The sequence below is a fragment of the Lutra lutra genome, chromosome 8 (genome assembly GCF_902655055.1).
Source record: "Lutra lutra chromosome 8, mLutLut1.2, whole genome shotgun sequence".
Taxonomy (NCBI): Eukaryota; Metazoa; Chordata; class Mammalia; order Carnivora; family Mustelidae; genus Lutra; species Lutra lutra.
This window is the reverse complement of record NC_062285.1, coordinates 13,052,994-13,125,082: the sequence shown is the minus strand read 5'-3', so window position 1 is coordinate 13,125,082 and position 72,089 is coordinate 13,052,994. Positions and strand designations below refer to the sequence as shown.

At 41.8% G+C, this 72,089-nt stretch overlaps 1 protein-coding gene across 1 annotated transcript; it reads right to left on the bottom strand.

The window, feature by feature from the left end:
• Window positions 1-44,668: 44,668 nt before the first annotated feature.
• On the bottom strand, window positions 44,669-58,860 carry LOC125107447 (lysozyme-like protein 1). Its single transcript, XM_047742563.1, has 5 exons — window positions 58,724-58,860; window positions 57,721-57,883; window positions 57,073-57,231; window positions 45,690-45,768; window positions 44,669-44,896 (listed from the first exon to the last, which is right to left on the bottom strand). Exons 2-5 carry the CDS (start codon window positions 57,857-57,859, stop codon window positions 44,827-44,829), a joined length of 447 nt encoding a protein of 148 aa, XP_047598519.1. The 5' UTR covers window positions 57,860-57,883; window positions 58,724-58,860; the 3' UTR covers window positions 44,669-44,826.
• Window positions 58,861-72,089: the final 13,229 nt, after the last annotated feature.

The following is a 72,089-nucleotide window of genomic DNA, read 5'->3' as shown; positions in this document are numbered from 1 at the left end:
TGTGGGGGCTGCGGTGCAGCCTTGGCTTTGGTGTGACCGCCACTTCCTGTGTAGTCATGTTTGGTGAAACTAGAGTGCCTTCAACTCCTCTGCTTATTTTGTTACTTCTTTGTTGAGTTTCCATTTTGTCTATGTCTGTAAACCCTTGACCTGGTGGAAGAAAAAAAGAAAAAGAAAATAAGACACTGGGGGTTTCTTTTTGGGGGCACATTCAAAATCACCCTCATGGTCAGTTTTCAACCACGGTCAACAAGGCATCTCATTTTCATCAAGATTTTTAATTATGTATAATGATTTGTAAATTTCCCTTCCTTCCTTCCTTCCTTCCTTCCTTCCTTCCTTCCTTCTTTCTCTTATGTGTGTATCTCTTAAGTCCAGGATTTCACTGTGTTGAGAACTATTTTTAGTTTAGGATGTTTCATTTGATTGATTTTCATAATCCCGAAATTTCCTTATAACATCATGATTTGAAGATTTCTTTGGAATATTTTACCAAATTTCTGACTTCCCAGTGACTATTTCTGACAGGAGCTGGAGGAGAAAAGCAGAAAATAGTCAGTAAACCTACTAACTTTAAGGTTTTACATAGGTTGATATTCCAGGCATTGATAAAGAACTGAATGGAGTTTAAATGGAAATTAAATGATGGGTGGTTGATTTGAATCTGTGTTCACCATTTACTCTGTTAAAAATAGCAGACTTTAATCACACTAAGACCACTACACCAGCTTGACCAATTTTTTTCCCTTTAAGTCCCAGCTCCATATTTGCATCTGATTGACCTAGGGCTAGTATTAAAGGCTAATTGTGCCCAAGAGTAGTCAGTGCAATGAGAACATCCCTAGCAAGTCTTCCCCATGGAATTAACAGTCCCATAGGTACTGTTGTAATTGGTGTGTCCAGGGCACAGGAGCTCAGGAATGAAAAAAAAAAGTCATATATCCTGTAAATGGCTGTACCACAATAGACCTTGAGCCCTTGCCTGAAGGCTTAAAGAGCTTCCAATTCCTTCTGAAAGTTGTTCAGATGCTTTTATGTGTGTGCTCTGAAATACATCACCTATATTATTTCTGGCCTTCTATTAAATTGACACAGTGCTCCTTCAGCAGCCACTGGCCCTCAGGAGATGACTGAGCCCCCCACACTATGGACACTGTACTCATCTTTGCAACCCATTCTGTCCTGGTGGTGGCAGCAGGGAGGCTATTCTTTCCTTAACATGAAAAGATTTGGGAGTGAGGGAAGAAAATTTTTTAATATTTTTAATAAAAATATCATTATTATTACTGGTTCTCCTGGTGGAGAGCCCAGACTGGACGCTGAGTGTCCTTGTTCCTGGTCTTGTGTTTTGTGAACCGGTTTGCTTTTCCTCTGTGAGTGTCTTGACAAACAAGGGGTGACTTCCACTCATCCCAAACAGGGAGGATAGTGGACTTTATCTCCCACCCATACTCACCACTTTTTCAAGACTTAGAGACCTCAGGCACAAGAGAAAACTCCTAAGAGGAAAGTGGGCTCCAAATGACACCTCTCCTTTCCCTTGTAGTCTCCTGAGTGGACCTGATACAGGGGGAGTTGGTTAGAATTGAACCTGGGCCATTCATTTCCAAGGCAAGGGTTCATGACTGGGGAGCAGATGAGCCCCTGGATGTTTCCAGATCTAGTTCAACCTGATGCAAGGATGGTTATCTATGTGTACTATTTGAAGGCCACTGGGAAAACCAATGCCTCATATTTTCCCACCCCAACAAACTGGTGTTCTCTCTCTCTCTCCCCCTCATGTACATACACATACTTCACACACACACACACACACACACACACACACACACACACACACTCTCTCTCTCTCTCTCTCTCTCTCTCTCTCTCTCTCTCTCTCTCCATTGTAAAGGCACAGAGGCAGTATGGCATAATGATTGGGGTTGAAGGTTTTAACTCAGGAAGCCTATGTTTGATTTTTACTTTACCACTAGATCTATGTGACCTTGGGCAAGCTACTTAACTTCTCTGTGTCCCACTGTCTTCATCTGAATTTGGGGTTACTAATTAGATCTACATTTGGTAGAGACAATGCTATGGGCTCACCAAAACCCACCAATACTTCCTATTCCTTCTTCGAGGACACAGAAAAGACTTCATCTCCCACTCCACTTAGAGATGGGCAGGGCCATATGGCTAGTTCTGGACCAGCAGGTGGAGTACAAGTGACATAAGTCACTTTGGGCTGACAAGGTGAAGCTCCTTTCCAATTCTCTCTGCTCCTCTATTTCTCTGCTGTAGCCATTGAAGAGATATTGAGATTATTAGAACACACTGGATCACTGAGTCACTACATGGAGGGCAGTTGCTCTGGTGTGGTGCCTGCACAGCAATAGATTTTGTGTAAAAAAGAAATGAGTTCTTGTTACATGAAACCACTGAGAAGAGGGGTTACTTGTTACCGCAGCAGGGACTATCTTATACTGAGTAACACATTACCCCCATAGTGTTATTGCTCAGTCTCCTCTCTGCTCTCTTGACATGGAGCCTCTCCTTCTAGCTTAGAATTTGCTTTATTGTCATAATATTTTAGATGTCCACTCTCCCACTGTGAATTGCTGGAGGATAGAATCTATGTATTGCTACTTAGGTAGGTCCTTCCAAATCTGGCAGGAAGCCTGGCATAAGTGTAAGCTCAAACAAATGTTTGCTGAAGGAATAAACAGAAGTCCTCCTCCCATGAAAGGAGCATAAAACATTTAGTCCTGACCATCTGAATATGAAATGAATCTATCTGTCCTTCCTTCTCCCTTCCTCCTTCTCATTCTTCTTTTTACACACTCATGAGTATCTTTTATGTGTCAGGCACACTGTATTAGATTTGGAAGACAGGCAGCCAAAGACATGATGTCTACTTTTCAGAAGGTGATAGTTTAGTGGGGAAGACAGACAAGCAAACAATTAATATGATGTGGTCTGAAAAAGGAAGGGCACTGTAGGAGTGGGTGAAGGGCACACAATATCCAGGCTGAAGGAACAGAGGTGTCCAAGCAGGGTTGATGATGAAATGAGACAAAGAAGGGGCCCAAGGGGTGAAGTAAATGTAGCCCCATGAGAAAAGCATAGTCTGCTATTCCAGCCAAGGGGAACAGCATGTGCAAAGACACAAGGCAAAAGCAAAGAGCTCTTTCAAGACTGCAAATTTTTGGAGGTAGTTGTAACAGTGATAGATGTAAGAGAAGGGCAAGGAATAAAGCTGGCAAGTAACTCCCCAGTAGCTTCCGTCATCATGGTAAGGAGTTCGGTTTTTTTAATCCCAAAGTTGGAGAGTCTTCTGTGATCTGCGTATGGAAATTTCCTTTGTCAACAGAGTGGAGAAGACTAGTCAGGAGGCCCCACAAGAGTACAGGGAAGAACCAAAGCAGAGGCATGTGAATGAGAAGAAAAGCATTGATCTGAGAAATGCCAGGAGAGGGGATTCATGGGTCATGGAGAAGACAGAGGGAAAGGTGGAATCTTAGATGATTGCCAGGTTTCTCACTTGGGTAGCTTCTGGCTCCATGAGTGATGTAGAAATATAGAGGACCAGTGGATACAGGTATGGTCTCTGTGGGCTGTAATTTTGAGTTCACTCTCAGGCTTTCAACAAGAAGTCCAAAGGAACATAAAGACATGAGGGAACTGGAGACATTTGCCATGAAATGAAGGGGGGAGAAGCCCCCCAAAGTGAGCAGTGCACATTGCCTTGTGTCGGCCATGTTCTCATAGGTATCACTTGCAACTGGAAGTTGTGAACTGTGCCCTTCCTGGGAATGCCTTCCCTAGATCTCCTTAAAGAAACCCCATTTTACAAATACGTTATTTTAGAGAGCTTAACTGCAAAATGCATCTAAGAGTGAATATCAGTCATTTTTTTTCTTCTTAATCCAAAACCAGGAAAGAAGAAATGAAGTCGCGTTCATTATTTTTTCTGGTCAGTGGCTTTTAACACACTTGTGAAAACCACATACTGTGGAAAAATGATTTGCTTTTCTAGACAGGGACAGCTCACTAAAATCAAATAGTCAGAATACTCTGTCCAACCCGAGAATTTTAATTTGTTTTTATTTTTTTATTATTTGATTTTATTTTTATTTTTATTTTCCTCTTATAAGGAAGATTATAAATATTAATGTTAATATTTAGCTTCCATAATTGAATGAATTCCAGCATAAATTTTTATGTGTGTGAGTAACCAGCCCATTTTGTTTCTAGCCTATGGGATTTTAAAGCCACCATGTGCCTTTTGCTCTGGGTAAAAGGTAGTTTGTATGTCAAGTTCAGAACACACAGGGACATATAGATTACTTTTACTCCAGAGTGATTATTGTCCGACCGCATATATTTGGTATACCTCTTCCCTCAGCTTCATACTGTAGAAACCTGCCACGGCTCACTCTGAGCATTTCTTAACTCTGACTTAAGAGACCTTGGTAGCTTTGTGCCTCCTGTTACTGATGTGGGCGTCAAGTGAGCGCTCAGCTGAACACTCAACAAGGTTTGCTTCTCTTTCCAATTTTCGCTCTTGCCCCAACCACTAGTCAGCTCAAGTCTTCAACCTTTTGTTCAAGTTACCCTAAAATGATTTTGAAAGTACATATCTGCTGGGTCACTTTTAATTTGGTGTCTAAAATTTTTCATCATAAACATAAGTAGTTATAAAAGATGTAAATCTCCAGTCTATTATGAACATGGGCATTGGAAAATAAGGCCCTTATAGTTCTCTTTAAATAAAGCCAGTAGAATCTGAATATAAAGCTATTTGATACCTAACAGCATTCATTAAAAAATACATGACCAAGTTCTTTAGGAGTAGGTATTTTATTTGAAGTCATACTTGTATCTCATTTTCTTCCCCAAATATTATCCTAATGTATTTTTTTTGCTGAAAAGTTCCTTACTGGTAAGTCTTTCATACTTCTCTCACCAAATAAGATGAATACCAAGTGAAAGTCCAAAAACACTTTCATTCCTTTCTTCAATATCTATCAGTATAGTTATTATTAGCAAGCAGTTTATAAAAATAGCATATTGGGGGAGGAGTCAAGATGGCGGAGAAGTAGCAGGCTGAGACTACTTCAGGTAGAGGGAGATCAGCTAAATAGCTTATCTAAAGATTGCAAACACCTATAAATCCAACGGGAGATTGAAGAGAAGAAGAACAGCAATTCCAGAAACAGAAAATCAACCACTTTCTGCAAGGTAGGACTGGTGGAGAAGTGAATCCAAAGCGACGGGAAGATAGACCGCGGGGGGAGGGGCCAGCTCCCGGCGAGCGGCGGAGCAACGGAGCACAAAATCAGGACTTTTAAAAGTCTGTTCCACTGAGGGACATCACTCCAGAAGCTTAACTGGGGTGAAGCCCAGGCGGGGTCAGCGCGGGCTCAGGTCCCACAGGGTCACAGAAGGATCGGGGGAGTCTGAGTGTCGCAGAGCTTACCGGTATTAGAACAGGGAAGCCGGCTACAGAGACAGAGCTGAGGAGTAAGCTCTAAACTCGGGGTTACCTTGAACCGGTCGCAGGCTCGGTCAGCTCGGAGCGCGGCCAGAGGCAGGGTGACGGGAGTCATTGGGCGCTGTTCTCTGAGGGCGCACTGAGGAGTGGGGCCCCGGGCTCTCAGCTCCTCCAGGCCGGAGACCAGGAGGCCGCCATCTTCACTCCTGTCCTCCAGAACTCTACGGAAAGCGCTCAGGGAACAAAAGCTCCTGAAAGCAAACCCAGCAAACCCGAGCGGATTACTCAGCCCGGCCCCCGGTAAGGGCGGTGCAACTCCGCCTGGGGCAAAGATGCTTGAGAATCACTACAACAGGCCCCTCCCCCAGAAGATCAATGAGAAACCCAGCCAGGATCAAGTTCACCTACCAAGGAGTGCAGTTTCAATACCAAGGAGAGCGGCAGAATTCCAGAGGAGAAGAAAGCAAAGCATGGAACTCATGGCTTTCTCCCCATGATTCTTTAGCTTGCAGTTAATTTAAATTTTTTCTCTTTTTCATTTTTTTTTCTCTTCTTCTGCTAAATTTTTTAAACTTTTACGGTTTTCTTTTTTTAACGTTTTTTAACTAGTTTATCTAATATATATATATATATATATATATATTTTTTTTTTCCTTTTTATATATTTTATTGGCTTTCTTTTTTAAATAGTTTCTTTTTTTTTTTTCTTTCTTCTGAACCCCTTTTTATCCCCTTTCTCCCCCTCACGATTTGGGATCTCTTCTGATTTGGCTAAAGCATATTTTCCTGGGGTTGTTGCCACCCTTTTAGTATTTTACTTGCTCCTTCATATACTCTTATCTGGACAAAATGACAAGGCGGAAAAATTCACAACAAAAAAAAGAACAAGAAGCAGTACCAAAGGCTAGGGACCTAATCAATACAGACATTGGTAATATGTCAGATCTAGAGTTCAGAATGATGATTCTCAAGGTTCTAGCCGGGCTTGAAAAAGGCATGGGAGATATTAAAGCAACCCTCTCAGGAGATATAAAAGCCCTTTCTGGAGAAATAAAAGAACTAAAATCTAACCAAGTTGAAATCAAAAAAGCTATTAATGAGGTGCAATCAAAAATGGAGGCTCTCACTGCTAGGATAAATGAGGCAGAAGAAAGAATTAGCGATATAGAAGACCAAATGACAGAGAATAAAGAAGCTGAGCAAAAGAGGGACAAACAGCTACTGGACCACGAGGGGAGAATTCGAGAGATAAGTGACACCATAAGACGAAACAACATTAGAATAATTGGGATTCCAGAAGAAGAGGAAACGGAGAGGGGAGCAGAAGGTATATTGGAGAGAATTATTGGAGAGAATTTCCCCAATATGGCAAAGGGAACAAGCATCAAAATCCAGGAGGTTCAGAGAACCCCCCTCAAAATCAATAAGAATAGGTCCACACCCCGTCACCTAGTAGTAAAATTACAAGTCTTAGTGACAAAGAAAAGATCCTGAAAGCAGCCCGGGAAAAGAAGTCTGTAACGTACAATGGTAAAAATATTAGATTGGCAGCAGACTTATCCACAGAGACCTGGCAGGCCAGAAAGAGGTGGCATGATATATTCAGAGTACTAAATGAGAAAAACATGCAGCCAAGAATACTATATCCAGCTAGGCTATCATTGAAAATAGATGGAGAGATTAAAAGCTTCCAGGACAAACAAAAACTGAAAGAATTTGTAAACACCAAACCAGCTCTACAGGAAATATTGAAAGGGGTCCTCTAAGCAAAGAGAGACCCTAAATGTAGTAGATCAGAAAGAAACAGAGACAATATACAATAACAGTCACCTTACAGGCAATACAATGGCACTAAATTCATATTTCTCAATACTTACCCTGAATGTTAATGGGCTAAATGCCCCAATCAAAAGACACAGGGTATCAGAATGGATAAAAAAACAAAACCCATCTATATGTTGCCTACAAGAAACACATCTTAAACCCGAAGACACCTCCAGGTTTAAAGTGAGGGGGTGGAAAAGAATTTACCATGCTAATGGACATCAGAAGAAAGCAGGAGTGGCAATCCTTATATCAGATCAATTAGATTTTAAGCCAAAGACTATAATAAGAGATGAGGAAGGACACTATATCATACTCAAAGGAACTGTCCAACAAGAAGATCTAACAATTTTAAATATCTATGCCCCTAACGTGGGAGCAGCCAACTATATAAACCAATTAATAACAAAATCAAAGAAACACATCGACAAGAATACAATCATAGTAGGGGATTTTAACACTCCCCTCACTGAAATGGACAGATCATCCAAGTAAAAGATCAACAAGGAAATCAAGGCCTTAAATGACACACTGGACCAGATGGACATCACAGATATATTCAGAACATTTCATCCCAAAGCAACAGAATACACATTCTTCTCTAGTGCACATGGAACATTCTCCAGAATAGATCACATTCTAGGTCCTAAGTCAAGTCTCAACCGGTATCAAAAGATTGGGATCATTCCCTGCATATTTTCAGACCACAATGCTCTAAAGCTAGAACTCAATCACAAGAGGAAATTTGGAAAGAACCCAAATACATGGAGACTAAACAGCATCCTTCTAAAGAATGAATGGGTCAACCAGGAAATTAAAGAAGAATTGAAAATATTTATGGAAACAAATGATAATGAAAACACAACGGTTCAGAATCTGTGGAACACAACAAAGGCAGTCCTGAGAGGAAAATATATAGCGGTACAAGCCTTTCTCAAGAAACAAGAAAGGTCTCAGGTACACAACCTAATCCTACACCTAAAGGAGCTGGAGAAAGAACAAGAAAGAAAGCCTAAACCCAGCAGGAGAAGAGAAGTCATAAAGATCAGAGCAGAAATCAATGAAATAGAAACCAAAAAAACAATAGAATAAATCAACGAAACTAGGAGCTGGTTCTTTGAAAGAATTAATAAGATTGATAAACCCCTGGCCAGACTTCTCAAAAAGAAAAGAGAAAGGACCCAACTAAATAAAATCATGAATGAAAGAGGAGAGATCACAACGAACACCAAAGAAATACAGACAATTATAAGAACATACTATGAGCAACTCTATGCCAACAGATTTGACAATCTGGAAGAAATGGATGCATTCCTAGAGACATATAAACTACCACAACTGAACCAGGAAGAAATTGAAAGCCTCAACAGACCAATAACCAGTAAGGAGATTGAAACAGTCATCAAAAATCTCCAAACAAACAAAAGCCCAGGGCCAGATGGCTTCCCGGGGGGAATTCTACCAAACATTTAAAGAAGAACTAATTCCTATTCTCCTGAAACTGTTCCAAAAAATAGAAACAGAAGGAAAACTTCCAAACTCATTTTATGAGGTGAGCATCACCTTGATCCCAAAACCAGACAAAGATCCCATCAAAAAAGAGAACTACAGACCAATATCCTTGATGAACACAGATGCAAAAATTCTCGCCAAAATACTAGCCAATAGGATTCAACAGTACATAAAAAGGATTATTCACCACGACCAAGTGGGATTTATTCCAGGGCTGCAAGGTTGGTTCAACATCCGCAAATCAATCAATGTGATACAACACATTAATAAAAGAAAGAACAAGAATCATATGATACTCTCCATAGATGCTGAAAAAGCATTTGACAAAGTACAGCATCCCTTCCTGATCAAAACTCTTCAAAGTGTAGGGATAGACGGCACATACCTCAATATTATCAAAGCCATCTATGAAAAACCCACCGCAAATATCATTCTCAATGGAGAAAAACTCAAAGCTTTTCCGCTAAGGTCAGGAACATGGCAGGGATGTCCATTATCACCACTGCTATTCAACATATTACTAGAAGTCCTAGCCTCAGCAATCAGACAACAAAAGGAAATTAAAGGCATCCAAATCGGCAAAGAAGAAGTCAAACTATCACTCTTTGCAGATGATATGATACTATATGTGGAAAACCCAAAAGACTCCACTCCAAAACTGCTAGAACTTGTACAGGAATTCAGTAAAGTGTCAGGATATAAAATCAATGCACAGAAATCAGTTGCATTTCTCTACATCAACAACAAGACAGAAGAAAGAGAAATTAAGGAGTCCATCCCATTTACAATTGCACCCAAAACTATAAGATACCTAGGAATAAACCTAACCAAAGAGACTAAGAATCTATACACAGAAAACTATAAAGTACTCATGAAAGAAATTGAGGAAGACACAAAGAAATGGAAAAATGTTCCATGCTCCTGGATTGGAAGAATAAATATTGTGAAAATGTCTATGCTACCGAAAGCAATCTACACATTTAATGCAATTCCTATCAAAGTACCATCCATTTTTTTCAAAGAAATGGAACAAATAATCCTAAAATTCATATGGAACCAGAAAAGACCTCGAATAGCCAAAGGAATATTGAAAAAGAAAGCCAAAGTTGGTAGCATCACATTTCCGGACTTCAAGCTCTATTACAAAGCTGTCATCATCAAGACAGCATGGTACTGGCACAAAAACAGACACATAGATCAATGGAACAGAATAGAGAGCCCAGAAATAGATCCTCAACTCTATGGTCAACTCATCTTCGACAAAGCAGGAAAGAATGTCCAATGGAAAAAAGACAGCCTCTTCAATAAATGGTGTTGGGACAATTGGACAGCCACATGCAGAAAAATGAAATTGGATCATTTCCTTACACCACACACGAAAATAGACTCAAAATGGATGAAGGATCTCAATGTGAGAAAGGAATCCATCAAAATCCTCGAGGAGAACACAGGCAGCAACCTCTTCGACCTCAGCCGCAGCAATATCTTCCTAGGAACATCGCCAAAAGCAAGGGAAGCAAGGGCAAAAATGAACTATTGGGATTTTATCAAGATCAAAAGCTTTTGCACAGCAAAGGAAACAGTTAACAAAACCAAAAGACAACTGACAGAATGGGAGAAGATATTTGCAAATGACATATCAGATAAAGGGCTGGCGTCCAAAATCTATAAAGAACTTAGCAAACTCAACACCCAAAGAACAAATAATCCGATCAAGAAATGGGCAGAGGACATGAACAGATATTTCTGCAAAGAAGACATCCAGATGGCCAACAGACACATGAAAAAGTGCTCCATATCACTCGGCATCAGGGAAATACAAATCAAAACCACAATGAGATATCACCTCACACCAGTCAGAATGGCTAAAATTAACAAGTCAGGAAATGACAGATGCTGGCGAGGATGTGGAGAAAGGGGAACCCTCCTACACTGTTGGTGGGAATGCAAGCTGGTGCAACCACTCTGGAAAACAGCATGGAGGTTCCTCAAAATGTTGAAAATAGAACTACCCTATGACCCAGCAATTGCACTGCTGGGTATTTACCCTAAAGATACAAACGTAGTGATCCGAAGGGGCACGTGCACCCAAATGTTTATAGCAGCAATGTCTACAATAGCCAAACTATGGAAAGAACCTAGATGTCCATCAACAGACGAATGGATAAAGAAGATGTGGTATATATACACAATGGAATACTATGCAGCCATCAAAAGAAATGAAATCTTGCCATTTGCGACGACGTGGATGGAACTAGAGGGTATCATGCTTAGCGAAATAAGTCAATCGGAGAAAGACAACTATCATATGATCTCCCTGATATGAGGGAGAGGAGATGCAACATGGGGGGTTAAGGGGGTAGGAGAAGAATAAATGTAACAAGATGGGATTGGGAGGGAGACAAACCATAAGTGACTCTTAATCTCACAAAACAAACTGAGGGTTGATGGGGGAAGGGGGGTTGGGAGGGGGGGTGGGGTTATGGATATTGGGGAGGGTATGTGCTATGGTGAGTGCTGTGAAGTGTGTAAACCTGGCGATTTGCAGACCTGTACCCCTGGGGATAAAAATATATGTTTATTAAAAATAAAATTAAAAAAAAAAAAGAATGTTAAAAAAAAATAAAAAATAAAGACATCCAGATTAAAATAAAAAAATAAAAATAACATATATATTTTTATAGATAATTATTAAGCTTATTATAAATAATTATTTGTTTATAATTTATTGAAATTTATAAATTTATAAATTTTAATAAATAATAAAGTATAAAAATAAAATAAAATAAAATAATATAATATATAATATGATATACTATAAATAAAAATAAAAATTTATAAATTCATAAATTCATAAAGTTTATGAATAAATGAGCAAATAATAATTATGAATATTATAAATATATTGTTATAATTATAAGTGTACATTATGAATATAATTATAAATAATTATTTAAAAACATGTAAGTAGACACATTGGAACCACATCTCAATGATATGAGATGGAAGGGAATGGGTTTGGCACCTAGATTAACAAGAGGCTCCCCCCACTGCTGTGTTTTATGGCTGCATTTTTACATGTTAGGGAAATGCGTGTCCAGTGGAGCGGGAAAAGCACGTTAGTAAAATGAGGGAAGAGTAAGTGTGAAAGGCAAGATGAAAGAGGAGAACCAGGAAAATGCAGATTCTCTTCAGGGCAGTTTTAGGAAAGGGCATGTGTGGAAGTTGAGAATCTGCAAATGGATTCACGCTGTCCTCAAGTAGCTGCCCAGATCCAGTTCTAGATTCCTGCCCTCCAGAACTGCCACATCACGCCAGTATGTCTCTTTGGCCATTATTTTTCCAGGGAAATCTTTCTTTTGAAAGGCATACTTTCAAATACTTTGGGATGTACTGAACATCCAGGTTTGGTGACCATGGGTAGCTATCTTTCCTAAAAATTAATTTACAAATGCATTTTCTATTGAACAATCATATGCATACAGTGACTCTCTGATTATTTGTTGAATGAATACCTGTTTTGCATCAGTTACCCCAACAGAGCTCTGGATTCAGCCCTGGGGTAAGGACAGGGATGAGGACAAGTCTGGAGGATTCTGTCCTCACTCTGGTCTTGGTGTAGCAAAAGCCTTTGCTGGACGAATTGACCGGGAAAATTATGCCAGTTTTACCTAGTGTATTTTAAATTGTGTTAGTTTATGTCACTCTACCACCACTCCACTTCAAAGGAAAAGACAGGCAAAATAATAAATGTGAAACTATTTTTTTAATTTTCTTTTTTAACTGAAGTATAATTAATATACAGTACTATATTAGTTTCAGGTGTATAATATAATGATTCAACATTTCTATACACTATTCAGTGCCCAGCAAGGGATGTGTACTCTGGATCCCCTTTCTTTATTTCACCCATCCTCTACGTGACTCCCCTGTGGCAACCACCGTTTTAGTCCCCGTACTTAAGAGGCTGGTTTTTGTTTCTCTATTTCTTTCTGTTTGCTTGTTTGGTTTCTTAAATTCCACATGAGAGAAATCATATGGCATTTGTCACAGGATCTCATTCCTTTTTATGGCTGAGTAATATTCCATCATGCATATCTACCACATAGTTTTTATCCATTCATTTATCGATGGACATTTGGGTTTCTTCCATACCTTGCCTATTGAAAATAATGCCACAACAAATGTAAGGGTGCATGTAATTTTTTTTTATGTTCAGTTAGCCACTGCATAGCACATAATTAGTTTTTGATGAAGTGTTCATGATTCATTAGATAAGTATAACACGCAGTGCTCACAGCACATGCCCTTCTCAATACCCATCACCCTGTTAGCCTCTCCCCCTACCCTCCTCCCCTCTGAGACCCTCAGATTGTTTCCTGGTCTCTCATTGTTTCCCACTCTCTCGTGGTTCATCACCCTCTCTGATATCTCCCCCTTCAGATTTTCCTCCTTCCCCCTATGGTCCTCCGTGCTATTGCTTATATTCCACAGATGAGTGAAGCCATATGATAATTGTCTTTTTCTGCTTGACTTACTCCACTTAACATAATCCCCTCCAGTTCCATCCATGTTGATGCACCTGGTGGGTATTCATCCTTTCTGATGGCTTAGTAATATTTCATTGTATATTTGGACCACATCTTCTTTATCCATTCATCTGTTGAAGGGTCTCTCACCTCCTTCCACATTTTGGCTATTGTGGACATTGCTGCTATGAACATTGGGGTGCAGGTGCCCCTTCTTTCCACTACATCTGTATCTTTGGAGTAAATATCTAGTAACACAACTGCTGGCTCATAGGGTAGCTCTGTTCTTAACATCTTGAGGAACCTCCATACTGTTTTTCAGAGTGCTGTACCAGCTTGCATTCCCACCAACAGTGTAAGAGGGTTCCCCTTTCTCCATATCCTCGCCAACATTTGTTGTTTCCTGTTTTGTTAGTTTTTGCCATTCTAATTGGTATAAGGTGGTGTCTCATTGTGGTTTTGATTTGTATTTCCCTGATGCCTAGTGATGTGGAACATTTTTTCATGTGTCTGTTAGCCATTTGTATGTCTTCTTTGGAGAAATGTCTATTCATATCTTCTTCCCATTTTTTGACTAGGTTATTAGTTTTTTGAGTATTAAGTTTGAGAAGTTTTTTTTATAGATCTTGGATATCAGCCCTTTATCTGTAATGTCATTTACAAATATTCTCTCATTCCATGGGCTGCCTCTTAGTTTTGTTGACTGTTTCCTTTGTTGTTGCAGAAGCTTTTTATCTTGAGGAAGTCCCAAAAGTTCATTTTTGCTTTTGTTTCAATTGCTTTTGGACACATGTCTTGAAAGAAGTTACTGTGGCTCATGTCAAAGAGGTTATGCCTATGTTCTCTAGGATTTTGATGGATTCTTTTCTCTCATTGAGGTCTTTTATCCATTTTGAGTTTATCTTGGCATGTATCTTTTCAAATTAGTATTTTGTTTTGTTTTTGTTTGGGGCAAATACCCAGCAGTGTAATTACTGGCTTATATGGTAATTCTATTTTTAACTTTTTATGGAACTTCCATACTGTTTCCATAGTGGCTGCATCAGTTGCATTCCCACAAACAGTACATGAGTGTTCCTTTTTTTCCACATCCTCGCCAACACTTGTTATTTCTTGTGTATTTGATTTCAGCCATTTTGACAGATGCAAGGTGATATTATTTCATTGTGTTTTTGGTTTTCCAAATGTGAAACTCTTAATAAGAGATTTACATAGGCTATTATCTAAGGCCACTGGCTTACAGTCAAATAAAGACTCATTTTGGATATAATTATTATAAATCATAAAAAATATTATGCAGACACTATACAGATTGGATATATTAACAGCTTTTAAAAGCTACCCTGTCAGTTCTTTTTCAATCTATTGTGTTTTTAAAAACTACCCTGGGTGCTTGGGTGCCTCAGTAGCTTAAGTTCCGTCTTTTGACTTAGGCTCAGGTCATGATCTCAGGGTTGTGAATAGAGCCCCTATTTGGGCTTTACATGCAGTGCAGAGTCTGCTTGACATTCTCTCTCTTGCTGTCCTTCTACACCTCCCCTCACATGTGCTCAGGCTCTCTCTCTTTCTCTCACTAAAATTAATTAATCTTTTTAAAAAATCTGCCCTTCCCTCCCTTTATAATTAGGACAGTTTTTATTTTTTTCCTGAAAATCTCATTGGCCTTTAGAGTGGTCAATAGTAACTACTTGTCTGCCAAATATGAGCCATTTATTTGCATTTGCTATCAGAATACTAAAAAGTTGGGATGTATAATCCAAGATGCAATTTCCTAGTTATATTAAGGTTGCCTAGTCAAAAGGCAAACCTCACTATCATTCTTGCTTTTCTGCCCTTCAGAATGAAAAGCATTTTTCCAGCAGCCCTCTTTGCTACTCAAGTTCACTCAAAATAATCATGAATTAACAGAACATGGTTTCAAGGTCAATTGATCCATCATCTAGGTTTTGGCATGAAAGTCTCTTTTCTTTCATTTCTTGGCAGAATCAAAGAGCTGGAAAGGATTCGGAGAGAGTGGAGGAGGGTGAGAGAGAGAGAGAGAGATGATAGTGGCATAAGACTTAAGTTGGGAATGTCAGTGTTTTCAACTAACGTACGCATTTTGGCTGTGGCTGTATTATATTTTCTCCCACTGGGGAAAATTGTCTTGAAGTAGAGTTGTGTGGTTTGGCACATGTGATTTGTTACAAGTCTGAAATTAAACATACCCGATGTGTTTAGTTCCAAATTGGAATTCCCCAAAATGTTGAAAATACAGGAATGCCAAGTAGCTTGTAGGATTAAGCAAAGATTCAGCGGCATAATTAGATTTTGGCCTCTTCTATTCTTTTTTGGACTGTGCTGGACTGGGAATATTAAAGTATTTTTGCTACTTTTGTTTTTTAATCTTTACAGTGTGCGTAATGGTTTCTCCAGGGCCTTGGTGGGATTCCTGCCACTTTGCTCATAGCTGCAACTCAAAAGAAGACTGTACATTTCTCTTGTCTGTCTGCAATAAGATTTTCACAGGCCAGAGTGTAATCTAGTGGGAAAAAAAAATGTCTAACCTGAGAGTGGAAGCCAGGATCCTCAGTTCTATAGCCAATAATCTAGCTTACCTTGGCCAAGTCACTTTATACCTCTGATCCTCAACATCTTCATCTTTAAAATAAGGGGATTGGGCCTTGTGGGGTCACTGAGGGCCATTACCTTTGGAGACTCTTTGGGGGTGTCCCCCAAAAAGAAAGGCAAAATATATGGTTTGTTTTCAGAGGTGAAATAACTCTTTCCAAAGTTTCAGTATAGATTTACACAGCTTTGATATCATTATAAATGCTGCTAACATGTTTTGTGCATTGCCGGAAGAAGAGTTAAGTCCATGATTTATAATGGACAATTAAAATCTCAATACAGGGTATTTGTTTGTGGGGTTTCTATAACCAAGTACCACCAACTGGGTGACTTAAAAAGCTGAAATTTATTGTCTCACACCTCCAGAAGCTGGAAGTCTGAGATCGAGGTCTCAGTAGGGTTGTTCCCTTCTGAGGGCTGTGAGAGAGAATATATTTCATGCCTCTCTCTAACTTTCTAGTAGTTTCTGGCAATCTTTAGAGTTTGTTGGCTTGTAGAATTGTCACCCCTCTTTCACTGGTGTTTTCCTTTTGTGTGTGTGCGTGTATGTGTGTGTGTTCAAACTCCCCCCTTTTTATTAATTAATTAATTAATTTTTTAAAGATTTATTTATTTATTCATTTGACACAGAGAGAGAGATCACAAGTAGGCAGAGAGGCAGGCAGAGGGGTGGGGGGAAGCAGGCTCCCTGCTGAGCAGAAAGCCCAATGCAGGGCTTGATCCCAGGACTCTGAGATCATGACCTGAGCCAAAGGCAGAGGCTTAACCCACTGAGCTACACAGGGACCCCTAAACTTCCCCCCCTTTTTAAAAAAATTTTATTTATTTATTTGACAGACAGAGATCACAAGTAGGCAGAGAGACAGGCAGAGAGAGGGGGGAAGCAGGCTTCCTGCTGAGCAGAGAGCCCGATGTGGGGCTCGATCCCAGGACCCTGGATCATGACCTGAGCCAAAGGCAGAGGCTTTAACCCACTGAGCCACCCAGGTGCCCCAACTTTCCCCCTTTTATAAGGACACCAGTCATACTGGATTGAAACCCATTCTATTCCAGTATGGTCAAACCTTAACTAATACACCTGTAATAACCCTACTTTCAAATAAAGCCACATTCTGAAGTACCGGAAGCTCGAACTTTAACATGAATTTGGTGGTTGTGGAGGTACAGTTTAACCCATAACAATTGAAAACCTGAGGTCCCAGATATGACAAGATGTTTAAGTCCCTGGGACCACACTTCATGTGCCATTTTGCAATGGGCTTCCATGGTTGGCTCAGGAGTATTCTTTTCATCCCTCAATTGCCCTTGATTCATAACTGCAAACGCGAGTCAGAGTTTGGAGTCTCCCCTTCCCCTTCTCCAACCAGGCATTCTGCCAGAAAGGACAAAAGAAGCTCAAGGAGTCACTTATCAGCTCAGTCACCCACATAACATCCAACCCACCATCTCTGCCACCTTTGCCTCAAATGCATTACCTCCAGTTAGAATCGAAGATTCTAATTATCAAATTTTATTTAACTATCGAAAAGTAAAAAGACACTGTGTGCCTAGAATTTAAGGAGACATAGAACAAGCCCCTGCTCTTAATGAGCTTATGGTCTAGTTGGGGAGACCAGAGTTACAGGTTTTAAAAAAAATTAGCAAGGCAATGTGTTGTCATAGACTCTTAGCTGGAAACCTTGGCATTTTCCCCAACCCAAGAATGAAATTGTAGCATGAGCTTTCTGCCGTGAAATTTCCAGGTAACATTTCTGAGCTTTTCTCAGTTTCATAGCAGCAGAGGAGTTGGCTTTCTTTGGGGCACCATATTTTTCCTATTATTCTTATTTAGTGCATTAGTAATGCAAACCTCATGCCATCTCCCATGCGTGTGCACATGACCAAACTCTCTGGAGCTGGTACAAGGTGTATTTCTCCAACTCTTACATCATTATAGAAAACACATTTACAGCAGATTTTGAGCACACTTTAGGTCTTAAACTGGACATCACAACTCTGCAGAGTTGATCATATATATACGTCTTTATTGTGGGAATATCAACAAGAACTGTTGTTTGCTTATAACTTTTTATTGAAGTATACGTATCTAGAAAAGTGCATGTATCATAAGCTCAATGTATATGTGCAAATTGAACACATTTGTGAAACCAGAATCCAGAATAAGTAACCGAATACTCTTCGGGGTCATTGTCCAATCACTCCTCCCAAAAGAGTGACCATTATCCTACCTGTTTGTACCTGTTTTATACATGGAGTCAGGATGGATAATTCTTCTCTTATGTCTGCCTTCATTTGTTCCATAGTGCGACTGTGAGCTTCACTCATGTCGTTGTGAAGAGTTGTATATTATTCTTTCTCATTGTTGTATAGTATTCCATCGTGTGCATGGAATACAAGCACTCATCCATTCTACTGGTGTTGGGTACTTGGTGGTTTTGTTTTTAGCTCCAATGAAGATTGTTGCTCTAGAAGTCTGGGGACATGTCTTTGGGTGTGCAGTTCACACATTTCTGTTGCCCTTCAAAGGTACACGTGTGCTGGCTTTTGGAGACGAGGCCAGTTTTCCTGAATGGTTGCACCAGTGAATGCTCTCAATAGCAGCATGGGGATGTTCCAGTTGCTCCTCATTCTTGTTAATATTTAGTGATCTTTACTGATATTTTAGTTGTCTTGGTGCGGCAGAGCAGAACCTAATGGTGGTTTCAATCTGTATTTCCTTGATGACTAATGAAGTTAAACATGTTTAAACAATTTTTTTTGAAATATTTATTTATTTATTTATTTGAGAGAGAGAGTCAGGGTGGGGGAGCAGAGATAGATGGAAAGAGAGAGAGAGAGAATCTCAAGCAAACAGACTCCCCACTGAGCATGGACTCATGAGATCATGGTCTGAGCCAAATCCAAGAGGAGTACGCTCAACCAACTAAGCCACCCTGGTGCCCTGACCATCTTTTTATATGTTCACTAGCCACTTGAACATTCTTACTTAGGAAGCATCTTTTCGAGTTTTTGTCCATTTTTCTGCTGGCTAACTTTGACAGAATCGATTTTTAGGAGAGCTTTATATATTTTCAGTATGAGTACTTTGTCAGATAATATATATATATGTATATATATACATATATATCTATATATATATATATCAGCTTATATATATATATATATATATATATATATATATATATATATATATATCTTCTCTAATCTGTGGGTTGCCCCTTTGACTCTCTTAATGGTGTCTTTTGAATGACCAAAGTTCTTAGTTTTAATACAATCCAATTCACTGCATTTTTCCTTTATGCATAATATTTTTATGTCCTATTTGTCTTTATCAATTCCAAGTTCATAAAAATGATTTCTTATGTTTTTCTCTTTTATTTTTGTACCCTTCACCTTGACATCTACCATCCATCTGGAATTCATTTTCGTGTGTGTATGATGTTGTGTCAAGATACATTCTTTCCCCAAAGAATATCCAACTGATCCAGCATCATTATTTATTGTTGAATTTTTTTTTCAATGAAATGGTAGTATCACCTTTGTCAGAATCAGGGAATCATATTAGGAGCTCTTGTGTCTCTGAGCTCCAAATGTGTCAGTTGGTCAGTTTGTCCTTGTGCTGAAACTCTGTTGTAATATCTATTGCTTTAAAACAATGCTTGTTACCTCGTGGTTTAAGTGCTCCAGCTTGTTTTTCTCCTTCAAGATGTGGGTGTTTTTTTTTTTTAAACAAAAAACAATGTTTGGATTTCATGGGGTCTATTGCATACATAGTGTTACTGTGTGACATGTAAAATGATGAAGTTGAATTGAATGTAGACCCTGGGTGGACAGCTAGACTTGTATTACTGGTGAACCAAAATGCTTTCCCTCATAGATCCTTTACATTATGGTCATTGGATTTATGCTTCTTCAGAATTACCCAGCACCCACACCATAGCCTTTTAGGATTGCCTATGAAGAGTGCCTGTAGGCATGAAAGCTATGGGTGCTGAGATTTGTACATGTCAGGGACTCAGATTGGTGGTATCACTACCAGCAAGATCTACGACAGTGTAGACCTCTTCTTAAAGCAAATCACTATAGACCAAACGGTGATTCCATGTGCACCCTGCCCTCTTCTGATTGGCTGCAGGTAGAACCTATAAACACCCTGAAAAGGCAGAAAAAAAAAAAAAGCCCCTGCCTGAGGCCCCGTGAAACAAATAATGAGACCAGGGTCTAAGAGGACCCCTGAGGGCAGCCAGTAATGATGTCTGGGCACAGGTGGACCAGGCTTCGGTGCACACTCTACTCTCCTCTGGCTGAGTTTCTTTCTGGAAATGTCCTGTGATGAATTTCCCAGCTGTCATTTCATTTAAGTAGATTCCTCAAACACAAATAATTCCTTGGCTGGAAAGAGTCACTTGGTGGGCCTGTGAGCAGAGGGCTGGAAGATATATCAGCACGGAGCTGCTCCAAAAGACCAGCAAGGTCCTACTAATGGGAATGTGGAAATCACAAGGTTGACTATGGACTTCTTGGTCTGAACAAGGCCTTCCTTTTGCCCTACAGAGGGTATATATACTTCTTTCTGGGGTCAATTAAATTACTATCTCTTCATCCTGCAGGAAACCCCCAGATGCTTCATTGTATTTGATTCTTGGCTTGCTGCTTGATTGCTGGCCTCCACGAGGAATGCAAGTTATGTGAGCACCAGGACCTTATGTCACACAATTCCTATTGTGAAAGGAACAAACGAATGAATGAAGTGCCAGACTAACGAGTAGCTAAGGAGGGAGAATAGTGGAACAAAGAATTGAAGAATGATATTGAAGCTATTATGGAACATTTTCTGTAACCAGAGAACCCAAAGGAGATAGTCTCAGCCGAGGAGAGCCTATAGCTGTAAGCAAAAGTTTTGTGGAAATGGGTACTGGATGCTTTGCTCCTTTATACTGTTACAATAATCTCAGACTCCAGGAAGTGTAGGCATGGTAGGGATATGGGGCTGTTTGGAGAAGGTAGAGTACCTTTATTCTTTGTTTTAGCCTACCTGTAATGCTTGCCTTGACAGTTGTTTTTCAGATCTCCCTAAATTCTTTTATCTTGTAGCATTTCTGGCTGGAAATAGAAAGTTCCTTTTGTTAACCTAAGAGCAGAATGATAAAATAGCAACCAAACTTGATAACCATAAGATTACTGAAGTTTGGGTGCCTGGGTGGTTCAGTTTTTAAGCGTCTGCCTTTGGCTCAGGTCGTGGACCCTGGGTCCAGGGATTGAGCCCCGCATCGGGCTCTTTGCTTGGTGGGGAGCCTGCTTCTACCTCTCCTGCTCCCCCTGCTTGTGTTCTCACTGTGTCTCCTTCTCTCTGTCAAACAAATAAATAAAACCTTAAAAAAAAAAGAAAAGACTGCTGAAGTTTAGGACAAATTTATATTGTGAGCTATTCTCCCCAAAATAATACCCCTCAGCTATTCTTCCCAAAAAAATACCCCTCAGTATTTTAGCTACTAAAACAAAAGCTATTATTAAAAAGTGTATCATTGGGACTCCTGGATGGCTCAGTTGGTTTAAGCGTCCAACTCTTGATTTCGGCTCAGGTCATGATCTCAGCATTCTGAGATTGAGCCGTGAGTCAGGCTCTGCACTGGGCATGGAACTTGCTTAAGATTCTCTCTCTTCCTCTGCCCCTTTCCCTGCTCACTCTCACTCTAAATATATAAACAAATCAATCAAAATAGATCCTTTGTCATATACTTCAGCTTTGCATTTAGAAATGAAACATCTCTGAGTTCAAATTTTGGGTGGAAATTAAAAGAAAGAAAGAAAGAAAGAAAGAAAGAAAGAAAGAAAGAAAGAAAGAAAGAGAAAAGAAGGAAGGAAAGAAGGAAGGAAGGAAGGAAGGAAGGCAGGCAAAATGGCTTTCCACAGGCTGAGGCTTGAAATCCTGAAAAGCAAAATGGCTTTCCACTGGCTGAAGCTTGAAATTCAATATATCTATATTTGTTTTAGGGATTTGTTTTAGAGATTTTAGGGAGGGTCCTTGGCACAGCAGCCCCCCTACAATCCTGCTGAATTCCTTTTTACCAGTGTGAACGAGGTTTTCCCATGCTCCTACCTCTAAGGAAGTGGATCTTTGCTCATCCGAAGCTAAGATGGCGGCTTGTATTTGAGAAGATGTTGAGGATTCTGCAGGAACAGCCTAGACTCCCACTTCCTTTGTGGGGCAGGATTTTCTTCAGGAATTCTGCCTTCACATTTACCCTAATTCGAATCACTCTCTGTGGCCTGACGATGGGAGAGGGGAGAGACACCTTTCTTTTAACAATCATTCTACGTTCAGCCTGTTCCAACGTATTTCCTTTAGCACCGGCTGTGAAAAATGGACACGACGGGAGCCATTTTAAAATGAAGCAGGAGTGGCTGCTGCAGGGAAAGTGCCTTACCTGGTCTGTGTTTGAACAGGGCCAGAAATCTTCAGATTGGGCAAAATGGCAATTCTTTTAAGCAACTGCTTGAGGAGTCAGTGGGAAAAGAGACATCCTGGTCACAACACTGATGCTTGTGGACTTACCGAAGATAGAAGTGGTAGTCAGTCCGTCGGTGTACAGCCAAGAACAGTTCGGCCTTTTTTTTTCTCTTAACTCATGGAGTTGCCCCTCCCCCCTGCCTTTTTGTTATAAAAACCCCTTGCTTTCACCCTGCAGGTGGGGGCACTGTTTGGCTTTCTTCCTGATCTGTCCTCCCAGACTTGAGTTTCCTTGACCTAAATAAATGCTATTGGCCTATCCTTGCGGCTGTTTACTTGCAGGCTAACGTGCTAATTCAGAAGCACTTACCAAGTTTCAAATGTGTCCCAGACAGGAGTAAGGGCTGGGGACCGAAAATGCTGCAGATGTGGCCTTAGGAGTGTTAACACCCATGTGGTAAGGAATATAGCACAGGCAGATCCCTGCCAGGTCCGCTCACACTTCCCTTCTTCATATTTTGCAAACAAAGTCGGTTTTCTTTTGCATCATTCCCACATCTCTCCATTTCTTCATTTCCTGTTTTATTTCACCCTTAGGAAGGGCGGGGTGGGATTTATCAACAGGCTGCAATCACCTGATCACTTCCTTCTGTAATAAAGAAAGCCGGGTCCCTCACATCCCTACCTTACGGGCCCCTCTGAGAAGTAAAGTAGCTGGTTTGTGGGAGGGAGGGCACTCACAGACGCCTGTAAAGACCCATTGTGTTCAAAATCACTCCCAGGCTTCCGCTGCCAAACACCGTCTAGGCCAATTCATTACCTCCTGGCAGGAGGAGCCTTTGAGAAAGACCCATCACAGAGGTGGGCATGTACCTTCTGGAAATGCGGGTGTGTAGGCTGGGGGAGGCCAAGGGCCTTGGGGAGATGCCTTCCCAGATTCATTTCCTTTCGGGCTTATTTTGTGTCAGAAATAAGTTCTTGGTAAGTTTAAGGGACTCTCCATAGTGGCCAGGAATGGACAAATGGCACGTGTGTCCAAGGCTACATCCTGTCACCTCATCGCGGAATCCCCGACCCTTTGCTCTGGGACCCACTGCACACTTCTCAACAGGACATTCCCAATCAGTGGGCCTCTGTTCTCCAGGTGTGTTTCTCCAAAGACATGAGCGAGCACGGCTGTGACACCAGAGAGTAACAAAGGTTCCGAGGTGGCCCACCCAGGCCAAATGGAGGTCCTAAAGCTGACCTGAGGACCGAGCCTCTTAATTAAAATGTTCACCCTGGTTGAGTTTTGCCTATCTCTGTGTTCTCCAGAAATGATTATGAAGGGTAATGGCCAGTATATTACCCAACCACCCGAGCCAATCTTATCGAGTCCCTTTTTGATCAGACGCTAAGCATTTTAAATATTCATATGGTTTTTGCATAATCTCATCTCCATGTTGTTAAGGTTTCTGGGCACTTCTTTTTCTCAAATTCAAATCTCTCGAAATTCGGATCTCCCCCTACGGGGACTGGTTCTACGCAGCGGGGATGACAGGATGGATCTCATCGTGGTGGGGCAGGCTTTGGCATTTATTTTTCTCAGAAGGAGTTCCAAACCCAGCTCCTGGATCCTGGGAGCCTCTGACCATTGAAGTTAGTGCACAGCTTGACGTGACAGGAGGTAACTTAATTCTTTCATAGCCACACTCAGAAAGCCTCACATTATTTGTGTTATTAATTCACAGGAACATTTTTACCTGACAGACTGAGTTCATTTTCCATTTTGAAAGCCAGTCTCATCCCCAGATTATTCATAACCTCTGCTTGGTGGGTGTGTAAGTCTCTTTATAATCAAATTAAGCTTATCTTAATATTCTTTAGGCAGAAAGTAGTGTGGACTGAATTAGTTGTGTTTGGAGCTTGAGGTCTGCATTTCTGCTTGATTTTCTTTCTTTCTTTCGACAAATGAAGCAATATATTTCTGCTTGGACACGGGGCTTGGGCACCCTAGACACAGTGGGTTAGTGAAGGCTCTGAAACTGTTCAGCTATACGAAGTATTTGGGGAAGAATGGACTTCCAATGTCTCTTGGTGACCTTTGACAGAGCTGCCAACTTCTCAGCACCCCTTTTAGTATGTGCACCCCTTTTAAAGTAGAAATGAAAATTTGCATACATCTCCTCTTCTGAAGTTGTTCTCTTAAACAACCTTTGATTGGAAAATTCGTATGTTAACTTGGAGCATTAGACCCGTGGTCATAATTGCCTTCTCTGTGGGGCCCTCTGGCTTCAGTTAGGAAACCCAGGCTGGGAGATAAGGAAACCCGGGGCCGACTGGAGTTACTAAGTCTGTGTAGGTGGCCGGGAAGGGTTTCACAGGAGGTCTGCTCTGATTCCTTCGTGGCCTGAAGGATACATAAACCTCCAACGAGCGGTGAACCGGATGGAGAAAGGGTCTCTTTCCCTGCCCGAAATATCCCTCTGAAAGCCCCTGGGTCCTTGCAGCCCGTGGGTGGCATTCTTGGGGGGGTGGGGTCGGTGCACAGATACGCATACAAATGATTCATGTCCGGAGTGGGTGGCCCCCAAAGGCCTTTTGCAGAAGACTTGAGATTGTTTTGAAGCTTCATAAATGAGCTGCCCAGAGCTCTCAGGAGGCCTATGGGGAGTTTATGCTTTCAAACCTCCCTGAGCCAAGGCCGTGTTTCCCAAGGTGAAGCTGAGGTTAGGCAGCTCTGGCTTGCTTCTCAGCAGCAGGGGAAATGATCGGTTTTTCAAATGTAGACCTTCCTGTGGCCTTCTGGAGGGTTCTCTGCAGTCACTGGAGCCAAAGTTCCAAAGGGAAACACTTGCCATGTCCAGCAAGGGTGACAGTGGAGGTGAGGGACGGTGGCCAGTGTCATTCTCCTCCTCCTTGTCCCAGATCACTCACATCTGGACCCTTTGGATGTGCTCTCTTCTTCCTTTGGTGGGATCTGAAAGAGGTCATGGAGCTTTCCCTCTGTGGTTGGGCCCACCTACGTGGAGACCGGAGGCAGACTCCCCCTAGAGACCCATTGGAGCTGCGGATGAGTGGGGAGTGTCTTTGGCAATGACCTCCGTGGTTCTGTCCGCTCTCCGAGCGCAGGAGGGGCAGCGTGGTTCCTTTGCAAGTAGACCGTGGGCCAGATGTGGGGGCCAGGCACTGGTCCTGGGAAGGGAGCCTGGTCATCCAGGACTGAGGGTGCGGCTGTCCGAGCGGAACAGAGGCCATGGCTGGAAGGGAGCAGACCCCGTGGGGGTCAGCCACGGCCCCCAGCCTCCCTCATTATGTAAAACCCACTCTTGCCATCCCTCACCTCCGCATCCTGTTTTGAAGCGGTCACAGAATGGACCCGCTGTAATTGTTTGTTTGACTAAGAAATAGAATTCGGCTGTGTGGCTCCAGAGTAGAGAGATAAAATTCGAACTGTCAGAAGCTGTCAGTATGTTCAGGCCGCAGGAAGTTAGACTGAAAAAAACACATGCACACCCCTTCCAAGTTGGGTTTCAGCCTAATTGTAAGGAAATGATCAGAAAGACTTGACAATTGCACGGGGAGCACAACGTGGGAACCTCTCCGGCTCCCTAAGGTAAGGGAGGGACCTCCCAGGAGCTGGACCTTGGCTACCTCTGGGCCGAAGAGAGATTTCATCAGAGGCACCATCTCTGGCAAGCCAGCTTTCGCTAAGTGGGAAATTGAGCATCTCAGGAGAAGACATAAATCGGCCTTGGCACCACACCTGGACTTTTTCTGCCCGGCTGTAGAAAAAGTCCCAGCAAATGGGCCAAAGATTACAGAGGAGAATGGAATGGAGGAAAATAAAAGCCTTGGAAATGGGAAGCTGACAGTTTGGCCCCAGGCCGTGGATAACGTCACAGTCGCCACATCCCTATCGGTATAGTAACAAAATCAGTATATTTTATTGATTTGCCTGCTTTCCTTTATAATCTTATTCTGGGTAAGAAATGGCTTCGAAGGAGACTCGAGTAGTAACAGTGACCTCTGCAGCAGGTATTAGAGGCCCACGTGCTTTAATAACCACAGCCGTTCACGTCTGAAGGCAGAGGGAGGAGATAGACTACCATTCTGAATCTCCAATTCTTGCAGATTCAGGGATAGGGAGCATTCAAAGTAGGCATCATAAGAGACGCCAAGCGTCTTGACGTTCATCCGTCTCTGTGAACTAGGGTGAGCTGAGCTAAGAGACACTAGCCTCCACCAACGAGGTCAGTAGTTCAGGCTTTCTTTTTGCCTCATCCTTGAGTCAAAGACCCAATAACACATCATCTGAGAAGCTTCTCCCTTCTCAGTTCTCCTGTACCATTCAGAGAATGTTACAACAGAAGTTGAAATTTGATCACATCAGTGTTAATGATATCCACACTGGCCCTTCCTAGACTGGAAGTTCTTGAGGGCGAAGGGCCCAGGTCCTATTAGTGACAAGCCTAGCAGGTGAATTCCACATGAGTCCTTGTACTCAAAAAGTGTATGTCCTACTTGAGGAATCAAGCAACAATCAGAGAAAGATAAATGGTAATATAATGTGAGTAAGCCCCCTGGCTTCCAAAATGTGTGCCATCCTTCCCAGATATTGGTATGTGAGACAAAGGCAGTGCTACCCAGACACATGTATAAAAGACTCTATTGGGCACCTGTGTGGCTTTCTTTATCCTATAAGGTCAGCAGCTGGAAGACAGTGCTAGCACTGTATGCAGCCTTTCCCAAGTTCATGAAACTTGGTTGAGTGTCTTCTACATGCTAGGCACCATAGGAGGCTCTGGGGAGTCAACCGAAGCCAGTCCCTACCTTCAAGGAGCTTCTAATCTACGGAGGTTCTAGTGATGGGACATAGAATTACATTAATCAAATAATCTTGCAAATCCATATATAACGAAGACCCATATGAGTGCCTAGAAGGACAGTACAGGGCATGGAGAGTGTAGCATGGGACCTTCTGAGGGAGGAGGAGATCCTTCTCAGTGCAGGTATGCATACAGGGGAATCAGGACACTATTTGAAGGCCAGAGACAGGGGACTGTTTAGGAAGAAGAAGAAAAACCTGATCTTAATGATTGTACTTGGCTGGCTACTGATGTCCTTGTCATCGAAGTGCTTAATGAATTAAGTTTGGCTTTACAACAGAGCCTTCTCTACAAGGTGGTCCTATAGATGCATGGGATGAGTAGATTTCCATGAGCATAAACTTAGGATGGCAATACTTATATTGAATCCCATTTTCCAATAACAATCAATATTCTAAATGAAATGTGCTGTGTTTATAATCTCCCTTCCAACCCCCAACACATACAAAACGGGCAAGACCCAGTGAGTAACCTTATACAGTAACATGAGGCCCTTTCCCCAGCATTATACATAGATGGACTAGTTTCGAATTAAAATTTTTCTTTTTTTTTTCTACTCTTGAACATAACTCCATGCTCATGAGTCATGTCTTTCTTTTCCTTCTCCTCAATACTTAGCAAATACGAGAGACTTAACTCGAAAGCCAGAAATCATTCCTTTTCATTACTCAAGTGATATTCACATCACTACTTCCCATATACTTGCTTGGAAGTGCAAATGATGTCATTGGTCTTAAAGTTTAATTAGCTCGGAACTGGAACCAAAACAACTTCTGGATAATGAAATAAAAACAGGATGTCATGGCTTAAACAATTCCAACAAATCTTAAACTACCATACTGTTGCAATATTTATCCTATTTATTCTATTATTATGTTATTATGAGAGTCATTCTTATTGTGGTTAAGTATGGGCAAAAGTGTTGACCAAATGTTGTTGAACATGGATCTTTCTTTCCTTCAAAGGAGAAGGGATTGAATTATTATTATTTCTGAGAGAGAGAGAGAGCATGGTGAGGGGCAGAGGAAGAAGGAGAGAGAGAGAATCTTAAGCAGACGCCACGCCTGGTGTGGAGCCCAACACGGGGCTTGATCTCAGGACCCTGAGATCATGACCTGCGCTGAAATAAAGAGTGGAATGCTTAACCAACTGAGCCACCCCGGCGCCCCCACGGCATGGAATTATTAAAGGGGTTTCATATGTTTTACATTTTTCTGGTAAGGCATTCCCCTAGATCTAACCTAACCTAGCCTAATCTAATCTAGTTTTTTTTTTTTTTTAATTTTTGAGCAGCTGTTTATTTTTGAATATGAAGTAGGGATAGAGTAAGTATCCTAATTAGAAATAGGAAAAATTGTTGAGAAAATCTCAGAGGACAAATAGAAAGGCAAAAGAAGTCATTCTTTTTCCCCAAGCAGAGAGCTGCTTTTGCTTTTTGGTATTCTTGTAAGGACCCAAGGGATGTAGTGCAAATGACATGTTTTTAAAGAGCACGAAATTGTAAAGCCATAGAGATGAGTTAGTTGAATTCTCTAATTTTTTTAAAAGATTTTATTTATTTATTTGACAGAGAGAGATCACAAGTAGGCAGAGAGAGAGAGGGAAGCAGACTCCCCGCAGAGCAGAGAGCCCGATGCGGGGCTCGATCCCAGGACTCTGAGATCATGACCTGAGCCGAAGGCAGAGGCTTTAACCCACTGAGCCACCCAGGTGCCCCGAATTCTCTAATTTTATAGAAATTTGGGTCCTGAGGGATTTTGCCTCACCCAGAATTACAAGGCTGGTTCACAGCAAAACCAGGACTAGAACTCCAGCCTCCCAACTTTGAGCCCAGTAACTGTACTTCTTCCTGGAAGATTGGATTATCTAGTAATTTTAACCTGCATTACAAATAAGGAAAACATTCTGATAACAACGAAACTTTAATTTCTGTTTTGGGGGCCCACTGATTATTGTGTTTTTAGTTCCCATACTCTGTTACTCTAACTCCTCTTTTTGTACCTGCTTTGTCTTCTTAGAGCTGTGTGTGTTTGTGTGTGTGTGTCCTTTAAAAAGCATCCTAGGAGGACAAGAACCACTCCAAATGGGAAAAACATTCATTCATCACCTCCAATCTTCACCTTAATAGACAGTTGAAAAATGTTAAATAAATGCATTTTACAAGCTGCTCTGTGGGGCCTTGTGCTGAGCATTGCAGAAGCTATAGTGTTAAGCATGGTGCCGCTTTCAAGGGATTTACAACTTTGCTGGGAATGTGACTCTTCTGAAAAGAACTTCTTCAAAGCAGGTTCTGATGAGTGTCATTGTAGAAGCAGAAACTAGATGCTATGAGAGGTTCCAAGAGAGGAAAGATTATATTTGTGAGGACAGGGCTGGGGATGGATTCAAAAGAGGTTCACAGAGGAGGCTGCCTTTGACATGACCTTGGAGGTTGGGTAGGATTCCAATAGATGGAGGTGAGAAGAGAGGGGTTTGTGATGTGGGAGAGAGCATGGCCAGCTGACACCACTTGTCATGACAGACCTTCAAAGCTTGGGTTGGTCTTAAACTCTCCTTTCATGGCAGGCATTGAATACAGGTGTGTTGACTGATAGGTACTCTGTACGGGGGTCTTGTCATTCATTTCTGACTTTGGTATGGAAGGCCCACAAGCGCTGTGAGATTCTGTAAGACCAGACCATGGGGCGCAAATGTTACGTTCAGTTATGGTCAATATCCTCACTGCCCTGCTTGACCTCTGCAATGTATTTGAATGTCTGACCTAAAGGTATTTGTCCTTCTTCCCTCTTTCAACTTCTGGAGCACATCAGTTGTCGGCTTAGAATGCTAGCTGTGTTGCATTTGCACAAAAGCAAAATCCAGGTCTTAAAGATTTGAACACGACCCCGCCCAGGGCTGGAGCTTCCTCCTGCCGGCTCCTGTGGATGGCCGCTGAGCCCTGAGGTTTAATCCAAGCGTTCGTGGAAGCAGGCTGAGCTTTGGCTTGGCATCTCTGCGGCAGAAAGGCTGGGTTGGTTTTCTGAACCAAAGGTCTTGTCTCCTGGTCTTTCCCCAGGAGTCCGCCCCAGGACCCTATTTGGCCAGAGTCTTCTCAGTCTGAATACCCAACCCTTCCTCGAGCAGAACCAGCAGCTGATGTTCTTACCCCGAAATGGCCAGGCACCCTGGTCTCAGAGCAGTCACTGTCTAGGCCACAGGTGTACAACCGCGGTACGGAAATTTGCTGCCAGCTGTGATCATGCTGCAAGAGCCGCGCTACCAGCAAAAGGGCATGGACGCTTAAACATCCCCCAGCTGTACAGTTAGGAAGGATCCAGGGTTTGTCCCAAAGGCACACACATCCCAGGCGGTAGTGTGATTCTGGCCTGGGTAGAACAGAGCAGACTTCCAGGCTTGCCGGCTGGGATGGCCGTACGAGCTCCCCCGGGCTTACGTGGGCCCCTGAGGGCGAGGCAGCTTGTGGGTTCATCAGCCAAGCATTTCCCTGTGGAACGGAGCCGGAGAAAGCCTGGGTTGGTGCTTACCACCACTTGAGGGGGGTCCTGACGGATTGAGCCCAGGCTGGGGAGCCATATGTGTACGTTTGAAATGACCGTGCTAGTGACTTTCCACTGAACACCTTCCAAAGAAGATCAGCCATCCCCTGCTGAGCCAGGATTAGGCAAGGTGGCCTCACTCACTTATCCCATCATTCTTTAAACCTGTGCCCGGGGCCAAGAGTGCCGCAAGAAAGAGACCCTACGAGCCTTTGGGAGCTCATAGTCTGATAGGGTTCCACGTGTGATCATCAGTGGCCAAAACTTTGGACGCCTGGAGGCTCTGTGGGAGAATCTGTCCCAGGTGCCCTCTAGTTCCTGGCGGCTTCTGGAATCTTCCAGTGTCCCCTGGCCTGAAGCTGTAGAGTCTCCTGCAGAGTCTCTGCTTTTGCTTTCCCATGGCCTTGGGCATTTGGGCTCTCTGTGTCTGATCCCTGTCTGTGTCTTAGAATGACAGTCATCATTGGATTTGGGGCTTATCCTAATCCAGCACGATCTCATCTCCAGATCCTTACAGTCACTCTATCCACAAAGACCCTGATCCCAGGTCAGGTCACCTCCTGAGCTTGTGGTTGGACAGATCTTTTGGAACTGCATTTCCACCCCACCCCAGTCAGTTATCATTTCTGGGTGATCTTCAAGAGTTTACATGGCAGTAGTCCCATCTGGACCACTAGTCGTTGGTGAGTCTTTTGAAAATTCAGAAACAGTTGCTACAACTCTGAGATCAGACCTTAGATTTAAAGGAGTTCAACTTACAGATGAACCTCCCGCTCCCGGAATTAAGTTCACACCCTGAGAAGTTGGCAAAAGGAAGCACTTTTCTTCCTTCCCTCCCTTTTTCTGTCTCTTGCCAACTTGGTCAGATCCATCTTGGATCTGGAACAATCCTGGTCAGATCCATCTTGGCTCTAGACCTCTCTTCCTGCAGAAGCGACTGTGGTTCTTAGCTAGTAACCTTAGATTCCTTGTGGCTCAGTTGGACATGGCCGTAAAAATTTGACATGGTTGTAAGTAAACTATGCTTTTTTCTTACAAGTCTGGAAGGTTATAGGCTAATAGAGAAGTTTAGAGATGTAAATAATGAAATAGCCAAAAATAACAACACAAGTGAGACTCTGGTCACTTCACTTGTCTTCACAGTATCCCGTGTTAGATGGTGATGATCACAGGGAAGAATTTCACTTCAGAGCTGCACTGACGTTTCCCAAGCCTCTCCTGGCATACAGGGAGAGCAGTAACGTTTCTAGGGTACATCAGGCTAAAGGAAGTAGGCTGCCTGCAGCCAGAACCCCAGGATCATGACCTGAGCTGAAGGCAGAGGCTTAACCCACTGAGCCACCTAGGTGCCTCTCAGTTGGATTATTTTATACAAATATGCAGGGACATAGTATTTCAATGCCCACTGGCTGACAAACCTGAATGTGTGTATAATAATGGGTAGGAAAGGAAAAGGGGGAAAGAGAAGGAGGGGTGAGATGGGAAAATACAGGGAGACATGTGCGCGCACACACACACACGCACACACACACACTCCATGTTCCTTTGACCTTGGCCTGCCAATGAAAGGATGGAAGAGAAGTGGGTCTTTTGAAAGACATTGACTTTAGAAAGGTTGTCCAAAAAGTCTTTCAACAGCTGTTTACTGATAATGGCAACTGAAGGCAAAAATGTGAGTGTGTCTAAATGTTACATTGGCAAAAAAAAAAAAAAAAAGAAAAGAAAAGAAAGAGAAAACCTAAGATACATAGTATTACTCTCCCCTATAATCAGAAAGCTTTCTTTATTGCTACTGTATTTTCCCTTGGTAATAAATAGTAAACAACACTGATTATAGAAATGATCTAATTCTTTGGGTTTCTCTTTTCACCGCCTGCCTTCACAGCTGAACACGCCCCCCATTTTTTTGTGCATGTGAGCACACATACACACCCCAACGCAGGATCAACAAACCCTACCCAGTACTTACTCAATGCCGGGTACAGCGGAAGACACAGCGGAAGACATGTAAATCCCTATCATCAAGGACCACATAGGTGCTATCAACTCTTGACCTAAGAGGGGACACCATGTCTTTCAGGGTAGGAATTATGTAGATGCTCTATTCTCAGGGGCTCTCAGAGTGCTTTTGAGATTTGGGGAGAATTTATACAGCAGAATGCCTAACATCTATTTCAAAGAGAGGTGAACACCCTGAGTAGAAAATTAAATTTCTCTTAAGTGGTAGTTACGCAGTTACGCAGGATTGGTTGGGAATATGTGAGAGCCAAGGGGCTTTCCGGAAAACAAGAGGAGGTGGGGGGAGGGAAATGTGGGCGGTGTTTGCTGCGCAGGCAGCAAGGCCTGGTGAGTTTCTGCAGAGTCAGTCAACTCCGGGAGTGACATGGGGCAGCTAACTCAGGAACGCAGCAAGCCATTCCCTCTGCTCGCAGCATTGCTCTTCATATTTGGAAAGCCTACCAGCAGAATGGCAGTTCCCAGGATTTTAGGTACTGACAGCTTCCTTGAGAAATATTACAGTAACCCATGTTCCAAACTGTCTTTCCACACTGCTGCTATAAACCAAAGAAACAGACGACTTTGCCAAGGTTGACTAGCATAGGTTCCGCATCCACTAAGCAACTGTTTTAAAAAAAATACCCAGGAGGTTCCCTTTTAGCATCACATCAGGTCTTGGAGAAAAGGAAGGCCGAGGGAGGGCCTGGAGTTGAGAGTAGAAGTAGGCATCTAATGTATGAAAAATGCCTAACATTATAAGTTCCGTAAAGAAGTGATTATTATTATTTTTTCTTTCTTCCTTCCTTCCTTTCTGTTAAGCAGGCTCCATGCCCAGCATGGAGCCCACCTTGGGGCTTGAACTCATGACCCTGAGATCAAGACCTGAGCTGAGATCAAGCGTCAGTCACTTAACCCACTGAGCCACACAGGTGCCCCAACAGTTACTATCTTATCTTACCTCCAGTGATTTGGGGACAGCTGCCATAGACTCTTTGCAGCCTCAGAAGTTCATGTAGCTTAGACATTCTGACCTCCCGTCACAGAAATGCACACATGGAATATGCCAGTTGGTAAATTCCTCCCTTCCCCATGTCCAGTAAGCCACATCATTTATTACTAACCTGAAGAAGAACTACTTACATGACAGTATTGGGACTGACATTACAAAACAGAAATCTGAGAAAGTGCCGGAAATTTCCTCTGCCTTCGGACTGAGCACAGAGTGTCTTGTCACCGCTCTACCCTAGGCGGGCTGACAGCGTCCCAGGGACCAGCAGGAAGAGACCCTTGTCTGCAAAGTGCAGCCAAGAATGACCGCTGCTAAATCAACACAAAGAGAAACTGATGTGTAAATCAGAGAGAAACCATTCCGCTGTGAGGCTGCTGTTTGGTTTTGGAGGACTTTGACTTTGAAATGAGAAAGCTGACGCCTTGTGGGGCTCTCTCTGTTAAGTGTGGGAAACCACAGGCTTCTTCGGAGAGCTGGGGACCTGCAAATACTTGGATTTCTTTTTTTGAACACCCTAAGTTGTAGCTTTAATTCCTTCACACACTTACTCCACTACATCTTTATTACTGCCTCTGCTGCGGCTGCCCATTAAACCCAGTGCACACGCACAACATCGACAGTAACAGCCCAAACCACGGCTTGTACAATTAATGGAAACCAAATGTGCCAGTAGCTTGTGACTCTGGCTATCAGATATTTTGCTTTTCCCCACTGATTTAAGGATCCCTCTCCCTGAGCTCATTTTCTTCTCTGTTCACTCCGCCCCAGGCCCCAAAGGTCTACAGTCTAAAGGTCGTTTGTCAACCACGCTTAAAGACTGCCATCTCCTCCCGGGTGAACTTGCCTGCCTTGTTTCATTACTCACGTGGCATTCTTCACCGATGGGGACTTTGACCTTCTGAAATTCCTCCTGGAAATTAAATATGGAACCCAGCAGTCCATAGAAGAGTTAACAAACAGTTTCAGTACACACAGCAAGACCCCTCGCAGGGGTCATATTATTAACTCACGGGAAAAATGTGGATCGGATGGGTCAAATGCAGGACGTAAGTCACATTCTAATGGGCTTTTGGCACCAGGGGTCACGGAGTCCTAGGTAGGAAATAGCTCTGTTCTCGGGAAACAGGAGATCCCAAGTTTGGGCGTTTTCCAAAAAGCCCACAAGTGCTACTGACGTCCTCTTTACAGAACTTTTAGGAGCTTCTGTCCCACTTTAGACAGTCACGCTCCTGACCCTCGTTTGTATCGGTTTTTTGGTGTTCTGATACAGTGGTTGAGTCAGAATGTCTCTGCCCTCCTCCTCCTCTCTTTTGCCTTTTAGACTTTTGTAGTAGTTTGAAGATGCCATGGCTGCTCGCTAAGACAGAAGTTAACAAGAAGCCGACCGGGTGTATTACCCCATGCCTGTACAGAGTTGAAATTCCCAGGTCAGAAGGTGGGGAAGTCAGAAATATATCGGAGAAAATTAGGTCCTTCCTTCAGAGTGAAAATTTGCTAACACATTTATTGTTTTGTACTTGCTAAGAGATTTTAAGATTCTGAACTTTCTGAAAAATTTGTGAATTTAAAAAGGTGTTTTGTCCAATTGTCTCTTGATCAATTTAGATTTTTTCCATTAGTCCCTTCTTCCTGTGGCCTGACCTTGGGTTATCTCTTACATATTCTATGAAACTGGGAGGGGACGTACCCAGAGAAAAACAGGACTCTGTCTTCTTCCCATGGTGGAATTTGTTAACCTTTTCTGGGGAATAGGAAACCGACATTCTAGGCGACGTGTTCCGAGATGCATATTCAGAAAGTATCGTGCAATGGTGAAGAGCAGGGGCTGAGTGTCAGAAAGACCTCGACTTGAACTGATTATCTAACTTGTATGACCTTGGGTGAGTGTATGAGACTCTCTCAACTTTAATTTTCTTACTTGTAAACTGAAAATCATATTGATTTCATAGGGTCGTTAAGAGGATTCTGTTAGCCAATATGTATGGAAGGTCCTTAGCTGTGTTCCTCACATACCGGAACATTTATTGATTATTATTATTATTAATCATCTTCATCATTATCACTCTGCAATGCCCCATAAATCTGCCACGTAAGGAACACTGATTGCCCAGCAGGCCAACTGTTATCCTGTGCTCTCCTTTATGTTCAATGTGGCAGGGTGTTTTGAGAATTTAGCTGCTGTTTCTCTACCTCTTTCCTTTTCTTTGTTCATCCAGGCTACTGCCTGGATGGCGGAGTTCATTCACACCATTCTGCCATTCAAGACAGCAAGACCTCCTTAAGTGGTGAAAGCGCTTTCAAACCTAAGAGATTCATTCATAACTAACCAGGGAAGTACGTGCCCCAAGCTTCCTATTCACCCATGGCCAGGGACTTGGGGAGCTCAGCTGCTTTCTCAGGGTGCATTTGCCGCATTTATAAAGAAGACACAAAAGAGAAAGTTTTGAAAATGTACGCAGGCTGTGAGCTATGCCTCCTAAGTATTTCTGAATGCACTAAGCTCTTCTAGGACCTGCTGGAGGAGCATTTAAAATACCCAGCAGGAGGTAGTGCTTACCTGATTTTTTTTTTTTTTTTTGTTCTCCTAATTTGACCAATTCAGTTCAATCATCGCTGTGGCCCTGATACTCAGGTTTGACTCAGGCCCAAGTGCTAGGTGGGAAAGTAGGTGAGAAAGTAGATACAAACCATTCCCGGACTGCTTGGCCAACCATGGTCCTACATCTAAGATGGGGCTTCCAAAGCCTGCTCACATTTTGGTCTCAAAAACCCTCCGACAGTGTGGAGGGGTTGCGGGGGAGGCAGTCCCATTCCCAGGACCTCTGGATTCAGTCCTCTTCCTGTTCTGGCTGTACCCCGTGGCGGCTGGGTCCCCTGCGAGGCAGCATCCGCACCCCGGCTGCCCGTCGGAGGCACAGGTGGCTTCAACACGTGCTGATGCCCGTTGCGGCTAAGGTCAGTAAGGGCGTCTGGGGTAAGGGGCCTCTGCACGCGTGTTGCTGAAAGCTCTCGGCTCAGTCGCACTGGGGTCTGGGCTGGACGGTTGACCCAAGGTATGGAGGTGTGAGTTGTGATGGCTGCTGGACGGGAAGCTGGAGGCAGGGGGAATGTCAGTGGCCGCAGCTGGGTGCACCGCGGCGTGGACTCCGGGCTCTCTCGGGGGACTGGGCAGCTATCAGCTCAGCCTTCGTTCCCCGGACCTGCAGTCTGGCCACCTGCCCCTTGCTATCAAGAAAAATGATCGAAACATGGAAATAAGGCTGACAAGTGGGCAGCATGTCCTTGCACTGTCCTAGAGGACAAGAGCTTCCCTGAGGATTATCTAGGGCAACGTGCTTCTTCAACTCACTGCTCACTGTTGTTCAAAAATTCCCGGACTCAGTGAAGTTACCTATTCAGTTGTAGATTTTTCTTTGGTAGAAAGGCAAGTAATTTGGCAGAAAAAAAAAGAAAAGAAAAGAAGAAGAAAAAGCCCCCAAAAGATATCATTTATTTCCTTTAAGATATTAATTTTGGATTTAACCCAGCAATCTGACCATAATATTCCTTTTGTAAATTGCCTGTAAATACGTAGCTCTTCAAATTGCTTTCAACCGGTTTTATTTTCTTGTTAATTAACGAGTTGAATAAAATCCTTGACATGTGCTTATTTAATATTTGCATTTATATATAGACCCTCTTGAAAATGGTCCTTTAACCTTCTCTATGCTTGTAGACTGCAGGCTATGCACGGTTCAGTCAACCTTCCCTGCCCAGGACACTCAGAGCCTTGGGATCTCCTGCTATTTACGTCTACGTTCCCTTTATAGATAGAGCCTGGCACATCGTGGTGGTTTAAACATTTGTTGGCAGCTGGATGATTTCTATCTCCTTCCCCCTGCATCTGCTCTGATGACTAGGTTCAGCTCCTCAGATCTTGGGATTGGTTCTAAGCCTTCCCAAGGCACATGACTTCTTGGGGACCAAGGATACAGCTGGAAGATGGGGGTACTTGATACTCTTCCCCCTCGTTGGGATACTGGGTACAACAGCAAGTCCCTTTGAAAATCTTTTGCTTAGGCTTTGTGGTCCTGGGTGCACATTCAAATGAACTGGGGAGTTTAAAAAAAAATACCCACTTAAGGGTTCCAAGTTTAGGGAGCCCAGTTTAACGCAAGAGAGCCAGACCTGGGTATTGGCATTTTTTAAAAAAGCTTCTGGATGTGTCAGCCAGGGTTGAGAACCACTGATCTAACGCTGTCTGAGCCAGCACGTGGGACCACAGGCTGTGCTTCCCATGGTTTCTCCTTCTCCTTGAACTATGTTCAGAGGCTCCGGGCACTGTTTTTTCCTGGGGTGTGCCCTGTGTTAGTCTTCGCGGTGGGGCTCTTGGAGCTCCAAAATCCACGGAAAGAAAAAAAAATCCCAATTCCTAAAAGATTTTCAGCTTATCAGCAATCTCCCTACTGCCTTCACAGAATGCGCTATTGTATGAGGTTTTTCCTTTTTTTAATTCAAAGTTCCTGGAGACACCGAAACGTCTCAGAGGCAGAATTCAGCCTTGATAGACTGTCAGCAGAGCTGGAAACTGCTGTTTTTAAACAACTTTCTTAACCCCCACTCCTCCCTTTCCTGGTCTGTCCTTTGCTCCACCAGTGGGCCTTTGGACTGCCAGTTTGCACAGTGTGCTTCGCTGGCCTCAGCCCCAGGCCACCTTTGTCTCCTCCCACCCTTACAAATTAATGTAGTACTGCTCAGACTGTGGGTTTCTCTGAGCATGCCTCTTTCCTGCTTTCCGCCACCACAGCCTGGCAGCCTCAAAGCTTTCACCATCCTGTTTCCATCTTCCCCTGAGCCCCTGTGGCGGGACTCCACTGCACGGGTCAAAAGTGCAGCCTTGGGCGCAGGCATGCAGTGATCTGAGCGCTGGCACCCGCCTCCACATCATTTCTGCCCCTCTCCCCTTCCCCACCGACTGCTCCAATATCAGTCCTTCCTCTGGAAAGATAAGACTCTCTTCTCAGTTCCTGGATCCCCGTCCTCCGATTCCCATTTCCTTTTATTCCAGACTCAGGCGGCTCTTTGTGAAGGGGGATGTGGCATTTTACACAAATATTTAATCTTTTCCAATCTGCCCTCTGAACTGCCTGTCAGTTCTCGGGGTTGAAACCGCGGTTTGCTTTAGCTCGTAACAGGATACTGTTTTGAAAAGTGATGCACAAGTCCGATTACTTATGAATCTGGGCTTTATTTTGCATGAATGCTTTTCAAGGCAACTATAGATTTATTTTTTCTTCCTCACCAAGAATTATGTTGCCAGTGGGGGTGTGGTAGAGAGCAGGCAGGGGAATCGAGAGCGCTTTTAACTCTTTACCCTGTAGCTTGGAAATCGCAGCTGCAGGGACCCAAGTAAAACAAATGTGGCCTCGGTTTCATTGGCAGCTTCTTTCAAGAAAGATCTCCCCCTTCCCTTTTCGGAAATGTCATTCTTTCATGCAAAATGTAATTCATCCTATTGAAGTATCTGTCCTACCTGTTAGAAATCACCTGTTAAACATACCGAAGACAGAAAAATGTAGACATGAAGTAATAAGAACCAATTTTTTTAAAAGATCTGTGTAGTGTCTTAGAGAGCGCTCACTGCAGGGAGAGGCCGGGGGAGAGGGAGACTCCACACCCAGGACAGAGCCCGATACTGGGCTTGAGCTCACGTCCCTGAGATCATGACCTGAGCCCAAATCAAGAGCCCAGTGCTTAACCGATTGCGTCACCCAGGCACCCCACCAATTTTTTTCAAAACCTGGTCTGTGCCATGTGCTTCCGATATTGTTGCTAACCCTCCCTACGAGTGTGTGCAGTGAATATGTTTTTCCAGTTTTGCAGGAGGTGAAACAGCATGGCTAACCACGTACTTTGGGTTTTTCAGGACAGTATGGACTTCATTTTTTTCAATGGATCCTGATTGGAAACCGTGGCACGGTCTATTTCTGGTCTTGATCCACGCTCTCCCCACAGCAGTCAAGGAGTCCATGGAAAGAGGGGCCCCAGAAAAATCACAGACAGTGGGCTTTGGGTGATGTCTGGAGGAGAATAAGCAGTGAGAAAAGAGCCCTTTCCACACCTTGTCCCAGGTCTGACAGTGTTGCTGGTTGAGCCATCTACACAACAAGGGAGAACAGAGGAAAGGGATTATGGGGCACACAGCCACCGTGCTGCTATTCGTAGGCACTGTATTTTAGCAAATATTGGGTGAAATCCTGCGGTATGTTCAGTGAAAAGATCGGGTTACAAAATTAAAACTCTGATTCCAACCCTGTAAGAAATGGGGAAAAAAATGGAAGGAAAGCCACGAGTATTTTTTTTCTTAACATATAATGTATTATTAGCCCCAGGGGTACAGGTCTGTGGTTATCAGGGTTACCAGGTTTATACACTTCACAACACTCACCATAGCACATACTGTCCCCAATGTCCATAACCCAACCATCCTCTCCCCCTGACTGGCCCCTGGCAACCCTCAGTTTTTTTTTGTGAGATTAAGAGTCTCTTATGGTTTGTCTCCCTCCCAATCCCATCTTGTTTCATTTTTTCCTTCCCTACCCCCCAAACCCCCTACATTGCCTCTCAAATTCCTCATATCAGGGAGATCATATGATAATTGTCTTTTTCTGATTAACTCATTTTGCTCAGCATAATACCCTCTAGTTCCATCCATGTCGTCACAAATGGCAAGGTTTCATTTCTTTTTATGGCTGCATAGTATTCCATTGTATATATATACCACATCTTCTTTATCCATTCATCTGTTGATGAGCATCTAGGTTCTTTCCATAGCTTGGCTGTTGTGGACATTGCTGCTATAAACATTCGGGTGCATGTGTCCCTTTGGATCACTCCATTTGTATCTTTTGGGTAAATACCCAGTAGAGCGATTGCTGAGTCATAGGGTAGCTCTATTTTCAACTTTTTGAGGAACCGCCATGCTGTTTTCCAGAGTGGAAAGCCATGAGTATTAATAGCAGCATTGACTGTTGAGAATAGTTTTATTGTTTGGAAAACTATTTGCTATATGTTCCATAATGAATATGTATTCTCTTATAATCAGAGCCCAACTGATAAAGTTATGAAAACAAAGCCAATGCAAAGGGCCCTGGTCAAGACGCAGTGTTGGGTTTGGGCTGTCCACCAGGAAGGGGACCCGCATGGCCAAAGTTGTTCGAATTGCTGTCTCGTGTAATAAAATATCGTCTTTGTCTCTCTCCTCCCTTCCCCTCTTCCATGAGACTGTTTATTAGCTTCTGGCCTTCTGTTTCCCTCCTTCGTGCTGTTAAGAAAGATCAGATTAAACAGATGTGCTTGCTGTGTCTGTGATTCAAGATGGTGTCCAAGCATCTCTTTCCTGTGCTGTGAACAAATTGGAAAAGAGGGAAGGAAAATGAGGGAGAGACAGAGCCACTTGTCTGAGTCACAGTGCTGTGTAGCTGCCCCAGGTGCCTCTGGGAGCCCAGCTGTGTTCTCGATGATTCTGCTACAATCAGATTTCCTCCTAGATCCTCAGCTCCCCCCAGGAAGGGGCTCCCAGGCAAACTAGCTGTGGGGATTTCCATCCCCTGACCCTTGCATGTGTGGAACTTCCAGCAGCTGGATGCTCCCTGGAACAGCTGCCTGGGTGATGGTCGTGTCTAGACCGCTTCCTTGGCCGTGCATGCTCTGCAGTCTAGCAGCTCCACAGAAGAAAGGCAGAGCCTGACTCCAGGGGAGCAGGCATGGAGTGGCCATTTGGAAGACCTGACCACTGGAAAAAATAATTTTCATGTTTTAATTTTTAAACTGTAAATTTTTTTGTTGATCAATGCAATACATTTCTTGTTTCAAATTTTAGAAATCTAGAACATGTTCCATCTATTTTGGGAGGACAGAAGAACTCTTTCTTGGTCTCTGAATGTAGTCTTTATTTCTTTAATTCACCTTGGAAAGATTAGATTTGGGGTAAGAGCATTTCCTACTCTCTTCTAGATCTTTCCAGGACTGGCTAATGGTTGTGCTGTACTGGGGTGCTCAAGGAAGTGGGGAATGACCGCAGATGGGGGCTCAGGCACTCTGTCTCTCTAAAGAAACTAGGCCACTGTTCTTTCATTGAGTTGTGAGGATTTCTATAGGGTGGCAGGCTTACCCTGGATTCCTGACTGTGGCACTATGGATTTTAGAGAGACAGTCACCTTTTCCATAACCCAGTAGCTTCTGTATAAAGTGAAGATTACTTTACACTGTGTCCCAAGGTAGTTGTAAGGAGCATTTGAGATATTGGATGTGAACCTGATTTGAAAATAAAAATATTCCAAATGCAAGGTCATGTTTGTATCCCTTCTGTGATCCCATATGTGTCCAGTTGGGAAAGACCATAGAGAAAAGACTGTTTGGAGGTTGGAGGACCAGAGAGGCTTCCTGTAGGCTGGGTGGAGCTTGTAGAGGCTATGGGGAAGTGTTACAGTCTTCCGGGTTTGGGGACCAGGAGCAAAGACACCCAAAGAGAAAGGGTATATAGATTCAGGAGACATCAAGAAAAAAATGGTTGAACCAGACAAAAAGTGTTGAAGAATGACAGAGACTGAGCTGGGATACATAGTGAGAGATGCTGGGGGGTGTGGAGGGGTTCCAAGAGCCAGGCAGAGCTGAGTCTCCAAAGAAAGACTGTATCTACCTAAGCAGTTCTCCAAACCCTAATATCCAACTGTCCCCGCAGTGACATGTGGTAAGCTGCTGCTAAGGTGTCTGTGAGGAGAAATGGAGAATCTATTTGCAAATAACTTAGAAACTCTAGAAGGGAATATACGTTTCAGTTGTTATTTCAAGATACCTTTGTTAAAGAAAGATAACTCAGGAACAGGAGCAATATTTTCTTCTTAAATTTCTGAGAGCATTAATTGCAAAAAATTATCCAGGACAATGCAATTTTTTTAATCCTAAATCTTTATGGAAATACTAAATAAATGAAACATTTAGGCACAGAAATAATAGGATTACATGCTTAGAAATGTTATGAATTTTGTGAAAAGATAGATCAAATTGTAAGGCCAGCTAACCTCTGTTCACTTGTAATCTCAAAGCACTCCTTTCTTGGAGTTGAGTGGGTTTTTGTTTGTTTGTTTGTTTAATCTTTCCCCCAGTGTTTGAACAGCTGGTGCCAGGTGCCATGCCAACCTCGGTCATGAACACAGTTATCACCAGTTTAATGAGGGAGGTTTTGCTAAGAATGGGGGCAGCAAGGCAGATGGATAACGGGACGATCGATAATAATGAAAGATGCATATTTCTAGACTTCAAGACTTCTAGAAGTACAAATTAATGGAGTCAACATTTTTCATGTTTTCTTCAGCTATCTCACAGAATTCTTTTTCAATTCTTCTGCGAGTTTCCAAAGCTTTTTTTTCCATGGTTTGAAATGCCTGTTAAATTGTCACCAGATTATGTTTGTTTAGACACATAGGAAAAGTTTATATTCTTTTGGCAAATAGCAGTTCAGATTTTTTTTAAAGTCTCTGGCTCCAAGTGAAGCCAGGATGTGACATGAGCCAACGGCAGAGTCCAGACAGTTGGCAATGAAAGAGTGTTTATGGGTCAGTTAGGTGTTATCACAAAACCCATCAGTCTGACCAGTGGGGACTTTTTTCTAAGTGGGAAACTTATTTGTAGGTATAACCATTTCTCTAACAAACCTTAATTGAGTGCATTCTTGAAGTTAGATTGCATTGGACTTGAGTTTGCTATGTAACGTTGCAGTAAGGCAGCCCCAACCACCTCTGCCCCAGCAGGACAGAGAATGGGAGAGAGGAAACTCGGCAGAGTGGAACTCCCCTGCCCTGTGAGCCATTCCTTCCTGGAGCAGAGTGCATTCTGGGAACAGCTCTTTGGGATCTGAGCGCCTTGGCTCAGTGTTACAGGTAAGGAAGTGTCCTTCAGATAGTCACCAATTTCCAGAACAAACTAACAAAATCTATAGATCTAAGGCTGGAAGCAATTTTGCCACCATGATGTTAGTTTTGAATTTGATAGATTTAGTTTAAAAAGATGTTGGGACGTGGGGAACTCTCCTAACATTAAAGATGACGGCTGCAGCTTCCCCCACTTATTCCCATTAGTGTGTCCATTGGGATTGTCTAGATGTCACAGAAACATGTTCTCTAGCAGGGGTGAGTTAAGGAGGGGCAGTGTGTCTGCTGACCAAGAGAAGAATGACCTAAGACTTTAGGAAAAAGGTCAGCAAACCGTGGTCATTCATCTCCTGCTCTTCTTGATTTGAGTCTTTTTTTTTTTTTAAAGATTTTATTTATTTATTTGACAGAGAGAGATCACAAGAAGGCAGAGAGGCAGGCGGGGGCGGGGGAAGCAGACTCCCTGCTGAGCAGAGAGCCCAATGTGGGGCTTGATCCCAGGACCCTGGGATCATGACTAGAGCCGAAGGCTGAGGCTTTAACCCACTGAGCCACCCAGGCACCCCTTGAGTCTTCTTTTTAAAATAATATTTATTTATTTTATTTGAGAAAGAGAGAGAGAGTTAGCAGGAGGGAGGTGCAAAGGGAGAGGGACAGAGAGTCCCAAGCAGACTCCACACTGAGTGTGGAGCCCAATGCAGGGTTCGATCCTATGACCTGAGCCCAAACCAAGAGTCAGTTGCTTAACTGATTGAGCCATCCAGATGCCCCAGGAGTCCTCTTTTTAAATGAGAAGCCATTTCAGGGCCAAAAGAGCCAGTAATCCTTATGACAAAGATGGAATTTTGTTCTTTTGGGGGCAAGAACTATTTTGCAGGTGACTTTTCAAATCTCACCATTTATGACATCGCTTAAACAGAGTCAGGGCGAAGTAAAGATACCGAAATGGAAATATTTATTTCCTTAAAACTATAACTTAGTTTTCCCTCTCCAACTTCAAGAAGGAACATTAGGAGGAAGGGGGGACAAGGTGACGTGAGAACTTGGACATTCACTACAAATCCTAGGGAGTGGTTGCCGAGCCTCCTGGGGCAGTTCCAGTTCATGAAACCTCACATCCCTTTTTCCACTCAGACAGGTCCTTGCCCTCACAGTGTCTCTTCCAGCCTTGCCTAAAGAGGAGAGGGAAGCAGGAACAACAGAAAGAAGCATGACAATCCAAATATCTGTAGGTTTAAAACCATAGGTAATTAACCAAATTTACCAGCAGCTCCCAGGATTTAGTTTTGTTTCTGAGATCCAATGACTTTATCCTTTGCCTTAAGACTTTTCTCTTCTAGATTTTCTCCTAGCTCTCATTAGCCTTAGCAACAGGTAAACACAATTTTTATAGGGATGGATCATTCAGTTCAACACCTACACCACTGAAAATTCAGGTTCCCCAAGTGAGTGACCTGATTAGCGATGTTCACAGGAAACCCAGCCTTGGGTAACTGGGAGCACCAGAGACCATATCTGTGCATTGTCCTAGGCAAGCTCCCCGCCAATGGATGGTGTGTAACTGACATGGTCATTTTTCTCTCGCTACTGCATGTTCTCTCTCCCCACAAGATGTTGCCCTAGCCCTCCAAGATCTTGTCCAAGAGGACAGCAAATTCAAGCTTTTTTCCTCTGGTGTATGGCCTTCACCAGAAATTCACATGAGGAATTGCTCTGTTGTTTGGAATACTAATGTGAAAAGCAATTGCAAACCGCCATGACTCATACTGTCTCTCGTCCCCATAGAAACCCCCTTCGCCGTGTTCACTGTCCAGCCACACACTCATTGAGAAGGGAGACTAGGTCACATTAACATTGTGGGACCTCTCTGCAGAGGTGAGCTTATCAGTGCCCAATGAGGTGTGATGAATGGACACGGTTGGTTTTGGCCACGTCAGCCAAAATTGGCCAAGGAAAAACTCTTACCAATAGTTCATCCCTTCTGTCTCTTTAGCAATTTTCTTCGCACAGATAATTGCATCTGTGAGGTCATCCGTGATCAAGGCTGTAAGAGAGAGGAGTAGCGTATTAGCTGAGACTGTTATTTGAGGGGAAGCCCTGATCAGGTTTTCTGCACTTTTCTCACTGCTTGTTGGAACAGGAGAGTGGGATGAACTATAAGCCATGTTCTTATTTTTGTTGAGCGTCTTCACAAATCAAAGAATTTTTTTTTTTTAAATTTGTAGAGTAGCCACATTTGGACTTCTTGAAGTTGCGGTCCTAAAGAGTTTTGGGGAATGTGTTTAGGCACAGGAGGAGAGTGTCTCCTGTGTCCTAAAGAAATACACAGGTAGGAGGACAGTACAATGTTTTTTTCTCTACTGGGGATGCTTTGGCACTTATGATCTCTTTATAGGTAAACTTGTCTGTTTAACTTTCCAGTTTGTGCATTAAAAAAAAAAAATCCATCCAAGGTGTTTTTTACATGCAAAAATGTTTATGTCAGACACATTAGTCTTTGTTAGTTTTTCTAGGGCTTTCAGACATAACAAATCTTCTGATTGCAAATGAATGCACTGGCCTGAGCATTCTTTCCTGCTTGCCCAGAAGCGGCCTCAAAACCCTCCATGCAAACATGACAGAAAAAAGCAAATAAAGTCCAACATCATTTCTGTTGCACTTCTTCAGAAGTAAATGCAAACACAGGCTTGGGGTGCAGAGTGTTTATTAGAGATCCACATCTGTGCAAGAAAGGGGACAGAGCTGGAGTGGGCAGATGGAGATGTCCAGTTGCGATGCAGGCCCATCGAAGTTGCACAAGTGATACCCAAATGGCTAAGTCTTTATTAATCCCTCTCAGTTAGTCCCTGGGTGTGGACTGCCCCGGAGGGGCACAGTATTAGATGGGGCAGTTCTCTGCAGCTAAGACAACCCCAAAGGAGTTTCCAGGGAGATAGTCTGAAAATTACACAGATGCTGTTAGAGCCAGACATCTTCCCTTTAAGGGGAATCTGGGAGGTCCATCTCTCTCTGCCCATCACCACCACCAATCAAAGACACAAAAGCCTACACTATTTGATATCATTTTTATTTATTAATTAGGCCAAGATTTTTAAAGGACAGGGTAATGCTCCAGGTTGACAAGGGTGTAAGGACAAAGGCATTCTTCAGTGCTTGCTGGTGAGAGTATAATGGGTTCAGCTTTTCAGGAAAGCAATGTAATAGTATGGGTCAAGAGCCTTCAAGTGGTTCTTAATCTTTCACCTAGTAATTTCTCTTTCTGGATCTATCTTTTCTTTTCTTTTAAGATTTTATTTATTTATTTGACAGACAGAGATCACAAGTAGGCAGAGAGGCAGGCAGAGAGAGAGAGGAGGAAGCAGGCTCCCTGCTGAGCAGAGAGCCTGATGCGGGACTCAATCCCAGGACCCTGGGATCATGACCTGAGCCAGAGGTGGAGGCTTAACCCACTGAGCCACCCAGGCATCCCTTTCTGGATCTATCTTGAGGAACGAGTTATGAATGTAGACAAAGATTTATTTATAAAGTAGTTTACTATAGCTTTGTTTATTTTACTTCCAAATGGAAAAGATCTAATTGCCTTATAAGAGGGGTGTTCACATTAATAATAATACCTTCGTAGAATGAAACAGGGTGCCATTTAAAATCAAATGTTGACGTGATTTTGTAATAGTGAAAATGCTCCTAATGTAAGGTTCTCAGTATTGTAGAAAATATCCTCCTAGGGCTACACTGTCCAATATGGTGGCCGTTCCCTACGTGGGACTATTTAAATCTAAATTAATCAATACAATCAGAACTTTTGTGCCTCAGTTGCTCTCACTCCATTTCAGATGCTTTATGAATCTTTATTGTGGCTAGTGGTTCTCATAGTGGATAGCTGGAGAACATTTCCATCAACCCAGAAAATACTATTGGACAGCACTGGTTGAGAGAGAAAATAAAAAGATAGTCATCGTTACCCGTATTTGAATGTTTAGCTCTCAATTGTGGGATAAAAAGGCTCTTATAACTTCACCGCATATTTCTGAACTTTTGACAGTAGAAATGCATTATTTTTATTTTCAGAAAACTGTAACCAAAAAAGAATAATGTCAGCCTAAACAGATCAATACAATACACAATTATTTTGTAAACTCAGTTGAAAATGGAGTTTTTTCTTGAGTATGCCAGTGTAGTTGCTAATTGGGTTGCTTTCTCAGATAAGCTTAACTAAAAGATAAAGGTAGTGATAGATTTCTTTTGAGCAAATTCATTCTAAATCTTTTTTTTAAATTTAAAACAAACTTCTATTAACCAAGAAAAAATTAACAAAAGGTATGACGACCTCTAAGGGATAACCAATTGAGACATTATGCAAATTTAGTAACATCTGATTCACAGTAAAAACCAAAGCTTTGTTAGGTTATAAGTCATTCGCCTAATTTCTAGAGAGAATAGTTAGAATAGTAATCGTTCTTACTAAGAGCCAACCTTTGTTGAAAACTTACTGTGTGTCCAGCTCCTGTTAGGTCTCTTCGTGTATTATCTCTGTTCAACCTCAAACAACTGTGTGGGTGCATGCCAAGGTCAGCCCTTTAAATGAACCTGCATTCAAACCCATGACTTAACTTCTATTGCTCTTGACTACTTCCTTCCAACTCAGACACTTAAGCAAAGAGGCCTGCTTATGGAATACTATAGATGCCAGTGAAGTTGAGAATAAAAACATAAATATTCATTTTTCGAGTAATTATTTTATTAAGAGATGATCCTAACTCAAGTGCTTGGTATCTGCTGCATGTTCAAATTACCTAGAGACACTTCATTTGGGGCGCACAAATGCTTGGTAAGTGCTGAGATACCATTTGTGTTTGAAAGTGGTTGGAGCCTGTTTCCTAGGAGAAGTGGGTCCGGTGGGCCCTCACGGGGTGGGAAAGAAACAGGTTATCCACAGTGGGGAAGACGCAGAGAGTATTCGGTTATGCCAGGACAGTAGAACGTCATGTGGAAGGCTTGCGTTGGAGGCAAGGCAGTTTGCTTGGCTGGAGATAGTGTGTACCATTGGCGAGAGGATTAGGTTCTCAGGCCCATGTGGTGGAGACCTTGTAGTTTGTCTGTTAGTCCCCCACTTTGCTGTAGCTTTTTGTAACAGTAATGAGATATCTTGAAAGTGCTAGTTGGACGTGACTTTGAATTTGCTTGGGAAAATGCGTGAAGGGAGATGGGGGCTGGGAAACGAGAACCTGATGTGCTGAGATGTGAAAACACAATGAAATCACCACAGAGGGGCAGCAGAGGGGCAGAAATGAGGCAAGAGAGCACGTATTTCTAAGGCTCCAGGCCAAGAATTGCTTCTGCTCCATTTACTTTAAATAGACAAGTCTCTACAGTCAAAGGGTTCTGTCGAACAGCAAAGCATTATTCAACCGAAGAGTTTATTCTCCCACATAAACAACAGAAAACATCAGCAATCTACACACAGAAAGAACTACGGTATTTTCAGGTAAGTTAGTTGTGCTTCAATGTCTCTCCGTCTCTCCCCACCATCCTCTTGCTTCCCACCTACTGTATCACTATCATGTCCACAATTTACATCTCCTTCCTCTCTCTGGAGTGACAAAGGCCAACTCAGATACCCAGCTGATGGGAAATAGAGAGTAATAAAAGTAGATGAGGCTAGATACAAGAGACAACAATCACCTTCCTTTTCCTTAAACATCTCTTACTTTAAAGAGGTCTGTGCTGTTGGAGGAAAATAAAGATTGATATTATATTATTATTTGTGTGTATATATGCATGTATAAAAATATTCTGCCCAAATAGTTTGGGGATGGTAGGCAGGAATTTTGGAAATAGATTTTGGCCTGGGAGTGAGATGCTATGGCTTTGGAAGATGGTCAAAAGGTGCACATGACCCGTACATGTAGGAAACTTCATGTTTCTCATAAAGAGACCATAAGGCTAACTTGTTTCCGGGTTCCCATGACAAATGTCCCTACTTCTGTAATACGTGGGACAGAATGACATTGTCCATAATTAAAGCTTCTCTGGCCTGAGGCTGAGGGAGGCCAGCTACTGAGGGGTGATTAGGATATAAAACCAACATCCTGTTTTCTATTTTAAAGCTGTCTCTAAAAATCTCATGCTCTTTATGATGAGAAAGCAGATAGGAGTGTTTGTTCACCTCTAACCATGAACCGTCCAACATTTTAATTTTCTAGAATTCAAGATTGCCTTGCAGATATAGGTTGGCCCGAGACTTCCGTATTCGAAACTAAATTGAACAATATTAAATTAGTCAACTGCATGTAAAGTCAAGCACGGCCATGATGGAGAAACAGATTTTCTCTCCTGCTGTAAACAACTAGGAAACTAGACAAAATACATGGGCACATTATCTTCAGATATTAGGCAAAAGACAAGGCAGGATCATGACCCTTGAGAGATAGAGACCGAAGGAGAAGACTCTTATGATCACCATGACTTCCTGCCCAGAGGCACTTGCTAGACCAGAAAGGTAAAACCCAGGCAGGAGATGGCAGTTTAAGTGGAGGAGACAGAGATAAGAGGCGAAGGCAGCTGCAATTTGTGAGGAAAAGTATCTGAAGGTTGGTGGCCACCCAGAAGAAGAACACCAGAAATCGGCGTAGGGATTCCACTGAACCTTTGGCCAAAGGCTTAAACTGGATTTGCAAAGGGTGAGACTCCACGAAGCTAGCTAGAAAACAATTACCAGAGACCCCTACAGTTACAGAGCTTACACAGGGCTGGGAGACATTTGATTTCTGACTAGTCAGAAGGGAGAGACATTGGTGAACCCCTGGACATTCAAAAGACGCTAGAATAGGCATGAGTTGTTGGTAGCACTAAATTAACCCCACCATAAACATGACTCTCAAACTTCCCTACCACAATTTTTTTTTAAAGATTTTATTTATTTGACAGAGAGAGAGAGAGAGAGAGAGGGAATGAATGAGAGCATCAGAGGGAGAAGTAGACTCCCCACCAAGCAGGGAGCCTGATGCAGGACTTGATCCCAGGACTCTAGGATCATGACCTGAACTGAAGGCAGTGGCTTAACCAACTGAGCCACCCAGGTGCCCCTCCCTACCACAACTTAAAAGCAAGTCTTTTTTTTTTTTTTAATAATTTTTTTTTAATTTTTTATAAACATATATTTTTATCCCCAGGGGTACAGGTCTGCGAATCGCCAGGTTTACACACTTCACAGCACTCACCATAGCACATACCCTCCCCAATATCCATAACCCCACCCCCTCTCCCAACCCCCTCCCCCCATCAACCCTCAGTTTGTTTTGTGAGATTAAGAGTCACTTATGGTTTGTCTCCCTCCCAATCCCATCTTGTTACATTTACTCTTCTCCTACCCCCTCAACCCCCCATGTTGCATCTCCTCTCCCTCATATCAGGGAGATCATATGATAGTTGTCTTTCTCCGATTGACTTGTTTCGCTAAGCATGATACCCTCTAGTTCCATCCACGTCATCGCAAATGGCAAGATTTCATTTCTTTTGATGGCTGCATAGTATTCCATTGTGTATATATACCACATCTTCTTTATCCATTCGTCTGTAGATGGACATTTAGGTTCTTTCCATAGTTTGTCTATTGTAGACATTGCTGCTATAAACATTCGGGTGCACGTGCTCCTTCGGATCACTACGTTTGTATCTTTAGGGTAAATACCCAGCAGTGCAATTGCAGGGTCATAGGGTAGTTCTATTTTCAACATTTTGAGGAACCTCCATGCTATTTTCCAGAGTGGTTGCACCAGCTTGCATTCCCACCAACAGTGTAGGAGGGTTCCCCTTTCTCCGCATCCTCGCCAGCATCTGTCATTTCCTGACTTGTTAATTTTAGCCATTCTGACTGGTGTGAGGTGATATCTCATGGTGGTTTTGATTTGTATTTCCCTGATGCCGAGTGATATGGAGCACTTTTTCATGTGTCTGTTGGCCATCTGGATGTCTTCTTTGCAGAAATGTCTGTTCATGTCCTCTGCCCATTTCTTGATTGGATTATTTGTTCTTTGGGTGTTGAGTTTGCTAAGTTCTTTATAGATTTTGGACACTAGCCCTTTATCTGATATGTCATTTGTAAATATCTTCTCCCATTCTGTCAGTTGTCTTTTGGTTTTGTTAACTGTTTCCTTTGCTGTGCAAAAGCTTTTGATCTTGATAAAATCCCAAAAGTTCATTTTTGCCCTTGCTTCCCTTGCCTTTGGTGATGTTCCTAGGAAGATGTTGCTGCGGCTGAGGTCGAAGAGGTTGGTGCCTTAAAAGCAAGTCTTAAAAGCGTCAGGCTGATCAGAATTAACTACTTGCCAAGATGAAATCCAACACTCCTTAAAGGAAGAAAACATAATCCAGACACTTAAAAATGTAACATATACTATCTTTAGGATCCAACAAAATGTTATTATATGTGCAAAGAGGCATAACAATGTGACCCATAACCAGGGAAAAGATCAGTCAATGTTAAGACCCAGAAATGATACAGTTGATTGAATTACCAGGCAGGGAATTTAAGACAATTTATAAATATGTTTATTTATATCAAGGACTTAAAAACATGAATAAAATAAGGGAAATGAAAGCTATAAAGCAATGACCTTGCACAAAAATATATAATCTCTGAAATAAAACATTCAATGAATGAATTTAATAGATTAAGCACTTTGGAAAAAAGATAGAGAACTTGAAGATATAGCAATGGAAACTATTGAAAGTAAAACACACAAAGGGAAAAAGATGGGAAAAATGAAGAGCCTCAGTGACCTGAGGGACAACATCAAATGATCTGATACATACATCATTAAAGTTTTAGAAGGAGAAGAAATGAAAGCTATGAACTCAGGGATCCAAATTGTTAATGAACATCAAGTAAGATAAACACACACAAAAAAAACACACATCTTCTCTTTGAAGACTATACTGTATTCTATTTCTCTCTAGTTTTCTGAAATTTCATGAGGATGTGCCTTAATGTGAATCTATGTTAATCAACATAGATTATGTGATGGGCCTTATAAATAGGAAACAGATGCCCTTAAGTTCTGGAAATGTTTTTTAAAGATTTCATTCTATCTACTGTTTCTCCTCTATCCTGCTGAAACGTGTTATACAGATTCATTTATTTTTCATATCCTTATTTCTCCTATTTTCCATCTATCTCTTTCTTTTTTATTCTGTTTTTAGAGAGATTTCCTCAATCTTATCTTCCAACTTATATATTGAGTTTTTTGTGTGTCTGAAGTCATACTTTGAATTTCCAGGAGCTCTTCTCCAAATATTTCTTCCTTATAAAGTATCCTTTTCTTGTTTCATTGATAAGACATGTTATCTATCTGAAGATATCATTGATACTTCCCTTTTTCATTTGAAATTTTCATTTCCCTGTATAATCTCTGCTTTCAAAACAGTTATTTTTATCTCATATTGTTTTTTGTTTTGTTTTGTCTCACCCCTGCATGTGAATGATGTGTCTATGGAGTCTGGCGATTCTTGGTTATCTGCACCCATTTAAGAAAGAGAGACTTAAAAACTGATTTGTAGATGTTCTATACACAGACATGGGGATTTTCAACTGTGTATCTTCCTATAAGGAAGTCTGGCTAGTTTTGTTCATGGAGAGCTCCTACTCAGAATCTTTAGTTATTTCCTTTTCATCTCTCTGAATTCTCCTGGACAGATCTTCTCTTCTGGAGAGGATAGCCTGCTGCTGTCTGTCATTCTAGGATCTAAGTGGAGGAAAATTGTTGGGACTATGGTAACTTTAATTTAATCTCCTGTGTCTTCAGTATGAAACTGTCACATTCACAGGTTATTGAGGTCCCTCAGTTGACTTTCTACTCACTTGTCCAAAAAGGAAAGCTCCAGTGTTCTGCCAGAATTGGGGAGGAACAGTGAGTAGCTGAATGGAGTCAGGAAGGGAAACGGATGGCCTAGCTTCTCCTTAATTGGGCTTCTCATTGATTCTCCTATTTTCTACCTACTTTCATTCCAGTTTCAAGAATTAGCTGGTCCTGCTGATTTCTGAGCCCTTTTAGGATTCTATGGTTGCTTCTTGTCTTTCCTACTGTCAGTTTAGGTCTCAGATTTCTCTAATTACTAAATTAGCCAGCCTTTGTCCTCCTGCTTTTCAACTTCTAAAAATGTTCATGTCCAAGTGCTATATTGAATTGAAGACTCCATTGGCAAACTTTTGGGGAATGCTTGAACTTGACCATGGATGGGGAGGGGTTTAAAAGTCATATCTGTAGGAAGGTGAAGATACTGAATGTTTTAGCCCAGAAGAAATTAAAGATAAGAAATATCTACTAGTTATTTTCAAACATTTTAACAAGTTTCTGCATATAGAATGGAGCAAATTTGTTTTAAATAAACCCAGAAGGAAAAACTAGAATTAACGGAAGAAAGCTAGAAAGAGGTGGATTTTAGCCCAACAGAAAAATGTTCTAAATTAGGAATTGATTGACAATTGTATGATTTGCTTCAGGAGTTAGTGACCATACTCTTGTAATGTAGGTGTAGGGACAATTTACTGGAAAATTGACATATTGTTCAATCATTCATACATTCAAACATATGTACTGATTATCCTGCTTGTGTCAAAGAGGAATTAAAAGTTTATTTCCTGCTCCTAAGGAGTTTGCCACAGAATATCTTATAACTCCTTATCTTCAACCTTGCTCCTAATTCCTTCCATTCATTTATTTAATGAATATCTATTGAATGCCAAAACTCTGGACAGGCACCCCTCTGGGCATTGATAATATATCAGTGAACAAAACAGATAAAATCCTTGCCCTCCTCGTGGTGCTCACATTGTAGAGAGAGGGCAGGACCTGTTGAATATCTCTTGTCTGTTCATCCCATCAGCCATGACCATCATTCAGGTCTTTCTATCTCTCACCTCAACCTTTGCAATGGCAATATCTCATACCCTGTTTGCAGATTAATCCTTCTGGAACAATTCTTAATCAACTGACCTCTCCCTATTGCAAGCAGAAATCGGTACATACATCTTACCTGGCTTCCCAGGCCCTTCATAATCAGGTAGTAATCAACCGTTCCAACCCTGGGTCCTATTATTTGTCTTAACATCCCCTTTGTTCCAGATAACACAAATGTCTCACATCTCCCTGTGTGTGCCCCATATCCTCTCCCCACATGCACCTTTTGGCTTCTTTTGTTCCCTTTACCTGGAATGACTCTTCTCTCCCTCTGAATGTCCAAATTTTACCTATCTTCCAAGCCTTAGATTAAATATCATTGTGTCTACAAGACTTTCCATGATTTTATCAATGAGGTCTTTGTCCTCTGAAGTCCACAGCACTCAACCCACACCTGTTTATAGTCCTTTAACTTCCTAAAGCATATGTTCTCTTTCCCAATACCAGAATTTATGTCTGATGCTTTCCATCAGCCTTTTCTGTGCACACATATATTTCTTAAATGATTGAAGTAGAAGCCTTAAAAGTGAATTCTAGCTTAATTTATACTGTTTACAAAATGTAAAGTGTATTTATTTGTCTTGTTCTGTACAAAGAAGCATCAATACATGCTTTCAATAAATTGCTTTACAGAAGGCAGTTGGCAAACAGTTTTCTCCTTCTTATTGAACATACATAATGTCTCTATGCATGAAAGGGTAATAAGATAATTTTTCCACCCCTCCATTTTCATGGTTGGTTCACAAAAACCATCCTAGAAGAAGTAAGTCATCTCTGGGCAAGTAGGCCACAGGACAGTAAGTGTCACCCCAGGAAACTGTTGAATAATTTATTGGCATGGCATAGACCTACTTGCACATCTACTCCAAGATTTTGTCAAAGCAGAAAATGGGTAGATAGTTCATTATACAGCTTTCTTGCTTTTATCCCTAAGGACATTATTTTTTTATACTTTCTGATTGTTTCTGTCTTTTTATTAGCATATGTAGATCATTCATATTTAAAATGATTATTGATATTGTTGATTAATATCTGCCATATTTGTAAATGTTTTCTATTCATTGTGCTTGTTCTTTGTCTTCCAATCTTCCTTTTTTGTGTGTATTTTTTGTTTTGTTTTTGCCTTCTGTGGTTTTAATTCTGAAAAATTTTCTCATTCAGATGAAGTGTAGAAATCTTAGTTTCATTAAGCCCATTTTGCCATCCCCTTTCTAGTATAACTGTCTTAACTATTTCCTCTATATACACTGAGAACTACATTAGAAAATATAATTTATTTCTTACAATCAAATATAATTTAGAAAATTCAAGAAAAGCAAAGTCCATTGTATTTACTCATTTTTACTTCCATACTTCTTCTTTTGACATGTTGTAAGATTCATTGTTTTTTTTTAATCCTTAATTTTATTTTATTTTATTTCTTTTTTCTTTTTTTTTTTCTTTTATAAACATATATTTTTATCCCCAGGGGTACAGGTCTGCAAATCGCCAGGTTTACACACTTCACAGCACTCACCATAGCACATACCCTCCCCAATATCCATAACCCCACCCCCCCTCTCCCAACCCCCCTCCCCCCATCAACCCTCAGTTTGTTTTGTGAGATTAAGAGTCACTTATGGTTTGTCTCCCTCCCAATTCCATCTTGTTTCATTTACGCTTCTCCTATCCCCTTAACCCCCCATGTTGCATCTCCTCTCCCTCATATCAGGGAGATCATATGATAGTTGTCTTTCTCCGATTGACTTATTTCGCTAAGCATGATACCCTCTAGTTCCATCCACGTCGTCGCAAATGGCAAGATTTCATTTCTTTTGATGGCTGCATAGTATTCCATTGTGTATATATACCACATTAACACAGGCAGCAACCTCTTCGACCTCAGCCGCAGATTCATTGTTTTATAATTTATTTTCTGCCTCAAGAATTTACTCTAGTGATTGTTTTTGGCAGATCCGTGAAAACTTCTCTTAGTTTTCCTTCATCTGAAAATGTCTTGATCTCTTCATCATTCCTGATGAATATTTTTACTGTACATAAAATTCTGGATTAATAATTTCTTTTAACTCTTGTGGAATAGTTTGCTGTTTTTTTCTCACGCTGTGGTTTCTAGTGAGAAATCTATTTTTCAAATGATTTTTCATCTGTAGGTGAGATTAGGCAAGATGTTTCTTTCCATGCAGTTTTTTTTAATTTAATTTTTTTTCAGTGTTCCAAAATTCAGTTTATGCACCACACCCAGTGCTCCATGCAACACGTGCCCTCCATAATACCCACCACCAGGCTCACTGCCCTCTGCCCCGACTCCCTTCCCTCCCAAACCCTCGGTTTGTTTCTCAGAGTCCACAGTCTCCTGATGACATTACTAAAAAAAAAAAATGAAAGTGTACCTGAGCAGGCCACATGACAGTGGTTCTTCTCTTGTAGCTTAGCACGTCTGCACCATGTGAAACTGTTTATCTGAAAAATGCCATAGTCGATGCTTCCATCCTCCAGCTCGGTCTGAGCTGTTGTGTTGTAGTGGCTCTCGTAGTATGCCATGCAGATCCCTAGACAGGGAAAACCCAGAAATGCCAATAAAAGAAATGCACTTTTGTTCTCCAAGTCTGCTCTTAGAGGAGAGCTCCTACACATGTTACCATAATGCTGTGGTCCCAACAGAACTTGGGGAGGGACAGGGCAAGTAGCACACCCATGGGGCACTTCCAAAGTGGCACACCTAGTCAGTGGCTGCACCCGGACTAGGTCGGAAGTCAGGTCTGCCCTTACCATGCCAGCAAGGGAGGCATTGTTTTCTCCTTCCCTTGCTGGTGTTATTTGTGGAGGACTCCAGGAGTGAGGACATGAGGGGTAGGGAGGAGGAGAGGTGCCCCAGGGAGCATAATTTGAGAATATGTGGATAGCTAGTAGGAGTCCCTGGGAAGGGTAGGTAGAGCATGGAACAGCTGGGGACAAGGCAAAGCTGGGGGTTTGGAGACACTCGGCGTCTCATCAGGGACACCAAATGTAGGAAAAGAACAGGAAGAAAGAAATCTCACAGTTTCCAAGGCTAAAGCCCTGGTAATTGTCCAGGCCAGCCCTCGAAAATATTTTTGCCAGTTTACAGCGAGTGTAGACTTTGGGCTCAGTGGCCGTGACCAGGCAGCCAATCAGGGCTAAGATGCCAGCAGCCTTCATCCCCAAGTCTGTTGGAGGCAGAACCTGTCAAAGATCAGGAAAACAGGTCAAACAACCTTGCTTTTTCCTGAGTCCTGAGATTAAGTCTATTGCTATTGAGAACTTAAAAATTTGTCATGGTTGTGGGTGGCCCTGCTGAGAGGTTTTCTGTTAACTTAATTTTGTTTTATTTACGTTTTATTTTAATTTTTAAATCTTAAAAGCTGTTTTATTGCTATAATACATTAGTGTCAGATGTACAACATGGTAATTTGACAAGTCCTAAGTTTATATCTTACGCCATGTTCACCACAAGTGCAGCTACTGTCTGTCACTCCATGCTATTACAGTATCATTGACTATAGTCCCTCTGCTATGTCTTTTATTCCTGTGACTTATTCATCCCTTACCTGGAAGCCCGTGTCTCCCTCTCCCCTTCACCCATTTTGCCCATCCCTCCGCTTCCTGTTTTTTTTTAACCACTCAGAACCAGCATGAGGGAAAACAAAGTACAGGAATATACAGTATAAAGAAGAATGAGTGCCTGTGGTCACTGTCAAGTAAATGCTATTATGTTCCCTGGGTCAGGTGAGCAAAGAAATGAACCTCCTTTATTGATGTCCAGTTAGAAACCACAGGGGGGTGATATATCTCCTGAATTCCCATTTTAATTATATTATAATTATACTCTCTTAGAGTACACTCTAAGAACAAGGTTGAGTATTCAGAAAGGTGAGAGGAAGAATCATTATGGGACACGTATTTACCTTATTGCTTAGTTACTTTAAAGACCCCATAATGATTCTTCCTCTCATGCCGTTGCTACCAAAGAGGCAGATTCCTGGTCCCAGAGACCCTGTATGAAAGGAATATTCCTCTACTTACTCAATCAGTGATTGGCAGCTCACATGAGCTTCCTGCACCCCATGAAGCCATTTCTGATTCTGATAAGACACAAGTGATCTGTCTTCAACCAGGAATCTTTCTTCAGAGCCTTAGAGAGAGAAGAATTCTTAACTCTTGTTCCCTACTACCTAGAGATTCTAGAATCCTGTTTCTTGGGACTTGGGTGATAACTACGTTCTGGGCCTTCCTTACCTCTCTCTCTCTTTTTTTTTAATCATCCTCCCCAACAGCCCTCCTCACTATACAACTCCACTAGAGCCTCCCATCCAAACACAAGCTTCTTTCTTGGGCAACTGTCTCCAAACAAGTTTGGAGATCCCACCAATATTGAGCACGTACCCCTTGTAGGTATATATCAGATTATGAATCACATTCATGTTCTATACTAATGTTACATAAATTATAAACATACATGAAACCAAGATTTGAAAAAGGATGAGATAGAGGTGAAATTAACATTTAAAAATTATACTAATAGCACAAAATGTCTTGTTATAATTTGTTATTAATAAAATATCTTAGGTCAGCAACACAACTCAAGATGTAGGAAAGATGGTCAACATCTTTCATCATTAGAGAAATATAAACTGAAACCAAAATGAAATATCACTCACACCTCTTAGAATAACTCAAATCAGGGGCACCTGGGTGGCTCAGTGGGTTAAGCCTCTGCCTTTGGCTCAGGTCATGATCACAGGGTCCTGGGCTCAAGCCCACATCAGGCTCTCTGCTCCTGCTTTCCCCTCTCTCTCTGCCTGCCTCTCTGCCTACTTATGATTTCTCTTTCTGTCAAATAAAGAAATAAATAATCTTAGAAAAAAAAAAGAATAACTTAGATCAATCAATCAAACAGACAGTACGAAATAATGAGGAAGCTGTAGATCAGTGAGGAGCCTCATTCATCCGTGGCGGAAAGCAAAACTGTGTAGTCACTTTGGAAAACAGTTTGGCAGGTCTGGCTAAATTAAGCATAGACGTTCCAATCACATCAACAATCACACATCAGTATTTATCTAAGTGAACTGGAAATTTCTGTTCTCATGAAAAGTTAACCTACAACAACTACTCATAATCATGGAACGCTGGAGACAACCAGATGTCCTTCAACAGGAGAAACCATAAAAAACTTGGCATATCCAAAAAGAAAACAAAAACAAAAACAAAAAAAACCCACAAAAACCAAAAAAACTTGGTATATCCATTCAGTGGAATACTACTCAGCAATAAAAGGAACAAGCTACCAATTTCCACAACATGGATGAATCTCAAGCTCATTTTGCTTAATAAAAGAAACAACACAAAAGACTTTGTATTATAGGATTTCATTTATGTGACCTTATGAAACAAGTAGAAACTATGGGATTAAAAACAGATTAGTGTTTGCCAAGGATTAAAGGTGGGGTTGACTACAGAGAGGATGAACAAGGGAAATTTTACATCAATGAAACCAGTCTCTATGGTGCTGGAGTATCTGATACACAATTCTGTGATTTTGTCAAAACCCACTGAATTGTGCGCCACATGAACTTTGTTGTATACAAATTTAAAAAAATCAACCAGGATGTTGGGCGATCTCAGGATGTAATGCAGACTGACAAATTTAACTGTATTCTAAATGTGGGAGATAATCTCATTGAAGGGGATGGGAAAACAGTTGCTGATCGAGCTAATTTTGGAAAACACTGTTTTCACTGGATATTTCCGTCTAAGGACAAAAAGATGTGTATATATCAACACTGTACTGTCATTAGTAAATTAGGTTCTCAGAGGGGCAAAAGTTAGCAATTCTAAACTATTTTACTCATATACTAGGATTAAACAAGTGAGTAAGTAAATTATGGACAATGGGAGCCAGATTTTACACTGTCAGGAAGAAGTTACAAATGAAGAAGAAATCGAGAATGAATCCTGTTGTGCTGGATTAGAGGCAGAGATTATCTATCTATCATCTATCTATCTATCTATCATCTATCTTCAGATAGACCCACACATGCATACACACATGTATACATACATACATGTACACACACATACTTATAATTTTCCCTATCTTTGATATGTTCAATAGATGTCTATTCACTCTATCTATTGAATATATATACATAAATATCTTTTGGCTTTGATAGAAAAATAAATATAGGTTTGTGTGTATACATGACTTAGTATATACATATTTATTTCTTAACTGCATCTTCTGAAAGGACCTAGAAAATGTGACACTCGGTAACAATGAGCACACTCAGAACCTAGATCTTGCTTCTAACACCATTCTCCAAAGAATGAAACCAGGACATCTTGGAAAATTGGCTGATTTCAGGACTGGGGCATGGAAAATGCAAAATGAGCCTGGGGCATCTTATTAGTGGTAGATGTTGAGGAAGCGCTTAAAAAGAGAAAGACGAAGAGGGAGGTGTATTATATCCAAGAGACAGAGGAGCCAAACTGAAAGAACTTTAATGGCCAAAGCTGGAACAATTTGAACAACCAAATAAATAACTATAGTATTGGATTATAACTCAGGAAATAAAATAAATACCTGTGAGTGCATACTGATATAAATAAATGATTGGATAAATAAATATATGGGGAAAAGGGACAAGTCTTACTTACAGAAGAATTATAAATAATTTATGTGGATAATTCCCACCACCCTCCAGGAAATGGAGACTAGTTCTTCTCCCTTTGAATAGGCGCTGGGTTTAGTGACTTGCTTCCAACAGACAGCATGGAAGAGGGAAAACAGTAACCTTATAGTGGAGAAACCTGACGCACCTCACCTTAGCCAGTGAGGAAGGTTAACCTCATCAGTGAGGAGTCATGTTATGTACCCACTGATAGCATGTGATGACAGGGACACTTGACCTCTATGGTTTTCTTCCCCAACATCTACAAGCACTGTCTAATCATGAGAAAATAAGTTAAACCCCAAATGAAGGACATTCTACAAAATACCTCATCAGTACTCTTCAAATGTGCCAAAGTCATGAAAAACAAGACCAAGAAATTGTTATAGGCTGGCAGAGATTAAGAAGATATGATGACAAAATACAGTGTGGTATCCTGGATTGGACCCTGAAATCGAGAAAGGACAATATTGGAAAACCTGGTGAAATCTGAATAAAGTTAACACATGGTGCCAATGTTAATTTCTGAGTTTTGACAGACGTGCTATGGATATGGCAGATGTTAATGTCAGAGAAGCTAAGTAAAGGGTATATGGAGACTACCTGCTATCTGGGAAACTTTTCTGTAAATCTAAAATTGTTCCAAATACGTTTAAACATCTGCTAGTTCCCATAACTGCTGATAGGCACTTATAACAGAAAAGTTGAGCATATCTGAAACACTCGTGTGATACTGTGATTTATAATAAGAAGTGTATATTTGGTCTTCATTCCGCTTCTGGCACAAAGCTCTTAAAACGTTGGAACTTCCCAAGTGATAAGAGTGATAAATATGTCTTGATGCTCATAACAAACCCCTTTCAAACCCCAGTAATGTTTGTGAGTTTATGTTAATGGGGTAACTTTTGGAGAGCACCAAAGGATGGGGCTGGTTTCCAGCAGAACCAACCCTGTGATTAGAAGGCTGGAATTTTCAGTCCCACACCCCTGACCTCCCAGGGGGAAGAGGGTCTGGAAGTGGAGTCCAATTTCCAATGGCCAATGACTTAATTCATTGTGCCTATGTAATGAAGGCTTCATAGAGACCCCAAAAGGATGGGGTTTCAAGAGCTTCAGGGCTGGTGAACAACGGGAGTTGTGGGGAGAGTGGTGTGTTTGGAAAGAGCATGGATTCTACAACCCTTCCCTTATTAACCCATAGAGCTAGATGCCTAGCTCTATGCATCTCTTCCATCTGACTCTCCCTGAGTTTTATCCTGTTATAATAAACTGTAAACATAAATAAGTGTTCCTCTGAGTTCTCTGAGTTGCTGCAGGAAATGAATCAAACCCACGGAAGGTAGTCTTTGGAGCTTCCAATTTATAGCCAGTTGGTTAGAAGCACAGATGAGAGCCTGGTCTTGTGCCTGGTATCTGAGGCGGAGGGCACTTTGTGGGACTGAGCCCTCACCCCGTGGGGTCTGACACTATCTACCTCCAGGTGGTGTCAGACCTGAGTTCAACTGTAGGACACCCACACAGGGTCTGCTAAGCATGGGAGAAATGCTTGGTGGTGTCGGAAAAACGCACATACAAACACACATATTGGACTCATTACTGCAAACTAAAAATGATTAATTTCTAAAACGGACAACCCTTTTACTACTTTGCCAGTGAAAGCCCCAACAAGCATGTGGCACAAAAGATTTTCAAAATTGCTCTTCTCGTTACCAACTATTGCAAAGATTCTACTAAAGACCTCGTTTTAATAAAATTAACCATATTAACGTCTAATATCATTAACTCTGCTAATATAGTCTGACCTGACTTAATTTTTAATTAAATGGGACCACGTTGGCGACACCCTGTGCCATCTAAACTGCCATAGGTTGCAGTACACTGACAGGAAGGAATGGATATTTGATTCTCAATCCGCTCGTCTGTGGTGGTGGAAAATGAGATGAAGGACCCAAGGACCACCCATCTCAGGGACATAATGGGTGGGAACTGGCCCTTGGAATTGGAGAGTAACCCCATCCTTATGAGGGGAGGGGTCCTTTGAATAAGAAGCTAAGACTTTCTCTGAACCTTTTCTCTGTTATTTCCCCGAAATAATAAGGAAGGAGGAGAAAACAATTTTCTTTCAATTTTTTTTTTCAGTTCATTGTTTTATGTTGTGTGTGTTTGTTTTTTGAGTTTCTACCACTATATATAGGGGAGAAACATTTTTTTGAGTAGAAGAAACCACAAGGGTAGGAATGCAAGGTCTGAAATCAGACTGCCAGAGTCTGGACCTTCCAATGACTACTTGTTACTTTAAATTCTCTGTGGCCCAGGGGTGGCATCTGTGAAATGGGTTGATAACAGCGTGTTGTTCAATAGGGTCACTATGAAGACCAAGTAGGATAATGTTAGAATACTGCCTGACCCATGAGAATTCACAGTGTGCTTGTTATCTTCATCATACCATGGTGAAGAAAATGAATTCTGAGGCAAATGCAACAATGTGGGTTTGGTAGTTATTTTGAGGAAGAAATGTGAGATCATTCTGCGTATATCTATCATATATCTATATATATATATTATATACGTATATATGTATATATATCATCTATTTATCTATCTATCTATATATCTATATATCATATATCTATCATATATCTATGCTTCATCTATCAGAAAGGTCTAGAGGGATCTTTTGGTTAGAATTCTTAGTCCAAAGCTTCTGGGGATCTGAACATCTCCTGTAATTATATGCAAAATGGAGGTATTTGTGTGCATTTTTCTAGGGATAGACTAAATCTGACCAAATTCTCACAGGAATCTGGGGCTTCCAAAATATTAGAATTGTTACTGGAACCAGCACAGCGAAGGTTCCGCAGCTCTGCCCTTGGAGCACTCTGCCCTGCCGGGAGACCCGGCCAGGGATGGGATACGAAGCCTTGGTCTGTCTTTCATGCCATGCTAATCTTGAACTGGCTCTTTCTTGTTTCTATTCTTTGACATTTTTGATGTAGGCTGAATGCATAATGGAAATTCTCCAATGTTCCAAACACTCTAGAATTGGGAGGGTGGGGGTTGGTTCGAGACATTAGGATAACTTTGTTTCCTCCATGAAACACACATTTACCAAGTTTGGCACTCCAAGAATTTCTTCAGTACTTTATGTTGTAACCTCGGGAGAATTTGTGTGTGTGTGTGTGTGTGTGTGTGTGTGTGTCTATACACACACACACGTGCATACTAATGTTCAGTCTTTCCCACTACATTGTTGCTACATCCCCCCCCTCCGCAAATGTTCACCTACTGGTCAGCCTTTTCTTTTTGCCATCATCTTTTCAAACCTTCCCCATTTGTACTCTCATATGTCAGCATGTCATGTTGTAGCCATTTTCAATTTTTTTTAAGTCCAAGATAAATGCAGAAAGAACTTGCACTGTGGCTGAACTCTCCTTAACTTCTTGAAAGGAAAATGTCTGTGTGGCATGACTTTTTCCATCACTTAATCCAACTACGCACTCCCAGAATAAGGAAAATCAGAAACCTAGCAGACTTACACCGTCTGGCTCCTGTCAGTGGCAAAATGGCTGTTACTGTGGGCTACACAACTGGGGTATGAGGTCCCAGCCACATGACCTCTAGCCTTTGACGTATCCCCCTAAAAGAGGACTCGGAATCTGCCAGAATCCTGGTCATGTTGCCACTATTACGTGAGAAAGAAGTTTTATATGAATAATTTTAAGGATCTTGATTCCCTTGCTGTCCTTTATTTATTATATCTGAGGTTTGCAGTCATTTGTAAGCATGTGTTTACAATTCCAGTTAACGTTTATCTCAATTCTCAACGCTGGCAGGCTCCCGTGGTGAGAACTATATCGTCGGGTGACCTTTCCAATGTATAATTTAGACCCAGGAAACATCCCAATAACGAATCTGGATTCTTGAAGTTTATAAATGAAAGACAAACTATTTATAAACAAATAATAAAACCAATCAAAATGAGTTTTTTTTAAACAGGAAGAAACCCTAGAAATGTTGTACAGTACCTTCTTTTACAGATTAAAAAGTTGAGGACACCATCTAAAAAATGAAAAGGGAACTTACCAAATTGGAGAAAATATTTGCCAATCATATATCTGTTTAGGGGCTAATACATAAGATGTATAAAAATCTCATACAACTCAATTGCACAAAAACAAACAATCCAGTAAAAAAAAAAAAATGGTCAGAGGATCTGAACAGGCATTTTTCCATTGAAGATATACAGATGGCCAACAGGTACATGAAAAAATGTCCAATACCACCCTCATCACCAGGGAAATGCGAAAAAAAAAAATCACAGTGTGATGTAACTTCATACGTGTTAGAATGGTTATTATCGAAAAGACAAGAAATAACAAGTGTCGATGGGGTTATAGAGAAGAGGAAACCCTTGTGCCCTGTTGGTGGAAATGCAGACTGCTACAGCCACTATGGAAAAGAGTATGGAGATCCCTCAGGTTCCTCAAGAAATTAAAATGGGAATTCCATATGATTCCACAATTCCACTGCAGGGTATTTATCTAAAGAAAATGAAAATACTCCCTTGAGAAGATAGTCACGCCCCCATGTTCACTGCAGCCTTATTTACCATAGCCAGGACATGGAAACAATCTAGGTGTCCATTGATGGATCAATGGATGAAGAAAATGTGTGATGTATAGACACTGAAATATTCTGCAGCCATAGCAGAGAATGGAATCGTGCCATTGGTGCCAACATGGATGGATCTTGAGGGCATTATCTTGAGTGAAACAAGTCAGACAGAGAAAGGCAGTACTTGATGATTTTACTTATATGTGGAATCTTAAAAAAAAAAAGTTCATAGATACAGAGAAGAGATTGGTGGTTGCCACAGGTAGGGTGTGTTGGTGGGGGGCAGGTAGCAAATGGGTGAAGGGGATCAAAAGGCAAAAACTTACCTATAAAACAAGGAAGTCAAAGAGATGTAATGTGCTGCCCGGTGACCATAGTTAGTAATACCGTATTGCCTATTTTAAAGTTCCTAAGAGAGTAGATCTTAAAAGCTCTCGTTACGAGAAAAAATTCTGTAACTATGTGTAGTGACAGATATTAACTAGACTTATTGTGGACATCATTTGGCAATAAACATAAATATGAAATCATCATTTTGTGCACCTGAAACCAATATAATCCTGTGTGCCAAATACACCTCGACTTAAAAAAAAAAAAAGAAAAGAAAAGAAAAGAAAAGAAAAAAGGGGGTAAAAAGGCTGAATCCTGAAGTTGCATTTTAAAACGGAGCACAAAGTTTGGGTCCAAGGAAGCATCCATTAAATGCTTATGGAATGAATATTTGTGATTAAGTGACTTGCCATAAGAAAGAGTCTCCAGGTGCTTGGCACCTAGTGAGAACTTAATAAATATTGAGTTATTAGGACATATCGATGGAAGCTCAGGTTAAAAATGAAAAGCAATTACCGCTTAACCCAGGGACACAATCCTCCCCAAACCAGCCCATCTCACTGCAGAATACGTTGGCGGGGCTCCGTCGCTTTCTTGAATATAGCAATCATGTTGCAGAATTCTAAACAAGAATGACCCCCAGCTGCCATAGTCCACTACCGTTTACACAAGCCAATGCACAAGTGTACTTCTGTTCCCAGTGGCTAATCTTGATTAAGGCATTTTGACTCTCAAAACTGTCCTTTCTTTTCCCCTCTCTTAGTCAGAGCTCCCAGTCCCTCCCAAGCCCCTGAGTGCTCAGAAGGTGCTTTCCATGCCTCCCCCTCCAAGTCTGTTCAGGGAGCGGTGGGTCATAAGCCTGATTCCATGACGCCCCCCACCTACCCGGATCTTCATTTCCAGCTACTCCCCATAAGCACAGGGCCCAGGATTTTACACTTTGCCTTATATGTCTTGCTGTTTTGACAAAAAGATAATGCTGGTTGCAAATCTGGAGAGATTTTCACGGTAGAGTTTGTGGTTGCAAAGGAAGAGTTGGGGATCCAAGATTGCATGGAAATTCCACTTGCTAACCCAGATGTGGTAATAATATTTGATATTAACTCAACCAAGCATCCCACGGATGTTAAAAATCACGGGCACTTCTAGGGGGTTATTATTTCTCATTTCGTTTAGGGATTTGGGGAAACTCTTACTTATTTTATTTTCTATATTTTTCCTTTGACTGGTAACCTGGTTTGTGGAGACTTTGAACTTCCCTTCTCCAGTTTCTGCGCAATCCATGCATTTTTTTCCTGGTCTTTAGCGTATCCAGCAACTGGTGGGAGAAGAAAGGCAAGAGAGAAGTTCTAAATAGGCCCAGTTTGTCTTGAAGGCAGCTCTTGTAAAAGATTTCAGGGGAGAAAAATGTTAAAACGATTGGTAAATATGAGGTTTGGGGTTTCTGTGGATTTAAACTGGTATGCCTTTCCTGTGTCCTACTAGAAAGGATAATTAGATTTAATTTGGATTTTGGCGTCAAGAGATCAGCAACTAGCTTTGGGATTATTACAAGCTCTTTTAGGAGGTTAATTGAAGATACTTACTTGGGCCAAGGGAGAATCTGGTCCTTTATGTTTCCAAGACACTCTTCTTTGTAACTAATTGCTATAAAAGATGAAAGTATGCTTTCATCTGTTAAGATATTAGTGCAACTTCATTCTTTCCCCCATTTAAAAAAGTACTGTGACATTTTTGCCAAACAATGCTTTTCCCTTTTGAGAGATTTTGATGGCTCATGTTTATTTCACATCCCCCTTTATTTGCTTGGAAATAGATGATGTCTATGACGATGCAAATCCACGTTCAAGAGAAAGCAAAGGAGACAGTTGGAAGTCCAGAATTTTGTAGTATTTGGAAAACCCGAGTGTTTTATATGTGAGAATGTTTTGAAGCGCTGAATTTACTTGGCTTAGAAAAACGCAAGGACTCAATTTGCATATAGGCATCATGACTCCACGTCCTGGCGCCCTGGGTCCTGGACAGAAACCAGGGATCGGAGGCCTGTGACTCTGCGAGAGAGTGGGGCTGGCACCAGGCTCTGTTTCCATAACCTCAGGGCAAGGTGAGGAAGCGCTCAGCTGTCTGAAGCGGCCACAGAATGTGAAATGGAAAATCTAATGCTGGCTTTGCCCCCGTCCCTGAGGAAAATATGCAGAGAGCGCAGAGAGTCATTGCCCCGAGGGAATATTCCTTGCCGTGGAGACAAAGTCCAAGAGTGCCTTTATTTTTTTGGGTCTAAAATAAGTTCACGAAATCAGGCAAGGAAGATGAGCTGAAGACAGATTTTTTGTTCAACTTCTTTGCGTGTGTCAGAGGCCCAGGCACGACACTTTGGATGTCATGGGTGTGCAACAAATCTTTTTTTCTTTCTTTTTTGGACTTGGGTTATTAAAGATCTGGAACACTCTAAAATGTCTTGTTTATCAGATACCATCGATAATCCCAAGAAGGTATGAATTTGAAGTGATTCTCTGCCACCCAAGTCTCTATGGGGGGAAATGTATAATAATGTGGTTTGGTTTCCTTTTAGGGTCAACGGCACGTGTAGTGCATAACCCGTAAAAATACATATTCGGCAGTACTGGAGGTTTTTTCTTAGGACCCTGCTCGGAGACAAAAGGACAAATGGTTTGGTGTCAGGAACTGTACAGAGGAACAATGTGGATAATATTTTTACTTGAGTTTGTACCAGTCTTTGTCTTCGTGGGGGAAAAAATTCTATTAGCTTTCTTTTATGACAGCCAGCAGGGTGTCGTTGGGGTGGGAACAATATCTTCAGAGTTTTTAAGGGACGGGGACTCCAAGGGCGTAAATAAGTCCAGGAGCTTTGTCAGAACTAACTGCTCCCTTTGCCTCGTAAAACTGCTATCTCCATCCATCTATGTTTATTTTTCTCCTGCTTTTCAATTTGCTTAATGGACTTCAGCTGAAGACTTTCTTCAACGTCTGAGGAAAGTCAAGTCTAATAAACCCCTAAGGACTTCACAAGCAGAGCTCAGCACTTTTGGATTATTTTGTCTGAATTTCATCTGCAGAAACAATGGCCGTGGAGCACCCTGGGCCTAACCCCAGATATTTGGAGCCTGGGAAGCAATCAGCCAGAGAAGTCAGGCTTCCTTGCTCTCTGCTCTTCCTCTCCGCTGTGTTCTTCTCTCTCTTCCTGTCTCCCTTGGGCTGTCTCTGCCTCTTTCGGTCCTTTGTCCTCCTCTTCCTCTTCTTTTTAGTGCTGTTTTGTTTTAATTTTTAAAGATTTATTAACTTATTTGAGAGAGAGAGAGAGAGCAGGAGTGGGAGGGGCAGAGGGAAAGGGAGAGAGTGTCTCAAGCAGATTCAGAGCCAAGCACAGAGCCTGATTCTGGGCTCCATCTTACCGTCCTGACATCCTGATCCGACCAGAAAGCGAGAGTCGGAAGCGAGAGTCGGATGCTTAACCCACTGAGCCACCCAGGTGCCCCCTTTTTGGTGCTGTTTTATCTCCGGTCTCATCTCATTTACTTTTTCCACGCGTTCTTGGATGTCTTCCTAAGCCAGAAAATGATATAGCCTAACGATTCAGCTCACCATACCAAGTGCTGTAAGGGTTGGCAGGAAGCTCATAGACTGGTCAAAACGAGCATGGTGGGGACGGGGAAAGGAAAAATACCATTTGTTGGGGGAGCAGCGAAAAATAAGCTGAGAGAAGTAGGATTATCTGATGATGGTGGAAGGTTTTGATGGCAAGACTGAAGGCTGAAGAGTCTGATGTTCTAGAGTTTCGTATTCTGATCACCTTCATCAGAAACAATTCGCTAACCAGTTAAACATCCAGATAATTGAGTTTAGAAACCAGGCCTGCTGAATCAACATTTCTGGCCCAGGGCCCAGGAATCTGTATTTCCAGTAAATACTTCACGTGGTTCATTAGTAGTTTGCAGACTTGCTGACTGAAGCAATACGGAGCCTTGAAATCCATGAATTAAAAACATTCTTTTATTTTTAAGCCTTCTTCTGATGTTTACTCTTTTAAAAGCAGCATATTTTAATAGGTGAAGATAATTATTTTACATTTATTATATTTATCAACACATTTGGGCTACTTCCTGCCGCCTTTCTTGTACCATGTTCTTTTCTTTGGCTTTTTACATTTTTTTTATTCTCCTGATAGCTGTTGAATTGTTAAAGCTTTTTGGTGGTAGTGGGGGTGGTGATGGTCAGGATCTACTTTTCTGCCCTCTATGTTTGCTGGAATAGTACAACTTATATCTTTCCTCTTTAGGCAAATTTGGTTTTAATGTGTATATTTTATTTTCTATTTCCATAATGATATCTAAAGTTTACCAGTACCTTTGTCCTCCTCCAAACACAAGGGCTGTTAGTAGGTTGGCTTGCTTTGCATACTTTCCATCTTGTCCCCTGATCTTCATGTTATTGCCATCTGGAATTTCCGAGCCACCTCTTTAAATTTTATTTTTTTATAAACATATATTTTTATCCCCAGGGGTACAGGTCTGCAAATCGCCAGGTTTACACACTTCACAGCACTCACCATAGCACATACCCTCCCCAATATCCATAACCCCACCCCCCCTCTCCCAACCCCCCTCCCCCCATCAACCCTCAGTTTGTTTTGTGAGATTAAGAGTCACTTATGGTTTGTCTCCCTCCCAATTCCATCTTGTTTCATTTACGCTTCTCCTATCCCCTTAACCCCCCATGTTGCATCTCCTCTCCCTCATATCAGGGAGATCATATGATAGTTGTCTTTCTCCGATTGACTTATTTCGCTAAGCATGATACCCTCTAGTTCCATCCACGTCGTCGCAAATGGCAAGATTTCATTTCTTTTGATGTCGAGCCACCTCTTTAAAAGCATAATACAATCAATTATGGATATTTAGCTCACAGCGGTTTGCTATACCAACATATTTACAAACACTTCTCTTGCTAATAATTATATTCCTTAAAAATTCAGGAAGGCTCTGTAGGTAGTCAACTTTCTAAACTTTAATATTTGAAAACGACTTTATCTGGCCCTTGTGACTGAAGATCTCTCATCCTGGTATTACTGATGGTTACTTTCTCCAGCACTTTGAAGATATCATGCCTCTGTCTTTTGATATCTACTACTGGTGAAAGTGTTTGCTATTACCTACGACAGATGAGCTTTAATGTCTCCACGATTTTGCCTCCTGATGCTCAGGCTCTTATCTGAGTTCACATGGTATCAAATTAAATTTGGCTTTAAAAGATACATAAATATATATTTAAAGATTTTATGTTTTTTACTTATATAATTTATTATATTTTCTCATTTTTTATACATCCATATATATCTTTAGGGGAAGTCAATTTCAAAGTAGTATATGTAGGCAGGAAGAAGTTACAAAAGCATTAAGGTATTTGGAGCTATGGAAACATTATAGATCAGAGTAAATGCGGGAGACAGGATGAGAGACAGTTTGGGAGCATAGCGCTGGGACCAAGACCAAGACAGGCTTTGATTTGAAACCCAGCTCCTTTTCTTGCTTCTCGCACAAGTGTTGGCTCTCTGTGCCTCAGTTTCCTCATCTGTAAGATGGGGAGAAAAGTAGAATCATCTCTATAGAGTTGTGGGGAGGATCAAGTGAGTCAATCCATGTGATGTGTCCAGATACTTTCGGCATGTAGTAAGTGCTCAGGGAAGACCAGCCAATATGATCAGAACTGTAAAGTTTATTGAATTGGCAGATTTGAAGAGGATAATAGGCTTTCAGATG

Excerpts from the sequence above, each read along its gene's own strand:
- LOC125107447 (XM_047742563.1), bottom strand. The coding sequence starts at position 57,859 with ATGAAGGCTGCTGGCATCTTAGCCCTGATTGGCTGCCTGGTCACGGCC. Across the intron at positions 45,769-57,072 it reads CTGTCATGTGGCCTGCTCAG|CCTTGATCACGGATGACCTC; the intron begins GTACACTTTCAT and ends TCTCTCTTACAG. Across the intron at positions 44,897-45,689 it reads ACAGAAGGGATGAACTATTG|GCAAGGCTGGAAGAGACACT; the intron begins GTAAGAGTTTTT and ends TCTCCTCTTTAG.